The sequence below is a fragment of the Oryx dammah genome, unplaced genomic scaffold (genome assembly GCF_014754425.2).
Source record: "Oryx dammah isolate SB20612 unplaced genomic scaffold, SCBI_Odam_1.1 HiC_scaffold_11, whole genome shotgun sequence".
Lineage (NCBI taxonomy): Eukaryota > Metazoa > Chordata > Mammalia > Artiodactyla > Bovidae > Oryx > Oryx dammah.
In genome coordinates, this window is record NW_024070195.1 from 23,454,613 (window position 1) to 23,522,872 (window position 68,260).

The 68,260-nt window shown below is 49.6% G+C and overlaps 4 protein-coding genes and 1 non-coding gene across 6 annotated transcripts; 3 read left to right on the top strand and 2 right to left on the bottom strand.

Moving 5' to 3' along the window:
- The first annotated feature begins 1,438 nt into the window (after positions 1-1,438).
- On the top strand, positions 1,439-9,086 carry GTF2H4 (general transcription factor IIH subunit 4). Its single transcript, XM_040250194.1, has 14 exons — positions 1,439-1,647; positions 2,264-2,406; positions 2,672-2,776; positions 3,124-3,255; positions 3,517-3,613; positions 3,705-3,793; positions 4,234-4,345; positions 4,482-4,550; positions 4,751-4,834; positions 5,085-5,217; positions 5,409-5,539; positions 6,584-6,631; positions 6,808-6,886; positions 8,768-9,086. Exons 2-14 carry the CDS (start codon positions 2,267-2,269, stop codon positions 8,938-8,940), a joined length of 1,392 nt encoding a protein of 463 aa, XP_040106128.1. The 5' UTR covers positions 1,439-1,647; positions 2,264-2,266; the 3' UTR covers positions 8,941-9,086.
- A 138-nt stretch (positions 9,087-9,224) lies between these two features.
- Positions 9,225-21,316, top strand: VARS2 (valyl-tRNA synthetase 2, mitochondrial). 2 transcript variants are annotated; one of them, XM_040250158.1, is made up of 30 exons: positions 9,225-9,344; positions 9,808-10,044; positions 10,179-10,260; positions 10,377-10,477; positions 10,749-10,870; positions 10,983-11,049; positions 11,137-11,234; positions 12,106-12,187; positions 12,356-12,475; positions 13,231-13,342; positions 14,094-14,182; positions 14,685-14,775; positions 14,990-15,117; positions 15,235-15,338; positions 15,506-15,587; positions 15,868-15,944; positions 16,054-16,129; positions 16,360-16,465; positions 16,650-16,720; positions 16,849-16,974; positions 17,190-17,294; positions 17,457-17,525; positions 17,639-17,717; positions 17,824-17,951; positions 18,084-18,236; positions 19,236-19,442; positions 20,134-20,245; positions 20,391-20,566; positions 20,738-20,866; positions 20,982-21,316. In XM_040250158.1, the coding sequence occupies exons 2-30, from the start codon at positions 9,844-9,846 to the stop codon at positions 21,084-21,086; spliced, it is 3,198 nt and encodes a 1,065-aa protein (XP_040106092.1). In that variant the 5' UTR covers positions 9,225-9,344; positions 9,808-9,843; the 3' UTR covers positions 21,087-21,316. The 2 variants fall into 2 exon arrangements, with proteins under 2 accessions (XP_040106092.1, XP_040106093.1); XM_040250159.1 differs by lacking the exons at positions 9,225-9,344; positions 9,808-10,044; positions 10,377-10,477 and having other exon boundaries at positions 10,193-10,260.
- Positions 21,317-23,689: 2,373 nt separating this feature from the next.
- On the bottom strand, positions 23,690-23,793 carry LOC120870665. Its single transcript, XR_005722864.1, has one exon. It is a non-coding gene; the product is annotated as a U6 spliceosomal RNA (small nuclear RNA).
- A 780-nt stretch (positions 23,794-24,573) lies between these two features.
- On the bottom strand, positions 24,574-25,603 carry SFTA2 (surfactant associated 2). Its single transcript, XM_040250240.1, has 3 exons — positions 25,238-25,603; positions 24,924-25,012; positions 24,574-24,788 (listed from the first exon to the last, which is right to left on the bottom strand). Exons 1-3 carry the CDS (start codon positions 25,296-25,298, stop codon positions 24,702-24,704), a joined length of 237 nt encoding a protein of 78 aa, XP_040106174.1. The 5' UTR covers positions 25,299-25,603; the 3' UTR covers positions 24,574-24,701.
- Positions 25,604-60,762: 35,159 nt separating this feature from the next.
- On the top strand, positions 60,763-65,152 carry MUC21 (mucin 21, cell surface associated). Its single transcript, XM_040250215.1, has 3 exons — positions 60,763-61,061; positions 63,441-64,354; positions 64,726-65,152. Exons 1-3 carry the CDS (start codon positions 60,998-61,000, stop codon positions 64,912-64,914), a joined length of 1,167 nt encoding a protein of 388 aa, XP_040106149.1. The 5' UTR covers positions 60,763-60,997; the 3' UTR covers positions 64,915-65,152.
- The last annotated feature ends 3,108 nt before the right edge of the window (positions 65,153-68,260 follow it).

Consider the following 68,260-nt stretch of genomic DNA (forward strand, 5'->3'; position numbering starts at 1 on the left):
ATTTTAAACATTGCTCAAGAAACAGAGCAACAAAACATGCATGGGCTGGCTACAAAGTGTAACAAAGCTTTAGTCTTACCATTTTAATTCCTGGTCACTTGCAAATGTACTTCAAATCCCAGTTCCAGCACTTTCTGGCTATCTGATCACAATCACAAATTTCTTATTCTCAATGAGTTTCCATTTTCTAGTCTGCAAAGTGGGAATAACAAAACGTGAAAGTGAAAGTGAAAGTCGTTCAATGGTGTCCAGCTCTTTCCGACCCCATGGACTATACAGTTCATGGAATTCTCCAGGCCAGAATCCTGGACTTGGTAGCCATTCCCTTCTCCTTGGGATCTTCCCAATAAAACTTGCCTTTCAGGAATCTGGGGGACCGTGTAGCTCTGGCTTTTACTGAAGAAGTTCCCTCACCCCGTAATAGTTTCATAAATCAAATCAGGCCAATCAATTTTTCTTTTAAAAACTGCATTTATTAGGATAGTCTAATTAAACAGGAAGCACTGAAACTCCAACACTTTGGCCACCTGATGCAAAGAACTGACTCACTGGAAAAGACCCTGATGCTGGGAAAGATTGAAGGCAGGAGAAGGGGACGACAGAGGATGAGATGGCTGGATGGTATCACCAACTCAATGGACATGAGTTTGAGTAAGCTCCAGGAATTGGTGATGGACAGGGAGGCCTGGCTGCAGTCCATGGGGTTGCAAAGAGTCGGATACGACGGAGCGACTTAACTGAACTGGGGAGGTGCGTCGAAGCATGCAGGACATGAGAACATTTGTGGAGGACTTGGGCTTCCCTGGTGGCTCAGACGGTAAAGAGTTTGCCTGCAGTGCGGGAGACCTAGGTTCCGATCCCTGGATGGGAAAGATTCCTAGAGAAGGAAACAACAACCCACTTCAGTATTCTTGCCTGGAAAAATCCCATGGATGGTGGAGCTTGACAGGCCCCACTCCATGGGGTTGCAAAGAGTCAGACACGACTAAGCGACTTCACTTTAGGTACCGAGGAAGGCGCAGTGGATTGAATTAACACCTAATTCGAGAAAATGCTCTGGAAAGTTCATTATTCCAATTTTACGAGAAGCAACTGAGCTCAAGGAATCCAGTTTCCTGCGTCTCTACACGTAAGCGCCTCACCACCAAGCAGTTTCTGCACCTCCGCCAGGAAGCCCTCGGGGGTATTCCTGCTCCCAGCGTTCCCACTCCAGTTCAGTCAGACTCGCCGTTAGCCGAGTGGGTGGAAAGGAAGGCGGAACCAAGCAGCCAGACCTCTGGTGGTCCCGGCTCTCTTAAATACAAGCCAGCCTCTCTCCGCTAGGCTTCCTCGCGGTGCCTTTTGGGAGTTGTAGTCAGACGCGCCTCAGCTTGCTCCCGGGTGAGGAAGGACAAGACTCCAGTTCCCAGCATGCCTTGCTGTGGGCGAGTGCAGCGCAGATTCTTATCCTCCCCACTTCTCCACTCCTTCCCGTCTCTTCTGAATCCTCCAATCTGAACTCCAGTCGGTGAAATTCTTCGTCTCTCTCCCATTTTTTTTCCCTGTCATTTTCCGCCATCCTTTTTCTTCTTCCAGGGAGCCACTGGCTCCTATAAGCGACGGCTTGTGACTCGGAGTGCACGAGGAGGGGATCGACACGGAGTTACGGTAAGGGTGCAAGGAGAGAAGGGGCGGCGAAGATATGAGAGAGTTGAGAGAGAGGCGAGGATTGGGAGGAAAGTAGGGGACAAGTTGGGAGATCGTGCGGTGTAGATCAGGGTGAATGGGGTGAGGGAAGAGGAAAGAAGTGGAATTGGATTTGGGAGACATGGAGGGGAAAAATAGTTACCGCCGTGCTCAGCACGAGGTGGGGCCAAGAAGTAGATGGGAAGAACATACAAATTTGGAACTTATAGGCTGATCAGACCAAGAGAGGCAGAAGGGAAAAAGAGTTGGGCTCAAACAAGTATCTTTGTCACTGCTTAGGTAAAGATAAAGGTAAGTCATTGAAATATCAAGTGTTTTTGCAAATGCGGGACAATTGACAATTTTGTTATCTGGAAATTGAGAGAAGACTGGTGTTTAGGCCAGAAGTGAGATGAGAAGGGCAGGGAAAGAGGAGAGGTTGGTCACGATTGGGAGAAACAAGAGGAGATGAGTGACATGAAAAAGAAAACCATAGGTGAGTTTTCCTGGGGGCCAGTGGATCAGGAATCAGAATTAGAAAGGTGAGGGGTGACGCTGGCATGGCTTGTGGGGGCACACTAACACTTGCATCTCTCAGGTGATGGAAGGCACCCCTTCCAGGGGTGGACTGAACCGAGTTCACCTACAATGCAGGAATTTGCAGGAATTCCTAGGAGGCCTGAGCCCTGGTATATTGGATCGATTGTATGGGCACCCTGCCACCTGCCTGGCTGTCTTCAGGTGAGGAACCCACTTCATGGTAGGGTCCATGGTGGGGAAATGTAATGGGGCCTGCAGATTGAAATAAGTTATTGTGGGTAGAAGCTTAGCCGTGGTGGGCTTGGAGAGTAAAGTGTGTCAGGCCAAGCCAGATGGAGGATGTGGGGGCAGCAAGGCAGGTAAAAGCGTAGGGGGTGAATGTGAGATGTTTGAGAGGCCATGGACGGCAAGGATGCAGTTCTAAGACAGTTTCTGATATTAACATTGTCCCTCTCCCCGCTTATAGGGAGCTCCCATCTTTGGCTAAGAACTGGGTGATGCGGATGCTCTTTCTGGAACAGCCTTTGCCACAAGCTGCTGTAGCCCTGTGGGTGAAGAAGGAATTCAGCAAGTGAGTCCCTCCTGCATTTTTAGCCAGATACAAATTTCTCAACAGCCAGGCTTCCCAAATTGCTGTTCTTGGAACACTTCTAGGAAATATTAATGGGACACCAACAACTTGTAATTAAACACATTTGGGAAATTCTCATTATTGTATTTTGCCTCTCGGAGAGTTGTGATGTCTGTAACAAGGCTCTGGTAGGTGTTACAGTAAAGAAATTTGCCTTAAGACACTGATCTCACTCTGTGAAATGGTGTTCCGAGGACCACCAGTTTAGAAAAGGCAGAAAGTGACACCTTTGTGGGTCTCCTTTCTGTTCCCTAGTTATCTCCCTCACCTCTCTGCTTCTGTTCCAGAGCTCAGGAGGAAAGCACGGGGTTGCTGAGCGGCCTCCGTATCTGGCACACCCAGCTGCTCCCTGGTGGTCTCCAGGGCCTCATCCTCAACCCCATCTTCCGACAAAACCTCCGCATTGCCCTTCTGGGTGGGTATGTCACTTCCGTCTTTTCCTAAATTAGGTAGGGGACATAGTGATTGAATTGCTGGCCGGGGAGCTCCTGAGGGGCCTCTCTGCAACCTTGCAGGCTCCACTTTTGGAAGCTCCTTTGGGAGTAAGCTGGACCAGATGGAGCTACGTGGTGTAGGAAGTGTCTCCCACTCACGGTCCCCGGGGATGAGGGTCAACTAAGGGCAGAAGCGTGGGTGGGGAACACAGGTAGGGTTCCTTACTGTTGGCCGTCCTGGCATAGGGGCAAGGCCTGGTCTGATGACACAAGTCAGCTGGGACCAGACAAGCATGCCCGGGACGTCCCCTCACTTGACAAGTACGCCGAGGAGCGATGGGAGGTGAGGACTTGGGACTCTGTGGGTGTTTCTGCTTGTGTTCCTGCTTCCCACAGCCTTTAAGGCACCCAGCTGTGTTCTCTTCGGTCCTCAGGTAGTCCTGCACTTCATGGTGGGATCCCCCAGTGCCGCCGTCAGCCAGGACTTGGCTCAGCTCCTCAGCCAGGCTGGGCTCATGAAGAGGTGAGGAAGCTGGAGGTACAACAGCTCTGTTTTGCCGTGTCCTTGAGTCCCTGCTAAATTGAGTCCACCTTGGGTCAGGATTGGAGAGGGTTGACTGAAAAAGGCGGGCTGAGGGACTTCTCCGGTGGCCCAGTGGCTAAGATTCCACGTTCCCAATGCAGGAGACCCAGGTTCAATCCCTGGTCAGGGAACTAGATCCCACATGCCGCAACTAAGAGTTTGCATGTCACACAAAGATACTGCTTGCCTGAACAAAGATGGAAGATCCCGCACGCTACGACTAAGACCTGGCATGGCCAAATAAATATTTTTAAAAGGAGAGTAGAGCAGAGTATGGCAAGAGATAAACAAACAACAACAACAAAAAAAAAACGTGGGCACACAGGTGGGACAGTGGCCTTTCTCTGCACACCTCTGCCATGAGCCCTGTCTGTCACCAGTGCCGAACCTGGAGAACCACCCTGCATTACCTCTGCCGGCTTCCAGTTCCTGTTGCTGGACACCCCAGCCCAGCTCTGGTACTTTATGTTGCAGTATCTGCAGACAGCCCAGGTGAGCAGGTCAGGGGTGCCCGCTCTACTCTTCCCCAGACCCACGGAGGGACTGTGCCTGCAGACTCTGTTCCCTGATTTTCTCTCATATCCTCCCTCCCACCTCTCCCCCTTTGTCTCTGCCCATTCCTCCCTAGAGTCGGGGCATGGACCTAGTGGAGATTCTCTCCTTCCTCTTCCAACTCAGCTTCTCCACTCTGGGCAAGGTGAGCAGGGGGCTTGAGTGGACGAGATGGGAAGAGAGTAAAGAGATGGGAAGGGGAAATGAGGTAATGGGGCAATACAGTGGAGGATAAGAATGAACAAAGAACAGGAAGAGATGGGAAAAGGGGGAGTGAGTGTATGGGATTGGGAAAGGGAGAGTGGGCTGTGTTTTGGACCCCAGCTGGCCTCTCCTTTTCCCCAGGATTACTCTGTGGAAGGTATGAGTGATTCTCTGTTGAACTTCCTGCAACATCTGCGTGAGTTTGGGCTTGTTTTCCAGAGGAAGGTATGAGCACCCGGACACGTGGCCTCTACCAAAGAGATGGGGTGGGATGGTGCCTTGGCCTTTAAAGGAGAGTGGGGTCTTGGGAGGCAGTCACAAGAAGCAGTTGCCAGGACTGAATACTTATCTCCCTTGAGGGAGAGAAGTTGGGAGCTGAGGTCCTGTGCACCGGGAGGAATCTGATGTTTCAGGAGGAAGATGTAGGGCAGTGAGGCCTGAGAGAGGCCTGTGGCCTTTCCCTTCTCCTTTTCAGAGGAAATCTCGGCGTTACTACCCCACACGCCTGGCCATCAATCTCTCGTCAGGTGTTTCTGGGGCTGGGGGCACCGCACATCAGCCAGGCTTCATTGTTGTGGAAACCAATTACCGACTGTATGCCTACACGGGTGAGGCTGGACACAGGGCCCCTGGGAGAGCAGGCTGGTGGGGAGGGGAGGAAGAAGGGGAAGGAAGCAGGAGGGACTGCCAGTTTCTAGTCACGTACACTTGCAACTTGGTGGTTTACAGAGCTCTCTGAGGCTTGGGGGAGCCTAGATGTGGGAACCCTCCTAATCCTCTCTTCCTATCTTTTGGTCAGAGTCGGAGCTGCAGATCGCCCTCATTGCCCTTTTCTCTGAGATGCTCTATCGCTTCCCCAACATGGTGGTGGCACAGGTGACCCGGGAGAGCGTGCAGCAGGCCATTGCCAGTGGCATCACAGCCCAGCAGGTATCCCTGCCTGGGGAAGGTGTGGGTGGAAAGAATGGCTGCACTTGGGCTGTAGGCTATGGGGTGGTCACCTTCCGGAAGGCTAGCATGGCGTCTGTTACAGAAGGTGGTGATGAGTTGTCTATGTGTGAACATCGGGTCATGAGAAGTCAAAGCTCTCAGTGTGGGGAGAGGTAGACCCTCCTGCAGAAGACACATAAGGAGAAGCTATAACTCTGGATTTGTGTCTCAGCACCACCACTTCCTAGGCCTTCCTGCACAGGTGGCCTAGTTGTTTCTCTTATCTGAGCCTCAGTTTCCTCATCTGGAAAACAGAAATAATGACAGTTTTCACTTCAGGGCTTCTGATAGATCTCACTTCAGCTATCAGGCCTTCCCTGCTAGCTCAGTTGGTAAAGAATTCACCTGCAATGCAGGAGACCCCAGTGCAATTCTTGGGTTGGGAAGATTCACTGGAGAAGGGATAGGCTACCCATTCCAGTATTCCTGGGCTTCCCTTGTGGTTCAGCTGGTAAAGAATCCGCCCTCAATATGGGAGACCTGGGTTCGATCCCTGGGTTGGAAAGATCCCCTGGAGAAGGGAAAGGCTACCCACTCCAGTATTCTGGCTTAGAGAATTACATGGACTGCATAGTCTATGGGGTCGCAAAGAGTCAGACATGACTGAGCGACTTGCACGAAGGCTTGTTGAACGAAGTCAGTGAAATAGAGGTAAAGCATTTAGTTCAGAGCCTGCCATGCAGTTAGTGCTCAAAAATAATAGTTGCTGTTACTTTAAAGAAAAAAAAAAAAGGAAAGGGCAAATATGCCAAAGAAGCAGCAGCAGACATCACCAATAGGAGCAACACCTAAGGACAACAGCTAATCTGGGATGTGTTGAATTGATAGGCATATGCCTATGAATTTTAAACAATCAGTTGATGTTCAGTGACATTAAGAGACAGGTAGCTTTTCTGCTTTCTTATTTGAGAATTCTATGCAATGAGAACTGCACTCGAGAATTTATTTACTGCCATTGATCCCAATTCTTGTCTGTTTTCCTAGATCATCCATTTCCTAAGGACAAGGGCCCACCCAGTGATGCTTAAACAGGTACAAAAATGAGGCGGGAGGGACAAACAGCTGCAGGAGGCTGAGAGCCCTTGGTACCTGGTGATGAAGTGATGGAAAAGAGAAATGGAAATCCAAATCTGGGGGATGAGTGGAGGGCTGGGGCTGCCTGGAGCAGTGCTTCTGAATCTTACAAGGGCCATCCCTTGCCCCTGCAGACACCGGTGTTGCCTCCCACCATCACGGACCAGATTCGGCTCTGGGAGCTGGAAAGAGACAGGCTCCGGTTCACCGAAGGTGAGTGGCTTTTGGTGGGTTTTTTTGGTCATTGGCCAGAAGAAGGACAATTCAGTCTTGGTGAATTGAAAAAGCTGTTCATGCATTTTATTTTTTGTTTACTGCATGGGCTATTAAACCCATGCATGTTTTATTTTGGGATGAGTTGATGACAGTAAATAAATTCTTGAATGGGTATCATTTGGATTCAGCTAGAAGAGGGAAATTGGAAGGGATTCAATTCAGTTCAGTTGCTCAGTCATGTCCGACTCTTTGTGACCCCATGAACTGCAGCACACCAGGCTTCCCTGTCCATCACCAACTCCTGGAGCTTACTCAAACTCATGTCCATCGAGTTGGTGATGCCATCCACCCATCTCATCCTCTGTCATCCCCTTCTCCTCCTGCCTTCAATCTTTCCCAGCATCAGGGTCTTTCCAGTGAGTCATTTCTTCACATCAGGTGGCCAAAGTATTGGAGTTTCAGCTACAGCATCAGTCCTTCCAATGAATATTCAGGACTGATTTGCTTCAAGATTGACTGGTTTGTTCTCCTTGCAGTCCAAGGGACTCTCAAGAGTCTTCTCCAATACCACAGTTCAAAAGCATCAATTCTTCGGTGCTCAGCCTTCTTTATAGTCCAACTCTCACATCCATACATGACTACTGGAAAAACCACAGCTTTGACTAGATGGACCTTTGTTGACAAAGTAATGTCTCTGCTTTTTAATATACTGTCTAGGTTGGTCATAGCTTTCTTGCAAGGAGCAAGCATCTTTTAATTTCATGGCTGCAGTCACCATCTGCAGTGATTTTGGAGCCCAAGAAAATAAAGTCTGTCACTGTTTCCATTGTTTCCCCATCTATTTGCCATGAAGTAATAGGAGTTTCCATCTATTTGTCATGATGTGATGGAACCAGATGCCATGATCTTAGTTCCTGAATGTTGAGTTTCCAACAAACCTTTTTCACTCTCCTCTTTAACGTTCATCAAGAGGCTCTTTAGTTCTTCGCTTTCTGCCATAAGGGTGGTGTCATCTGCATATCTGAGGTTATTGATATTTCTCCCAGCAATCTTGATTTCAGCTTGTGCTTCATCCAGCCCAGAATTTCTTGTGATGGACTCTGATATGTTAAATAAGCAGGGTGACTACATACAGCCTTCACTTCTTTCCCGACCTGGAACCAGTCTCTTGTTCCATGTCCAGTTGTAACTGTTGCTTCTTGACCTGCATACAGATATCTTAGGAGGCAGTTCAGGTGGTCTGGTATTCCCATCTTTTTAAGAATTTTCCACAGTGTATTGTGATCCACACAGTCAAAGGCTTTGGCATAGTCAATAAAGCAGAAATAGATGTTTTTCTGGAACTCTCTTGCTTTTTCGATGATCCAGTGGATGTTGGCAATTTGATCTTTGGTTCCTTTGCCTTTTCTAAATCCATCTTGAACATCTGGAAGTTCACAGTTCACATATTATTGAAGCTTGGCTTGGAAGAAAGACTTTGAGCATTACTTTGCTAGCATGTGAGATAAGTGCAGTTGTGCTGTAATTTGAACATTCTTTGGCATTGGAATGAAAACTGACCTTTTCCAGTCCTGTGGCCACTGCTGAGTTTTCCAGATTTGCTGGCATATTGAGTGCAGCACTTTCACAGCATCATCTTTTAGGATTTGAGGGATAATTCATAGGGATAATTTCTCTGGTTTTGGTAAGCAATGGGTTTTCTTATTGTATTATACTGCTTTCCTGAATATGGCTGGGACATGCTAGTGTTAGGATTTAAATGTGGGTGGCAAGCCGAGACCGCTGGTTACCTGAGGCTGCCATCGAGGGGCTCCCACCTCCTGTTCTCACCTCCTCTCTCTCTCTCTCCCCCCGCTGCTCCTGACCTGCGGACCCCAGGCGTCCTGTATAACCAGTTCCTGTCACAAGTGGACTTTGAGCTGCTGCTGGCCCACGCGCGGGAGCTGGGCGTCCTGGTGTTCGAGAACTCGGCCAAGCGGCTCATGGTGGTGACCCCGGCTGGGCACAGCGACGTCAAGCGCTTCTGGAAGCGGCAGAAGCACAACTCCTGAGAGTGCGGGACTGGACCTGGGCGGGGCGCAACCCGAAAGGCGGGCTGCGTGGAGGCTGGCGCGGCCTCAGAACTCAGGTGTTTGTTTTTTTTAATTCACACGTCGGGACTCTTAGTTTAATAAAATTGTGAAAGTGAACCACACGACCCCTGCCGCCTCCCTGGGAAACCTCCTCTCTCCGCGCCGGCAGCGCTCATCTCCGCGTCGACAGCCATTGGTTCACGAGGAGGAGGAGGCGTGCCCGAGGCCAGCTAGTGCGCATGCGCCCGGGCGGGGCTCCGCCTCCCAGCGCCGCAAGGCTAGAGAGGCACGCTCGGGTCGGGTTCGCTGGTTCCCCAGTACCTGCCACCGCCCCCCTACGCTCACCGCCGCGGGGCGTCCTGGGATAGCGGCGGGCTCACCGGGTGAGCACGCAGCGGGCCGGCGATTGGGGAGTGGGAAGTGCTGGAGGGTCAGGACCCGCGCGGTGCGTCGGGCGGGAAGGCGGATCAGCGCGCGGGCTGGGGGCAGTGCCGATGGCCTTTGAGCAGGCGGACAAGTAGTGATCCTGGTGGGACCTCTTGCTGGCTCTGATGTCCATCATCTGCCAGAATCCCTGAGTCCTTTCCCCTTCTCTGTGTCTACGGTCACCCCCACATCGCAGCTGAATAGGTTGAGGGCCTGATACCCTGTCCCGGAAGAGCGCTGATAATTAGAAGACCCTGTCTTTAGTCCTCACAGAGGGAGGGTTGTGAGGGATGGGCTAGATACTTTATCAACCAGTGCTGGAGGGAGGCGGGAAGGGGAGGGGCGGGGGGGGGAGGAAGAGGGTGTGACTTTGGGAGGTGTGACCCTCCCTCACCACCATATCCTCCCAATGTGCTGTAGCTGGAACAGACTTTGGCCCCTTGCCAAGCCCTCCCGATGCCTCATTTGCCTCTGACCTCTTTTCGACCACCGCTTTGGGGCTTGAGGCCCTCACGGGGCCTCCGCAGGTCCCGTCCCCTTTCCACCCAGTCAGAGCCAGATGGATCAGCCATCTCCCGGAGGAACCGTGAAGCCAAACAGAAGCGCCTGCGAGAGAAGCAGGCATCGCTGGAGGCTGGGATAGCCCCCAAGAGCAAGGTTAGGAGTCCCGACAGGTGGTCCTTGGTTCTCTGAGAAATCTTGGGAGAGCACTGGAGGAGAGACTGGCTGGATTCTAGATGCCTGGGGTATCATGAAATTGCAGCCCGCGTTTTGGTTCCTCCTCTCTGCAGTCACCTGCAGAATCCAGTAAGGCCTGGACCCCTAAGGAGAGAGTGTTGTATGAAATTCCCACGGAACATGGAGAAAAGAAAGGTAACTGGGAAACCTGAAGGCCTTTTCCCTCACATTTTGGTTGCCCATTCGGTCTGCTGAAATGCAACCTGGGAACAGAAGTCAGGAGTTAGTGGGGCTCTCCTCTGCCTCCGTAGATGTCTCCCGACCCCTGCCTCCTGCATACAGCCCCCAGTACGTTGAGGCTGCCTGGTACCCTTGGTGGGTGCGAGAGGGCTTCTTCAAACCAGAATATCAGGTTAGTACCTGGCAAGGAGGAGTGCTAAATGGTCCCCAGGTCCCTAAGATTGGTGGGCACGGGTCTGGAGCTCACAGCCAATCACATTGCAGAGCCTGCCAAAAAGCAGGGAAAGCTTGTCTTCTACCCCTGGTGTCTCAAAGGTTTTTCTCTTCCCTGTTACTTGCCGGACTTTTTCCTATAGTTCTTTCTGCTTTGGAGACACCAGAGGGTGCTATTCCCCAGGGAATATCCAGTCTTCTCTTTCCCTTTGACTTTTCTTTCCTTCTAGGCCAGGCTGCCCCAGGCCACAGGGGAGACCTTTTCCATGTGTATCCCACCGCCTAATGTCACAGGCTCCCTGCACATTGGGCATGCGCTGACCGTGGCCGTACAGGACGCTCTCGTGCGCTGGTGAGAGGGGAGTGGGGCTGCTTGAGTTCTTGGAGGAGAAAGAAATTGTGAAGGGATGAGGCTAAATGAACATGTAAGGCCATAGATTCCCATGAGGGTTTTTCTTTTGCAGGCACCGCATGCGTGGGGATCGGGTGCTGTGGGTCCCTGGCTCAGATCATGCAGGGATTGCAACCCAAGTATGTCTTTTGCCACTCGTCCCTTTTCTTGAGTGGGATTTCTTCCCCCACAGTGACCTGATTCTCTGCCCCCTCATCTTACTGTAGGCTGTGGTGGAGAAACAGCTGTGGAAGGAGCGACGAGTGAGGAGACATGAGCTGAGCCGGGAAGACTTCCTTAGGGAGGTGTGGAAGTGGAAGGAGGAGTGAGTATGGGGGGCAGGGCAGGAGGGGCTGGGACCGCAGATTTGGATCCGGGCTTCCCAGCCCGTCTCCTAACATGTAGTCAGGGCTTTTCCCTTCAGCTCTAACTTCCTGTGGGAGTGTAAGCTCTGAAGTTCCTTAGCATTTGCTGGGGTCTCCAAGCTAGGTGTGTGTGCATACGTTGTGTGTTGTATATGTTAAAATGCATATATTTATGTGTAAGTGCATATATTTATGTATACACACACACATATATGGGCTCCCCAGGTGGCTCAGTGGTAAAGAATCTGCCTGCTAATGCAGGAGCCACAGGAGACACGGGTTCAGTCCCTGGTTAGGGAATATCCCCTGGAGGAGGAAAGGGCAACCCACTCCAATATTCTGGCCTTGAAATTTCCATGGACAGAGGAGCCCGGTAGGCTGCAGTCCACGGGGTGTCAAAGAGTTGGACATGACTGAGTAAACTAAGCATGCATGCGCTTCCCCGTATATTTATATGCATGTATATATATGTTTTTTCTTCCATTTATCCCATTTTCCTTTGCTTGGTTTCATCTCTCCTCACCTGTTCCCACCTTGTATCCTCTTGAAATTACCCTTATTCTTCCAGGTCTGTTATCACATGCTGTCTTCTCTGTAAAGCTTCTTTGTGTTTCCCACAAATCGCCTGCCCCTTCCCCTTTTACTAGAAATGTTATGTTTCTTTCAATATCATGGAAAGCCATATACTGGATCTGTGTGTCTCCATTAGCTTCTTGAGGCTAGATCAGTCTCGAACTCACTCCAGCATCCAGCGCTGCTGGGGCTTCACTGGGCCCGGGACATAGTTGATGTCTGGGACACGTTTGCTGACCCAAATCTGTCTGGGTACAGGAAAGGTGGTGAAATCTGTGAGCAGCTCCGAGCCCTGGGGGCCTCCCTGGACTGGGACCGAGAGTGCTTTACCATGGATACCGTGAGTGTTCGGTGCTGTGGTCCCTGTGGGTGTCAGGGAGGTGTTCAGAGTTCTGTGTGAGGAGGCGGATTGCTGTGTATGTTAGGGGCGCCAGGGGGATGCCTGGGTCCCTGGCGAGGGGGTGGGCTGAGAAGAGGCTGTTGGATGTGGACACTCAGGTCATTCTAGGGCTCCTCAGTGGCCGTGACAGAAGCTTTCGTGCGGCTCTACAAGGCTGGGTTGTTGTACCGGAGCCGGCAGCTGGTCAACTGGTCGTGTGCCTTACGCTCCGCCATCTCGGATATTGAGGTGAGGCAGAGAAGGAGAGGCGGGTTTGTGAGAGCTCTGAGCCCGGGGGAGAGCTGGGACTCTGGAGCCAGGCTGCCTGGATTCACATCTGAATCTGGCCACCTCCCGGCGATGTGGCTCCTGACAGGCTGTTAGCCTCTGTCAGCCTCAGTTTCCTCAGTCTGTAAAATTCAGAGGTGATGGAAATGCCTGCGTCACAGGGGTGTTGTGAGAATTCAGCGAGAACTCCTAGGAGGCTGGCATAATACCTGTGTGTGGTTTAAGTACTCAGTGAACATTTACTTATTTATTTTTTGCTGTGCTGGGTCTTCATTGCTGTGTGTGGGCTTTCTCTACTTCTCTTGAGTGGGGATTGCTCTCTAGTTGCGGTGCACAGGCTTCCCTTGTTGCAGAGCACAGATTCTAGAACAAGGGCTTCGTAGGTGTGGTGCGTGGGCTTAGTTGCCCTGCAACGTGTGGAATCTTCCCACACCAGAGATCAAACCCATGTCCCCTGCACTGGCAGGTGAGTTCTTAACCCTTAACCCAGGGAAGGGTGGTCCCTTCCCCAGACCACCAGGGAAGTCCAGTGAATGTGTTCTTTAACTGTGACTGCACAAGGATTAGGTGCGGGGAAGGAAGTGGCTCCCACGTCCTCTGAGTGGCTTTTTGATGGATGGCAGGGAGGCCAGGGCCGTGGATGAGTGGAGGTGGTAAACCAGTTGTGAGCCTTGCAGAGAGGCTGCTTTCTGACCCTGCCTCTTCCACGCCCCCAGGTGGAGAGCCGGCCCCTCCCTGGCCGCACGGAGCTTCAGTTGCCTGGCTGCCCCACCCCCGTGTCTTTCGGCCTCCTCTTTTCCGTGGCCTTCCTCGTGGATGGAGAGCCTGGTGAGGATAGTCCTTGGAAGTGTCACCCATTTAACCTCTGCTTCCCCTGTTTTCTTGAGCCCACCTTGGGCTTTTGGAGGCAACCCACCAACCCGTCTTCCATGTGACTTGGTTGGAGAAGCATAGGGAACCTTGGAAGTATTGCATCCTGGTGATACTCACCCTGGGTATCCTGGGCCATGTAAGAAAAGTGCAGACAGTCACTGCCCTGAGGGAGCTTAGTGTAATTCCACAGCAGGCTGCTACCCCCAAAAGAGACAGAGGATCAGTTCTGAAGTGTGGTTTAAGCAGTAAGTATTCCCAGGAGTTTGGAGAAGGGAAGAAGGGTGAGCTGGAATAGTCAGAGGTTTCTTATAGGAGGGACTGGTGCTGCCTCCAAGAAGGCACAGCATTTATGATCAGGGCACCAAGCAAAGATTCTAGTTGTATTTATTACAGGGTCTTCACCGATTTGTGGCCTGGGAAAAGATTCTGTCAGCACTGAGGGAGCAGGGCCTGTTCCGGGGCCTACTTTTGTCTCCCAAGCGGGCTGTTGAGGAATTCTGTAGCACCAGACATCCCTTAGGCCTCTGGTCATTAGCTTAGCAGAAACCCCAGGGCCCTGTAGACGTTGGTCCTAGTTTTCTCCAGTTACTCCTGGGGGCCTGACCATCCTTGCCTCCCACCTTTTCCAGTTCTCCTGACTTCAGCTGTGTCAGGAGTACAAGGTGAGGGCGAGGACCACCTTTAAGTGCTTGAATTTTGTCTTCAGATGCAGAGGTTGTGGTAGGAACCACGCGGCCAGAGACGCTGCCTGGAGACGTGGCCGTGGCGGTCCATCCTGATGACTCCCGCTACACGGTAATGCTCAGTGCTCCCTGCGGCCTGGCCTTCCCCCCCCATACTTTCTCTTCCCTTCCTTTTAGGATGGCAGCTCCTCCTCTCTGCTCCCTCTTCCTTTTCCTGAAATTTCCCTCATCTCAGCTCTCCAGTGGCTCTGACTCAGCTCCCTTCTCTTCCTGATGTTACACTTCAGCTCAGGGGCTGGCAGACGGTGGCCCGTGGGCCAGATCTCCTGTTTCTGTATGAGCCACCCTCGTTCCCTGTGTATCGTCTGCAGCTCCATCATGTGTTATCTAACTCTGCCCTGGCGGTGGAGCGGAGTTGTAGAGACTGAATTTACCTCCTGGCCTGCAAAGGTTAAAATTCTTACACTCTGGCCCCTTAAGAAAATGTTTACCGAGCCCTGCTGTAGGTCTTACCTTCTGGTTTTCACCCTCGTATTCCCAGGATTCTCATGCCCAGCCCAGACCCTTCCACCCAACACACGTGTCTGTCCTTGATCCCTCTCCCTTCCCTTTAGCATCTACATGGGCGACAACTCTGTCATCCCTTGACGGGGCAGCTTCTCCCCCTTATCACAGACTGCACTGTTCAGCCACACCTGGGCACAGGTAAGTGGGGGCAGGGGAGAGACAGGAAGTCAGGGCTTCTGGGGGAGAGGGGAGAGGAGAGAACCAGGAAGAGGCAGAGAGTAGGGGAAGGGTGGTCTCAGTGGATAGTGGAGGATGAGAGGGAGGGATGGGGTAGCGTGGGCGATGGTGACACGTCCGGAAAAGCAAAAGCCAGGGTCAGGGTCCAGTGCTAACGGCAGTCCTGCTCCCCTAGGGGCGGTGAAGGTGACTCCAGCGCACAGCCCTGCCGATGCTGAGCTGGGGGCCCGACACGGCTTGAGCCCCCAGAGTGTCATTGCGGAGGATGGGACCATGACCACTCCTTGTGAGGACTGGCTGCAGGTGGTACCAGCCCAGTGACACCCCGTCCTTTGAGGGCACCCTCTGCCCCATCTCCCCTCCCCAACTCTCTTATTTTTCTAGCAGCCTTTAGGCTTTACTTTTGCTGCTTTTCTGCAGGGTCTTCACCGATTTGTGGCCCGGGAAAAGATTCTGTCAGCACTGAGGGAGCGGGGCCTGTTCCGGGGCCTCCAGAACCACCCCATGGTGCTGCGCATTTGCAGGTAAGCCCGTTTCACCCCCCAGAAGGGGGTGGGCGAAGCTCAAGAGTGACTGCAGGGTGGGCTGTGCGCCCCTCGTGCTAGAATACCAGCCCTGTGTCTGTGTTGTTGGCTGCCGTGTCCTCGGTACCGAGGGCCTGCCGCAGAGTTGGGTCCTGTGTCCCTTTCAGCCGTTCCGGGGACGTGGTAGAATACCTACTGAAGAGCCAGTGGTTTGTCCGCTGCCAGGAGATGGGGGAGCGAGCTGCCAAGGTGAGGCTGCAGTGTGGGGAGGGCCTGGGGCCTGGGCGGGAATGAAGAAACAGGGAGGCTGGGGCCCTCTCTGGCTGTTCTGTCGAGGGGAGAGCTGTGGGGGTGGAGGCTGGGTGCCCAGAAAGGGCTGACTTGCATCTTCACTCAAGTCCAGACTCTTATTAGGAGGCTCGGGAGGTTCTTTCTGAGTTTCAGAACCACCTCAGAGACCACTGGTCCCATTCATGGGGGTCGGGGGTGCAGGTAGGGAAGCACCATCTAAAGGTCCTTCCTGCTCCAGGCCGTGGAGTCAGGGGCCCTGGACCTCAGTCCCTCCTTCCACCAGAAGAACTGGCAGCACTGGTTTTCCCGCATAGGGTAAGAAGGGGAGCCCTCAGGGGAGGGGGAAGAGGGCCCACTGGTCATGCTAAGAAATCACTCATAGGAAAAAGGAAGAAAAAAAAAATCACTCGTATCCTCTCGGCAGGGACTGGTGTGTCTCCCGGCAGCTGTGGTGGGGCCATCGGATTCCAGCCTACCTGGTTGTAGAGGAACATGCAAAGGTCAGTAGGAGAAAGCGGAAGGGAGGGCTGGGTTTGGCCAGAAGAGCCTCAGCACAGGAGTCAGAGGGCTTCCAGCGCTGGACCCAGCTCCCTGCCCTTGCTGTTGTATTAGCTCAGCTTCTGAGCTTTCTTCATCTCACCACCAGAGGGCGCCAGCCTTTCTCAGCCCACCGGAGACCATGAATACTCAGTGCTGTCTCACACCTGTCCCCTGCTCCTTACTTCTGCAGGGTGATACGGAGGACTCCTGGGTGGTCGGGAGGACAGAGGCTGAGGCCAGAGAAGTAGCTGCTGAATTAACAGGGAGACCAGGGGCGGAGCTGACCCTGGAGAGGGGTGGGTATTCCACCCGAGGAGGGCAGGGGAGGGAGCAGGTACTGAGGTGGGAAAGGTGGGTCGGGGAAGCTGGGAATGGGGCAGAGCCCTGGTCTCTGTGAGTGAGGGTCGGGCTGGAGAGGTGGGCAGCAGTGGGCAGAGGGCCTGACGCTGAGGTTCCAATTGTTTCTGTTCTGTCTTCCAGACCCTGATGTCCTGGACACGTGGTTCTCCTCAGCTCTTTTCCCCTTTTCTGCCCTGGGCTGGCCCCGAGAGGTGAGATGGGTTGAGAGGAAGAGAGTGAAGGTGGGGATGAGGAAATGACCCCCAGGGCCTCAGAGAGTCTTATGAAGAGCTGGAGGCCCCACGCTTGGGCCTCTCACTGTTTGTCTCTTTCCTCTTAGACCCCAGACCTGGCTCATTTCTATCCCCTGTCACTTTTGGAAACCGGCAGTGACCTCCTGCTGTTCTGGGTGGGCCGCATGGTCATGTTGGGCATGCAGCTCACAGGGCAGCTCCCCTTCAGCAAGGTAAAGACCCTTTGGTGTCCTGCCCTTCTCTGAGACTCCCCAGTCTCCTCTAAGCCTTGTCCTCCATTCTAACCCCTCGTATGGGGTTTTCTGGGTTCCCAGTTTCTTTGTTTTGATTCACTTTCCAGTCTAACCTCTAATCCCTGAAGGACAGCCAAGGGCCCTCCAGAGGAAAGTTCTTCAGACCCCACTTCTGACCCCCTCCATGCCTCCAGGTCCTGCTTCACTCCATGGTCCGGGACAGGCAGGGCCGGAAGATGAGCAAGTCCCTGGGAAACGTGCTGGACCCACGGGACATCATCAGTGGGGTGGAGCTGCAGGTCAGGATGGAGGGCCCCAAGAGGGATGGGGTTTTCCAGATAAAGGAAGGGGAGCTAAAGGGAAGGGCTGGCGGGAGTGCTGGAGCTGAGAGGGCCAGAGGGAGGGACCCTGGTAGGGGCAGGGGCTACCACAGAGGCCAGTGAATTACTCACCCACCCCAGGTACTGCAGGACAAGCTGAGGGATGGAAACTTGGACCCTGCAGAGCTGGCGATTGCAGCCTCTGCACAGGTGAGTCTGACCTGTTCCAGCCTCGAGTTCGTGGCCACCAGTTCCCTGCACAACCTGCCTTCTGGCCAGGCAGCCTCATAGGCAGCTCCCACCCCTCTTCTTTCTCGTTGCAGAGAAAGGACTTCCCTCATGGGATCCCCGAGTGTGGGACAGATGCTCTGAGATTCACCCTGTGCTCCCATGGGGCCCTGGGTAAGCCTGGGTGAGGGCAGCAGGCAGTGGCCTCTGTGTGGTGGGGCGGAGCCAAGGACTCCCCTGCTGCCACCAGTACATGCTCCCTACCTCCACTCCCTCCCAGGAGGCGACTTGCACCTGTCCGTCTCTGAGGTCCTGAGCTTCCGACACTTCTGCAATAAGATCTGGAATGCCCTGCGCTTTATCCTGAATGCTCTTGGGGAGGAATTCATACCCCAACCTGCGGAGGAGGTAAGAGAGAAAGAGGAGATGCTTGGGAGCTGGTAGTCTGACATCTGAGTGTTGGAGGAGGCGTCTGGAAGGAAAGGACGCGGTTGGGTGGGAATCGAGCTGTCCCAACCTGAAGCCCCCTCTCAACTACAGCTGTCCCCCGCCTCCCTCATGGACACCTGGATCCTCAGCTGCCTGGCCCGCACGGCCCAGGACTGTGAGCGGGGCTTCCTCACCCGCGAGCTCTCGCTCGTCACCCACGCCCTGCACCACTTCTGGCTGCACAACCTCTGCGACGTCTACTTGGTGAGTGAGGCGGGGGCAGTCCCCCTGCAGCCCTGCTCCCTGTCCCCTGGCAGAGAGCTCTGAGCTGGGTTTTGAATTCCTCCCTCAGGATAGGAAGAGAGGTGAGATTGAGAAATCCCAGTTCCCCTCTTCTCTGGGACTGGCCTGGGCACTGTTCCCTGCCTGTCAGCCGAGGAGCAGGGAGGAGAAGGGGACACTTCTAGAAAACTGAGTCTGACAAGACAGGGTTGGGAGGCTTGTTGTTCACTTGCTGAGTTGTGTCCATCTCTTTGCGATCCCGGGGACTGCAGCATGCCAGGCTACCCTGTCCTTCACTGTCTCCCAGAGTGTGCTCAAATTCATGTCCATTGAGTTGGTGATGCTATCTAACCATCTCATCCTTTGCCTCCCCCTTCGACTGAGCGACTTTCACTTCACTTCTCTTTTTGTCTTCAATCTTTCTCAGCACCAGGGTCTTTTCTTAGTGAGTCGGCTCTTCTTATCGGAATGGAGATTGTTTTCAGTTCCTGTAATTGCTGCGTTCGGACCCTAGGCAGGCTGGGAGCCGACAGGGAGCAAGAGTACCGGTCTTTAGACCCAGGGATTCTCTCAAAGGAGGGCTTGTTTACCGTAGAGTGTCAGGTCCCACCCCCAGAGCGGCTCAGGCAGGCAGGTTGGGGGGTGGGTGGTGAGCGTGTTCATTTCTTGTCCCAGGTGATCCTGACACTGTTGGCTGAGGACCCTATCCTAGATTTCTGTCTGTGGTTAAGAAAAACACAAAACTCAATGCTTTTCCTTCTAAATGCAAACATCCCAGACAGTTTTATTCCTCACCCACCCCTGAGTCCCTGCCCTGGATTTCCCCTTGTCGCATGCTCCCTACTGTGTCTGGGGACAGCTCATGGTCTCAGAGCTGCTGGGTGCTCCTGTTTCCCCACAGCATCCCCACTGGCAGGGCGGCGAGTGTATGCAGGAAGGAGGAGGCCGTGGCTGACCCCTGACCATTGGTTTCCTCCCTAGGAGGCTGTGAAGCCGGTGCTCTCACACTCTCCTCGCCCCCCAGAGCCGCCTCAGGTCCTGTTCTTCTGCGCTGATGTCGGTCTCCGCCTCCTCGCCCCATTGATGCCTTTCCTGGCTGAAGAGCTCTGGCAGAGGCTGCCCCCCACGCCTGGTGGTCCCTCTGCCCCCAGCATCTGTGTTGCCCCCTACCCGAGTGCCCGCAGCTTGGTGAGTCACACCCATGGAGTCTTGGAGTGGGATTACTGGTAAAGACTCGTGGGGGAAGTCTTCTAGAAGGGCTTGCTGCTGTGGGGTCATTGACAGTGCTGGGCTGTACTTTGCCGTGGAGTCTTGAGGAAGATGGATTGTTCCTGCAGGGCTGGCATAACTTGAAGGTGTCGGGGGCAGTACTAGCAAGCGGTTAAGAGCAGGATGCTGTCACCAGACGGACACTCGCTGTGTGACCATGTGTTGATTTCCTCCATCTTTAAACCGAGGACAGTAATAGTGCATGTCATGGTTGTGATGAGGATTAGATCTTAGGATATCCCAAACATCTTAGTGTAGTTTTAAGCTTTCACATGCTACAAACACGCCCCAAAATCATTTTCAAGTTTAAACAAGTTCCTTTTTTTGCTCACTTGGTTTTGTGAGCTTTGAATAATACCTTTTAAATTATAATGTATTTTTGGTTGTTTGTCATCTTCGGTCTAAACATTGTCCATGGATCATCTAAGACCTTCTTAGATGATGCCCTAGTTTTCGCCACGTTCTGTTCCTTGTGGTGGTGAATTTGTGTGGTGGAGAGAGCAGGTCATTGCTCTAAGGAGACGGGGGTGGGTGGGTGGAGGTCAGAGCCGGGAGAGTTGAGACCAAGTCTTGGGGGCCCCGCTTACCGACCCTGGATGCACACCTCCAGGAGCACTGGCACCAGCCTGAGCTGGAGAGGCGCTTCTCCCGGGTTCAGGAGTCCGTCCAGGCGCTCAGGGCTCTGCGCGCCACCTATCAGCTCACCAAGGCCCGGCCCCGAGGTGAGACGGGCCCCAGGCTCCTGAGACCCTGCAGACGGGAGGGTCTGATGGGGAAGAGGGTGGAGCTGGGAGGGCAGGGCCCAGAGTTAGGATGTGTGGGAGGAGGACCTGGGCCCTCCACCTGACAGCTCCTGTTCCTCCCCAGTGCTGCTGCAGAGCTCAGAGCCAGGCGAGCGGGGCCTCTTTGAGGCCTTCCTGGAGCCGCTGGGCATCCTGGGCCACTGTGGGGCGGTGGGCCTTCTACCCCCTGGTGCAGCAGCCCCCTCGGGCTGGGTCCAGGCGCCCCTCAGTGACAGCAGTCAGGCGTATATGGAGCTGCAGGTGAGCGGAGGAGACTGGAGCGGGCAGGGAGGGGCTGAAAGGATGTCGGGAGGAGGGCAAGGGGTGGGTTCTGTAAAAGTGAGGAGGGGTCTGGGAATGGTGGTGGGTGAGCGGGAGGGAGTGATGGGTGGACGGCAGAGGTCTGAGCCTTCTTCCTCTGTTCTTCCACAGGGCCTGGTGGACCCCCAGACCCACCTACCTCGGCTGGCTGCCCGAAGACACAAGTTGCAGAAGCAGCTTGATGGCCTCCTAGCCCGGCCCCTGTCAGAGGGAGAGGCGGAGACTCAGAGGCAGCAGAGGGTGAGGCTGGGGGAGTCACTCAGAACGCCGGACTCCCTGAGGGAATGGGGCTAGGGGCACGCAGGGTGGGGTGGCTCCCCCGCCTCCATTCTCAGCCACTTCTCTCCTCGCCCAGCTTTCTTCCCTCCAGTTGGAGTTGTCAAAACTGGACAAGGCAGCCTCTCACCTCCAGCAGCTGATGGAGGCATCTCCAAGCCCTGGGGGCTCACCATCCCTGTGACTTTCCTTCCTCCCAGACCCGCCTTTGAGGCCTCTGGGGACAAATCGGGCAGCGTCGGGGTGTTCTGTGGCTCAGCCCCTTCGTTTTGTCAGTGAGGAAACAGACTGGCTTGGTCAGATGACTGGGTGACCTTGAGACGCTCACGTTTTTGCCCTGGCCTCCTTCCTCCACAGTCCCACCTGGAAGTTTGGGAAGGAGGACACTCAGATAAACTTAAAATCCCAAACATGTCTGCTGTGGTCCTTTTATCCTTTCCCTTAGCCCTGACGTTCCCGCCTCTTGGTTGTTCCTGACGCTGGTCTGGGAGAAGAGGGGCGGCCTCCTGGTGCTCTGGGCCATGGTGGGAGTGGGTGCTGGGCGGGGCCTCTCTCACTGGAGGAGAGATGCTCCCGAGTAGGGCCTGAGCACAGTGACCCGGGTTCCACTTACTTCCTGCACTTACTGACAGTGGTCCGACTTCTGCAGGCTCTTTCTCCTCTGCTTTTCACCACAAGGGAGCTTCCCTGCTTCTTGGCCTTATCTCCAGAGGTGCTGAGGGGATGGGGGACTTCCCACAGACCTGGGGAGCTGCAGGCTGTGCTGGGGACTGAGTTCCTCCCGCTTCTGTGTACCTGAGACCTCAGTGCTAGGGACACACCGCCCAGCCTCAGACAGGGGTACACAGAAACACACAGATGCCCACCTAGCCACCTTACACACCTTGTCTCATTGGTGGAATTCAGGGGCCTGCCACCCAAGTGACATTCTGTCCAGCAGCTCTGACAGCTACTGTATGTGGTGGGCCTGGCTGGGTCCTCTGTGGTGCCATTTATTCCTCCTGAGAACCTCATGAGGTGGGTGTTTGCTCCATTTTAGAGTTGAAGAGACTTGCTCAGGGAATAAAAGGAATTAGTCCACAGTATTAGCTGGAATTACTGGAGTTCTGCCCAGTAAGTTAGGTGCCAGTTATCTGCCTGCTGTAACCAAGCTTCAGAGATAGTGGTGGCTAATCTATAAAAATATTGAATCACTATGTTGTACGTCTGAAACTAATATTATGAATCAGCTATACCTCAATTAAAAATAAAAAATAAGAGTTATTTTTAAAAAGCAACAAAGATAATGGTGTTTCTTTTGCTAGGTGGAAGCAGTGCAGGACTCCGCAATGGAGAAGTCCGTATCCCTTTTGATCTTACTTTCCTGCCATCTTGATACACTCTTCCCAACTCTGGGTCTAAGGAATGCCCCCACCAGTATACCACATCCCACCAGAGGGGAAGGAAAAGGAGGGAGTGAGCACCTTCCTTTTTCTTGAACACCTATTACTGTGCTCTATTCTGAACCCCTGGATTTACCAATGAGAGAAACAAAAATCCGCTCTTTCGTACCTCAATTCAGGCTTCCCTTGTGGCTCAGATGGTAAAGAATCTGCCTGCAATGCAGGAGACCAGGTTCCATCCCTGAGCTGGGAAGATCCCCTGGAGAAGGGAATAGCAACCCACTCCAGTATTCTTGCCTAGAGAATTCCATGCACAGAGGAGCCCTGGTGAGCTAAAGTCCATGGGTTGCAAACAGTCTGACACAACTGAGTGACTATACTTTCACTTTTTTTTCCGCTTTGATTCTATCAGAGAGAGTCAGAAAAATACACATGTAAAATAAATAAAAAATTAAACAAAAACAGTTGGTCTGTTCTTCCATCCTTTTGGAGATCCAGACATTTAATCCCTCAACTTGTTTGGGGTCTAGTCACCTGACCCACCTGCCCACTGGTGCACCCTAGGGGTCAGTCATGAAATATTGGGGTCCTACAGAGCCCCCAGCTACCTCTCCTCCAGGGGTAATAGTCCCAGGACAGTTGTCAAGGAAACGATGGAAATTTTGTTTTGTTATGCTTTCGTATCTTTAGGGATACTCCATTTGGAACTGTTGCCTTTCCCTTGTTCCAAAGGAGTCAGTCTCTGGTTTCATGTGGTGGTGATGCTGTGCGGGGCAGGAGCGGGTTGGTGGGACAGGTACTGTGGAGAGCAGGAAGCAGTCATACCAGTAGCCCTTCACGGTCAAGTCTGGGCTGCATGCTTGCATTTCGAGTCAGCCAGTAAGAAGTCAAGAGCATCTTGAGTGTGGAGTAAGATGAGTGCCTGCCTTAAGAACAGCAGGAGGTGGGACTTCCCTGGTGGTCCAGTGGTTGGGACTCTGTGTTTCCACTGCAAGCGGACCAGGTTCGATCCCTGATCAGGGAACTTGGCTCCTGCATGTCGTGCAGCCAAAAAAAAAAAAAAGGCAGGAGAAGGAAGATCCCTGGGGGACTAAGACTTTTATACTGGGGCCAGGTTTCCGCCCTAATAAAAGTTCCTACCACCCAGACCCACTTATCTGACAGGTACCATGGCAAGTGTCCTCGGTAGCTTAGCCATGGAATCCTCAGGACAATCCAAGGAAGCAGGTACTACCATTATCCTCATTTTGCTGGTAAAGCAATGGAGACTGGGACTTCCCTTGTGGTCCAGTCTTAACAGACTTTGAGCTTCTTTTTTTTAATGGCTCTTAAAATCTTTTTTTTTAATTGAAGAATAATTGCTTTACCAAATTTTGTTGTTTTCTGTCAAACCTCAACATGAATTAAAAATAAGGAATGCTTCACGAATTTGCATGTCATCCTTGCACGGGGGCCATGCTAATCTCTGCATCCTTCCAATTTTAGTATATGTGCTGCCAAAGCAAGCACCAGCCTTCGAGCTTCTAATCTGGGGCCTGGGTTTGATCCCTGCCCAGAGAACTAGATCCCACATGCCTCAACTAATACCCAGAGCAGGAAAAAAGAAGTTCTAGGAGAATAAGAAACTCATCTAGGACATAAGCGTGGGCCTGTGGGATTACACGTTCCCATAGGCACCCATGCTGTTTCTCCACCTGTTCTGCCAGGCTGGCCATCCTCTCACAAGCTGAACCCCTCATCTCTCACATCAACGGTCTCCCACCCCACCTGCTACCCTGACTGACCTGTGTGGATCCCTGGGCGTGTTCTGCCCACATCCCTGCCTGAGGTTCCTGAGCCCCCAGCCCCAAAGCTAAAGCAAAGGAAGAGGAAATGAAAATCTTGCTTAAGTCAAGGCATTTGTCTGGTGTCAGACGTCTCCATTGCTAATGGACCTCAAATGACTTACCCTCTCAAGCCTAGATTTCCTCACCTGTAAAATGGGAAATGGGATAATGAGATCTATTATGCTACATGGGAACCTGCTGCAGGTGTTGACATGGGAAAGCCTCTTGCCTGGAACAAAGCAGGAATTCAGTAAAGGTTCCTTTCCTTTATTCCCAGGTGCTCTGAGGAACTCAACTTGAAGTGTGTGTGTGTGTGTGTGTGTCCCCAAGTAGGCCTTTGGCATGGTGTTAGGGGAGAGCACATCCACTGGGGAAACCCTCTGCTGCGCAAGGGAGTCAGAGACTTGAGTACCCAGTTCCCTTATCCTGCCAGCCCCTCCGCGCATGAACCCACAAAGTCAGGTCACTGAATTCAGCGTATTTACTGCCACTGAGCAGGGTGAGGGCCTGCTGGAAGACAGGGTTGGGGATGGCGCCTGCTCCCCGGGGACTGGATGCCCCAGCCAAGAAGGGCACAGGCTTCAGCTGCTCTCAGACTCTACACGTGGCGTGCTGTGAGGACCCTGCTTGATGCAGGGTGACGTTGGTCCCCAAGGGGAGGTGGAGGAGGAGGCAGAACTGAGGGAGACAAAGGGCCAGAGGGCGAGGTGTAAGATGGCTCTCACTCACACCTGGGGGCGGCCAGCCAACCAGACCGATGCAGAAACACACTCCAAGTTCACACAGCCCCCTGTTTCCCTCTCAAAGGACTACCTTCTGGAGTAAGTCCAGGAAGCTGGAATCGTAGGAGGAATTTGCCAGAAGGGAGTTCTTCAACTTCACTTGCAAAGTCATTCCCGGCCCTAGGGATCCAGATGCACAGCTGAGGACCCAGCTGCCAGGAACAGGCTCCCTCAGGGGTGCGGGCGCCCCTCCTGCCCCACCCCAACCTGAGGTCTTTCGTCCCTTCCAGACCTTCTTGCTGCAGTTCAGCCCTGAGCCCTCAGGACCTCAGGACTAGGGTGCCTCCATGTCTCTCTCACCTCCTTCTGGTCTTGGGGACCAGGTGTGTAGCCCTCCAGACTCACCTGCCCCCTGTGAAGTGCCGATGAGGGTCAGGAGGAGGACAAGGGGCAGCCCAGCCCCCATTGCGGCTCTACCTCCTTGCTTCTCAGATGCTGGAAGAGATGTCTGAAGGCCCGCTGGCCTCTCCTCACTGGGCCTGCCTTCCTGCTCCCCACTCAGTCCTGAGCAATGGTGCGTGTGGGGTGATGGGAGAGGGGCCAGGCAACTGGATTTTCCAGTTCTCTCAATAAGGCTCTGAGGACCGGGAGAGGGCCATTCACTGGGCTGTTGGGGAAAGGGAGGGTGGTCCCCTTTCCTCAATCCCGTGTCCCACTTCTCCCCCACGTCTCAAAGCTTGAGAGGGAGTGCGTGCCCCAGGGAGGGAAGTTGGGGAGGCGTCCATTCGTGCTGGTGTCTGGGCCCCACCCACGCCTGGGCCTCTCATTGCTCTTTAGGGATTAATTATTAACTGCGATTAATTTCTATCAGCCATGCCACCCAAGGGCTCAGGAATGTGGGCCCAAATGGGAGGGGTAGATTACACCGAGTTCTCCCCAAACCCGTGTCCTGCTCCCTCAGCCGCAGTGACTTTCTGGGTGAGGGGGAACTTTCATCTTTGAATATTTTGTTTTAGTCTAACATATCCTAGCAACTTGGGCGGAGGAGATGCAGTTTCATCAAATATCCCCACCACGTCCTGCCTTGAGCGCTCACGCAAAAGAAATCACTTCACCCTCCCAGCCAAAGCCCTTTCCCAAATCGCTCAGAATGGCAAACACAAGGACAGGATGTAGAGGGAATTTGGAATCTGTCTAGTTTACCTTCTTTCTTTCTTATTTATTTATTTTATTTGACTGCACCAAGTCTTAGTTGCGGCCTATGGGATCTAGTTCCCTGATTAGGGATCAAACTCCAGGCCCCCTGCATTGGGAGTGTGGTCCTAGCCTCTGGACCACCAGGTCCTACCCTCTTTCTTTAAAAATAGGAAACTAAGGCTCAGAGAGGGTAAATGACTTATTAAGGTCACATAGTAAGTCAGTAGCAGAGAGGTTAGAGATAGACCGGGCTGTCATTATGCCAGACACAGGGATAAGCTCAACAGATTGACAAACTAGTCGTGTAAACCCTCTAGAATACACAAGGGCACACGCCCTTTTATCATCTTAGTTGTCTCCCTATGCGTCTTCTCTCCCTTTCCCACCAAACCAGTGGGCTCCTGAGTAGATGGATGGAGACAGAGAGGGTACAGGGCAGAGTCAGGGAGAAAAGCCAAAAGCAGGACCAGTAAGATGGAGAGATTGAGAGAGACACTGTCTATACCATAAATGTATATGGTATACATATACGAGCAACCGAGGGGCTCTCAGACATGTACTGGACGCAGGAAGCCCAGAGTGGGAGGAATTCACGGACAAAAGGCTCAGCAGACATAGGAAGCAGGAGCAGCGGGGAGGAAGCAGGAACTCAGAGAGGCGCTTTGGGGGATCTGAGTCCTCCTAAGAGGAGAGTGGGAGCCTGCCTCTGTCTTTCCCAGCGGGCGCTCATCTTTCCATGTCATCATAGCTGAGGCTGCTGTGTGCTGGGCACCTTAGAAACATTATTTCCTTTAATCCTTATTATGGCCCTGTGAAGTAGGTACTGCCTTCTCCCAGTTTTAGGGGTGAAGACTTTGATAGGTCACACGACTCGCCCGAGAGTGCACAGCTTGAAAGTGGTAGATTCCAGCGCAGTGGATTCAGAGCTGGGTTCTGAACTTGCTCATCCCACTGCCCCTGAACAGATGGTTGTCTTGCCTGGTGCCCCTCTCCTCTCATTACCCCTTCTCTGCCAAAGGAATGGAAAGTTCTGTGGGCTGCAGCCACTGTGAAGGAGGGATGGTTCAGGTGTTCCCCCTCCTGCCCTGCCCTGGTCTCTCCTAAGAGTCGGATGAGCTCCCCGGGCTGTGTCAGTCGTTCTCCACTCGCTGCATCCCCAAGGGACACATACACCTCACCCCGCTGTGGTCATACTTCTTTCTAGGAGCACAAGGACCTTGGGATAGGAGACCTGGGTCCCTCTCCTTCAGAGAAGGTCTGGAATAGGGACTGAGTCTGACCTGGGGGTTAGGTCCTGAACCCAGAAAGAGCCTGAGAGCCTGGAAGGAGAATCCTCAGGCTCTTACTCACTCTCCCCCTTGCCCAGTGCTTCCTGGAATCAAGCTGGGACAGGTTAATCCCCCTGGGGACAGCTGGGTGGCCTCTCCCTGGGAATGAAGATCCTGGTGTTGATGGAGGCCCTGGCACACCTGGCTCTCCTGAGCCTCCTAATAGGGCCTTAAAGCCTTTAAAAAGCCAGGGAGATGGTCCTGGAAGCGCATCTCAGCGGGCACCATGGCTGCTGCACTGGTGCTGCTCCCGGGCCTGCAGGCCTTCGCTGGCTACGGTGAGCACGGGGGTGTAGGGGCAAGATGCGGACGAGATCCGGGAGAGGGCCAGCTCTTCTAACTCCATCTTCTCATTTTTCTTCTGCGAACAGCTCAGCTGATCCCACTGGGGACAGCTAACTCTGGAGGTCTCCCCACCGTCTTTGCTGGTCTCCCTACCATTGATGCAGGTCTCCCCACCATCTCTGGGGATGTCTCTGCAGGTCTCCCCACTGTCTCTGCAGGTCTACCTACTATCTCTGCTGGTCTCCCTACTATCTCTGCTGGTCTCCCCACTGTCTCTGCTGGCCTCTCTACTGTCTCTGGGGATGTCTCTGCAGGTCTCCCTACTGTCTCTGTGGGTCTCCCCACTGTCTCTGGGGATGTCTCTGCTGGTCTCCCCACTGTCTCTGTGAGTTTCTCTACAGTTTCTTCAACACCTGGGGCTTTGCCCAGTAATCCTCAGACTTTAACTCCGACCATTTCTGGCAGCCCATCAGGAGCAGCATCAGCGTTTCCAGGTGACACTTCTGTTGCTCAGTCCATCTCTGAAGAGCTCTTTGGCTTTGCCTGCAGCTCTGGGTGGGGGCTTCCTGTGCTCAGCCACGAATAAATCATTAGCTCCCAGAGCCTCACTGAAGTAGTCCTGGCTTTGGTGGCTATACAAAGGCCCCCCTTCTGCTTTTCAACTTATCAACTTTTTCTCTTGTAATTAATGTTTTTATATCTTGCCTAAGACATTTTTTTTGCCTACTTCAAGGTCATGAAAATATTCTCTGATGCGTTCTTCCAGAAGCTTTACTTTCAAATTTAGAATCTTTGAATCTAAGAATCTTAGCTTTCAAATTTAAGCCTATGACATATCTCGGATTAATTTCTGTGTATAGAGTGAGGGAGGGATCAAGATCCCTTTTCTCCTCTTACAGATAACCAGTTGCCCTGGAATCACTCATTTCAAAGACTCTCCCTCTCTTCCCCACCATTGAAATGTAAAGTTACCTAGTCTATTTCTGGGCTCTTCTGTCTGTTCTTACTCAGGGCCACAGTCCTTAGTGTCTGCAGCTTTGCAGCCAGTCTTAAGGTCTGGTAGTATAAGCCTTCCACTTCTGTTTTTAAGACTGTCTTAGCTTTTCTCAGTTCTTTTATTTTCATTTACCAAACACTTGCCAGGATTTCAGTTGAGAGGGCACTGGATGGAATTTCTGCTTCTGTTCTCGCTCAGATATCCACCTGTTTTCCCCTCTGCCCTTCTAGGATCTGTCTCTGCAACAACAGCCCTTGGAACTGCTTTACCCTTGCCTGGGGCTTCCACACCAGGTGGGGCTGTCTCGGGCGGTTCCGCAGCCACTACAGCTGGAGCAGCCACTGCCTCCTCTGGGCTTGGCATCCTGACCAGTAAGGCGCCCTTGTTTGCATTGGGTCACTGACCGGCAGGCATGCCAGCTCCTGGAGAGGAGTGTGAAAATGTGAAAGTGTTCATCGTTCAGTCGTGTCCGACTCTTTGCGACCCCATGGACTGGGGCCCACCAGGCTCCTCTGTCCATGGAATTCTCCAGGCAAGAATACTGGAGTGGGTTGCCACTGTAGGGACAGGCTTAAGGCCTGCTTTCTACTGTGTTTTGAGTACACCTAAGAATGTCTCCAGTTCTTCAAACGGTTTCAGTGCCCCTCAAGCCTCTGGTAACACCAGAAGCTGAATGGCTGTTACCTGATCATTTCCTCAAAAGGTTTTCGAATATATTCCTCGTGGCCCAACCTGTCTTTGCAGGGCAACAAGTATCCCTCCCAAGATCCTGTCCTCCTCCTCCCTCTGTCTCCTTCCTCCCTCCCACTCAATCCAAGTCTCCCCACCAGGCAGTCTGCGGGCAGGAAACGAGCAAAGGGAAAACAAGAGGACTGGCTCTGGCTCCTCTTAAAGATCAGAGTCAGGGTGGAGTGGTGAGGAGGGCAGAGGGGCAGTCTCTGAATAAGATGAGGGACCTACCGGGGGACTGTCAGAGTGCAGAGGCATGGCAGATGAGAGAGGCCCAACAACAGCCTGGGATGTGGAGGACGGTTCAGAAAGACGGAGAGGCTTGGATGTCAGTGAGGACTTCAGAGACTGACAGACACGTCCACAGGTGTTAGGGAAGAAGTGAGTGAGGTTTGGAGTGAAGCCCTTTGAAACCCCCTTCACTGAAATTCTATTCCCAAGATGACAAGACACCGAGCAACGTGGTCTCAGAGTCACGTAGACATCAGAGTCACAGAAGGAAAGATGCAAAGTTACAGAGGGCAGTGGGGAGTCGGGGGATTGAGGTCCCACCTGCCTCGGTCACAGCCCCTCTCGGGTCCTCAGGCCCGAAGCCACAAGAGAAGGGCTCTGTCCCCGACTGGGCCATCGTGTTGATCACTCTCTCTTTGGTGGCAGCAATTGTCAGCCTGCTGTATGGTATCAAAAAGGTGAGTGAAGCTGTGGTCCAGATGTGTGGGTCCCTGAGGCCAGTGGGGCTGGCCCTGGTGCCCCAGAAGCACAGGGGCTTCAGGGGAAAATGACAGCTTACACGCTTAGGGAGGGATGAGGGAAAGGGACCGCAGTCTGGGTGGCTGAGAGGAAACATCGATTGGGCAGGGATGGGGGGTTGGGGCCACTGAAAGAGAGGCAAGGGAACACTGCAGGCTGACCAGCCCATGGAGGCACTACATTCAGCTCTAGGCAGTGAAGAGTCAACTTCATGGAGTTACATTATAACTTGGGTTTTGAATCCTGGCTCTGTCATTACAGCTGTGTGACCTTGTGCAAGTTACTCAGCCTCTCTGTGTTCTGTATTACTCAATAAGTAAAAACTGACACTTAAATAGCACTTATTCTGTGCCAGGTATTGTATATATTTTAGCTCACAGCAACCCTGTGATACAAGCAATATTATTATCTCTTATTCTACTGATGAGGTAATTGAGTCCTGGATAAAATGAGAAGGATATTGATAGTATCCATCTCAAAGGGCTGTTGGGGGGTAAAATGAGCTTACACATGTAAACCGCTTAGGTGCTTGGCTCATAGTAAGTGAAGTGAAGTTGCTCAGTTGTATCCGACTCTTTGCAACCCCCCTGGACTGTAGCCCGCCAGGCTCCTCCATCGGGATTCTCCAGGCAAGAATACTGGAGTGGGTTGCCATTTCCTTCTCCAGGGAATCTTCCCAACCCAGGGATCAAACCTAGGTCTCCCTCATCGCAGGCAGACGCCTTAACCCTGAGCCACCAGGAAGCCCTGGCACATAGTAAGTGCTCAGCAAATTAGTCTGGTTCATTATCATTACTGTTTTTGCAGGAAGAGGAGCTCTGAGAACCTGAGTTGTTGAGGAGGCCGCAGTCCATGGGGAGAGCTGACGGCTGAGCAGCTTAGTTAACCCTTTCTATCCATCCCTCATCTCACAGGCCTGCAAGTTCCAGGAGGAGATGAATATGGGGTGCGGTTGTGCCTCTGTGACCCCTTATGGCTGCCACCACGAGGCCACCAGCCAGCGCTACTCCATCAAGTGAAGGGGCGTGGCCAGGATCGCCTATGCCCCTCTCCCGATGGCCTTCCTCCTTCCTTCCCTGAGCAGACTCACTCAAGTCACTCAAGACTCTGATGCAGTTTTCTCGTCTGTAGAAGGAAGGACCAGGGCACCATGGTCTCCAGGGGTCTTCCAGCCTTCATGGAATCCCGATCAGGGCAGTGGGAACCTCCTCTCCTCACTCTTTCTTCCTGTTCCCCTCCTCTTCCCCAACTATCAGAGAACTTAGCTGAGGGCACTTTGCTTGGGACCCCTGGGGACCAGGATGGGGGTCCCCCTTTCTATAAGGAGCCCCCTTGGGCTGGCTCCTAACCCTCTTGAGACCTTCAATTCTCTCACCTCAGTACAGGTGAGGAACCCTGCTCTGTGACGCCCCTGCTTAGACCACTCCAGGTGGGTGGTGGACACAACTCTTGCTAAATAAAACAGTAGTGCTCCCCTGGTCTCCCAGCCACTGTGTAACTGTCCAAGTGCTTTGCCGTCGGGCAGGCACCGACTAGGTCTGGTCTCTGCCTCTTACCAGATGTGTGACTTTGGGCATTTAAATCACTTCCCTGAAGTGAGCTTGTTCATTCTCAAGTTGTAAAATGAGGCTGACATTGCTAACCTCATAGGTTACAACAAGGTAAGGTGCTAACCGCATTTCTCTGTACCTAGAACAGCTCAGACATCAGTAGCTGGTAGGGTTGTTTTGTGACCCTCTCAGCCCAGGTGGTGCAATGGTATAGAATCTCCTGCCAACACAGGAGACGCAAGAGACATGGGTTTGATCCCTGGGTCAGGAATATCCCCTGGAGGAGGAAATGGCAACCCACTCCAGTATTCTTGCCTGGAGAATCCCAAGGACAGAGGAGCCTGGTGGGTTGCAGTCCATAGGGTCACAAAAGTGTCAGACATGGCTGAGCCATCACATACACACAACCTATCACAGCTCAGACACAACCACCTCTTCTGACATCAAGAGCCTGCACATACCTCTAAGTTCCTCCACCTCTGATGCATGTGTCCTCTGGGGGACATTGTGGCTAACAGAGAATGGGGAATGTTTACTTACACAGCGAAGGCAGAGTCTCAACCTGAGCACCACTGCTGTGAGCTGGAGAGTTCTTTGCTGTGGGGCTGTCCTGTCCCTTGCAGGATGGCCAGGAACCCCTCTGGCCTCTACCTGCTGGATGCCAGGAGCAACACCCTCCAAGGTGGGGCAAGGTTGTCTCTGCTGCTGCTGCTGCTGCTGCTGCTGCTAAGTCGCTTCAGTCGTGTTCAACTCTGTGTGACCCCACAGACGGCAGCCAACCAGGCTCCCCCGTCCCTGGGATTCTCCAGGCAAGAACACTGGAGTGGGTTGCCATTTCCTTCTCCAATAAGGTTGTCTCTAGACATTGCCAAATGTCCCCAGGGGACAAAGTTGCCTCTCCTTGTTGAGAACTACTCTCCTGGAGACCTGTGTCCCTGGAGGAAAGCGTCAGATTAGTGGAAAAGGGGGTTTTCAGTCCCTCCTGGGTCCAGACGGAGAGGCAGAGGTCTGCCTCAGTCTCCCCACCCTACAGGAAGCATTGCTTGGGAGGCAGGCTACCCAGTTCTGAGCAGTCAGGCTTTGGTCTGATTTCATGGAGCCCAATTACTCGCCTAATTGTGTTAATGAGCAGCTGGCCTCTCCTCTTCCCTTCCATTCCAGCCCTGCCTAGGTCTTACAGACAAGTACTGAGATGGATTCACAAGTTTGGCCCTCTAGTCCTCCCATGAGCCCCGTGGCCCCAGGGCCCTAGCGCCCTGCCCTCCGGGTCCGGCCCTCTCCACCCCCTCTGCCTGCTCCACTCGCCCCTAGAGGTAGGAGCCAGCCCTGGCTTCCACTCCATTCAGCCAAGTCAACACAATTGACTGCGTCCCGTGTGCCAGGCCCTGGCCTTGGTGCTGGGGCTGCAGCAGCAATCATCGCAAAGACCTCGCCGGCTGCTGACTCCCCAGTAGAGGAGACCCACCGTGAACAAATTAAGTGAGCAATAGGGGCAGTGACTTAAGAGCCCCGGACCCACAGCTTCCTCTCTCCTTAGAATCCCAGGGAGCCGGTCCTCCCCCTCTGCCAGCCCCAGGCACTGTCTCCTGGGAGCGCAGTGTATGAATTTTGACAACCTCTGAGCTAACGTTTGCTTCAGGCAGGGAATCAGGACGAAGGGGGGAGGGAGACTCCAGGGAGGTCCTAGACATGAGAGGTCTTCATTTCTGTTTAGGGGTGAATGGGGGCTTGCGGGCAGAAATAGCAGCAGGCCTGCCATTGGCTGGGCTGAGGTGGGAAAGGAGGGGGCTGGGGAGTGAAGGCAGGGTCCCTGTCTGCTGAGGATTTCTGCCAAAGACCCTGGCTTCAGTGCTTCTGGGTGGCCTGGACCGGCCGCCACCCCTGCTGAGGGATACGGCAGTCCCTGGGGTTCCATGTCTGCCTTGTCTCCACCCCCACTGTCCCCACTTGGTGTGTCGTCTCTGGACACCTGGAAGCACCTGTCTTTGCAGGAGCCGGCCACTGGAGGGCTTTCCCCCATCTCTGCTCTTTCACCTCATACTCATGGGCAGCTCCACCCAGGGCAAAAAGAGTGAACGTGTGTGAGTAAGGGGTGTGGAGAGCTGGGCTGACGTAAAAGAAGTGGAAAGTGGAGGGTGCAGCTGAAGAAGAATCAGAATTTGAATCTCTTCCCAGAACCCAGGCATCCAACTGTCTTCCTCCCCATCCCGCCCCAGCCAGATCTCAGTCTTTCTAGAAGCCACGGTCTGCTCCCCACCAGCCCAGAACACCGGACGCCACCCACCCAACCCCCTCAACCTCTGCTGGGGCTGGGGCAGGAGTCGGTCCCTCCCAGTTGCCTTTCCCTGCCCCAGATCCCACCCCTTGGGCAGACACGCATGTTCCCTGCTTCATGACGAAGCCGCTGTGGTCTCCCGTTATCAGGGCACCCCTGCAAGGTGGGGCGGTTCCATTTGTTTAAGATTTCGGCCTGAGGAGCCCCAGCCCCCGTGACGTCAAAGCTGGGCCCATATAAGCTGAGGGGACCCCAACCTACGGCCTCAAGCAGCCATCCAGCTCCGACATGGCCCAGCCAGCCCACTGCATCCGTTCCGTCTTTGGCCTCCAGTGCTTCTTCCTTTTCCTTCTCACCTCTCAGGAGGCAGGTAAGATGCCCTCAGAGGCAAGGGGTCACCATCACACAGGGGCATAGAAAACAGAGAGGAGTTGTTTCTTAGCACGCTTATGGCTGACCATCACAGAAATGAACAGCAAGTGAATATGTGGTGGGAAGATGGGTGGGTTCCAAGCTGCTGCATGCGGTTGTCTCGGGTGTACGCTGCTCAGATTTGCCCGCTGAGGGGCATGCTGGAGATGAAACACAGCCTATGCTCTGCTTCGCTCTGCTAAAACGTGGCCTGCAAGGCTGCAGACACCAAAGAGGGGCTTCTTCCCGTCTGGATGCTGGCAGTCCTGGGCGGGCAGCTGTGGGGATCTGATGCTCCCCGACCATCTGCTTTGTGCAAGGAATTCACGGGTGTTCAAAGTACTGGACCTCGTTTCATGTCCTCAAATTCCCTGAGGTGACTAGTGATATACCATTTCATAGTGAGGAAAGTGAGACTCAGAGAGGTAAAACGCTTGTCTAACATCACAGAGGCAAGCAGGAATCCTGCCCCGCCACCCCCGCCGCTGTCCTCAGGGCACGTAAAGAGCATTTTTTTCCTTGTTCTGCACCAACCTGCGTTCCAGCCCTGGCTCTGGCCCAGGTACTTAGTCTGGGCTTCTGTAAAATGGGAGGATGTACCTGGCCAACTGGTTACTACACACCAAGTGTCATTCTAGGCATTTCATCTACATTTATTTACTTAATCCTCATGACAATTCGATAAGGTGTGTGGTTTTATCCCCATTTTACAGTTGGGAAACATCCCAAGGCTTTGGGAAGAAAGTGAATATAGAAAAGTTTGACAATGGCCAGTATGGGGAAAGAATCTAAAAAAAAAAAAAAAATAGAAGAGTGGAGATATATCTGATTTACTTTGCTGTACACCTGAAACTAATATATTGTAAATCAACTATATTCCAATAAAAATTAAAAAGAAAAGTTTGACAAGCCAAATAGACCTCACCAGGTAAAGTGAAATTGCAAAATTAGTTCACTTAATTAAGAGAGAGTTCTGTGACAGAAACTGGGGAGCAGAGATGTCCAAACATAGGGGCGATTTGGAGGGGCCTGGGCAATTCAGAGGAGGGTCTTTACAAGGTAGATAACTGGCAGAAATAGGTTCAGAGGGATTCTCTACGTATTGCATAGAGTCATTCACGGTAATAGCCTTGATGATCCCAAACCAGGGCCCAGAAAGGCCCGAGTATGGGCACTCTGGGGCAGGGGAGGCAGCAGCTTTTCCTTCCAACAGTGTTTGACCGAAGGTGATGTTTCTCCTTCCCTGAGCTCAGGGCCACGTTGAGGCTGGAGGGGCCGGGGGCAGGTGATGGGGCTGATGGTGGCAGTAGGGGCAGGGGCCTAGGAATCTCTGTGTCTCTACCGGGTGTCAGCAGCACCATGATTGGAGGCCCTTCCCCCCCACCTCAGAGGCACCAGAGCCGCCCTGATCCACCATCCCGGTCTCACCCACCTTCTCTTCCCCTTCCCGTTAGGCTGGCTGTCCGACCTGCCGCTCTCCAGCCCTCCATCACGCTTCTGCCCAGGGAGAGGATCCTGCAGAGGCAGGAGGGAATGAGTCTCGAATCAGCTCCGCACACATTCACTTATTTTTTTTTTCTTACATTCACTTTTGAGGGAGATTTACTCTAGGGCAGTGGTCCCCAACTTCCTTGGCACCAGGGACCAGTTTCGTGGAAGAAAATTTTTCCACAGACCGGATGGTGAGGGGGGATGGTTTGGGGATGATTCAAGCGCATTATATTTATTATGTACTTCATTTCTATTATTATTACATCAGCTCCACCTCAGATCATCAGGCTTTAGATCCCGGAGGTTGGGGACCCCGGCTCTAGGGCATAGGACAGGCGCAGGGCACACTTGAAATCTGAATTCTGGAGCAGGACATGGGCTCTGTGGGTGTGGTCTGGGAGACGGCCACGCTAGAGCTTGGCAGGCTGGGACTGAGGGGATGGTGGGGAAGGAAGGGTCCCTGGGTGCTCGGATCCTGCAGAGTGGACCAAGGGAGTGATGGGTGGGGAGGGCTTGAAGCTGGGGTGAGGTTGGGAGGGAGTCAGGGTGGAAGTAGAGTGTGAGTCAGGGCCAGGACATGACTGTGTCCTGCAGAGAGTGAGGCCAGGGTGGGGAGGGAAGAGTGTCAAGAGGAGTGGATGAAGACCTTTAGCCCACAGCTCTGGGGTACACCCTGTCATTTACCCACAGGACCAATCAATACTCAGACGCAGATAACTAGATCCTAGAACCCCAGAGTCTGCATCATGCAACCACAGAACCACAGGTGCAGAATCTAGATTAAATCATCACTGCAGAAAGCACAGATGGGGCTGAGGTCCTGGGGAGAATCTAAAAAAGACATTTTTCTACAGTAAATGTCATTTGATTTAATTTCTATTACATAAATAATATATTCTCACCCTAGAAACTGGAAGATGGGAAAAAATAGAAAAAGAAAACCTCTTCTAATAAACCCCAGTTGCCCAGTCAAATATTTGAGAGTATTTCTCTTTCATCTTTTTACTATGTCTGTGTTTTAGGTCACATGTTTTGCTTAAACCATATAGACACTTTAACAAGCAAGCAAATGGAGTAAGCCATTTTTGAGGGATGGGACATCAAGAAACATCAGAAATACTCTTTTGGGTGAGGCTGTTATGACAGAGACCCCATGGCACAAGTTACTTAGTAGGATGCCCATATTCTTTTCAAACTAGTGAAAGAAGCAGATATAACAGGCCTTTGGAACTGCACGCACAGTTTTGATATTGTAAGATTTGTTTTCATTCTTTTATCCAGGCTGAGTATCTACCTCCAGGGTCTTGTGCTAAAGCCAGGTTTTCCTCTTTGTTTACACCTCAGTGACCAAAGCAGTTCTCTTCAGATCATTTTTATAGCCAGCGAAATGAATATCTCTTGGTGAAAACTTCCTAGGAAAAGCAAGTTGCTACCAATGGTAAATCTACTGGGCAGAAGACACGGTCATCTCAACCCTGAGGTTTAGTCACTGATTTGCCTCAAGACTCAGGACCATGGGTTACACTGAGCTTCAGCTCCAGATTTTATAATCAATGGTTCCACAGCTATGTGATATAGATCTGGAATTCTAAAATCTAGTTATCTAGGTCTAGTTATTGACTATGTGGCTCCTGTGGTTAAATAACCGATATCCCAAAACTGGTGAGTGAGAGGTCTTCTTTCAACATCTTTTCATCTCAGGGCTCCATTACTTAACCCAGCAGACGTTAACCCTTAGTCTCCCAAATTTTGGAGGTCACAGTTATGCTTTTTTTTTTTTTACTCAATATGCATAATGAAAAGCTATTGGCATGGCTTCTGAAAAGTTTTCATCAGTCTTAAAAAACTCCCTCATTTATCTATTCAACAAATATTTATGAAGTGCCTCCTATGGCCCAGACATTGTTCTAGACTGGAGACATAGTGATGAATAAAACACATAAAAGTCCCTGCCACTGGGGGAAGTAAACTGCACTTACTTTACGTTAGAAAGTGATGAGTGCTATGTTGATAAAACAGGAAGCAGCCCAGGAATGTGGAGGGGTTCCATTTTGAAGGTGTGGTCAAGGTAGGCACAGAGGTGTAGAAACCAGGGCAGGTAGAAGAGGCATCTGGGGCTGCAGAAGGCTGGAGGGCAAGGCCACAGGCTCGGCTTCCCTTACTACCAAGAGAAAAACAAGAAAGTCTGAGATTGTTTCAAAGACTACTACTTTAAAGAGTCTTCTACACTTTGGAATCTTCAGTGCTCCATACTTCCTATAGTCTTCACACTAAATAAGTAGGTTGACATCGTTATTTCCTGTTCAGGACCTGACCCTTCAGAGCATTTAAGTGGCCTGAGTGAAGATGCAAAGCTAGTGAGGGGTAGTGCCTGGACTCCATCCTGTCCTCTGACTCCTTAAGGCCAGTGGAATTGGCTGTTCTGAACTGCCCGTCTGCCTATTTCTTCACTTCATGGATATTTAGTCATCCCTTATCTCATTTAAAAGCATCTGGGGTGTAGTGAGAAGCCTATCTTTGCCAATTATTCACCCTCTTTGAACTCCCTTTTCTCACCTGTAAAATAATAAGATCATATACTTGCCTCACAAGTTCATGGTGAAGCTTAAATGAACAAGTATGTGAACAGCATCCTTCAGGGGTCCCACCAACATCAGTGTTCTTTCTTCCCCAAGAGACTGGGCTGACTTATGGGCTATATCACCAACTCAAGTAAATTGCAGGAGTTGGTGATGGACAGGGAGGCCTGGCATGCTGCAGTCCATGGGGTTGCAAAGAGTTGGACATGACTGAGTGACTGAACTGAACTGAACTGAACTGAACTGAACTGAACTGAGTGTGGTCTTCACCAGTAAAAGCCTGGGCCTGGGAGCCCAGAATATGTGTTCCAGTTCTGGCTCAACCTCTTATCTGCTGAGTGTCCTTGGGGAGATTGCTTAACCTCTCTTAACCTTGCTTCCTCATCTATAAAAAGGAGAGGATAATAAATTCTCAATCTCAAAAGGTTGCTGTGAAAAGTAAATGGGTTAATATATGTCCTCCTTCATAAGACCTGCCTGTCTCTCAGTAGGTGTTCCAGAAAAGTTGGCCATTGCCGTGGCCAAGTCACCATTGTGTGCAAATCATCATTTCTCCAAGAAACTTGAGTTTCTTTGCTGTAAAACAGGGACATTGACAGTTTCTGAGCTGCCTTGTGGGGAGCTGGGAGATCAATTACCTTAGAAGACAACCCAGAAAGAATGGCTATGAGGCAACTGGCAGAGTGCCTGGCCCCAAGAAGGGCCCCAATAAATGATATCCACGGGTTTCCCTTGTGCCTCAGTGGTAAAGAACCCTCCTGACAATGTAGGAACCACAGGAGGCATGGGTTCGATCCCTGGGTCGGGAAGATCCCCTGGAAGAGGGCATGGTAACCTACTCCAGTATTCTTGCCTGGAGAGTCCCAAGGACAGAGGAGCCTGGCCGGCTACAGTCCATGGGGTCGCAAAGAGCTGGACACAATTGAGTGACTGAACGCACACACACACACACACACACACACACACACGTGATCAGTACTGCTGCCAAGAAAGTCAGAGAATGACTCCAGCCAGTGAAGCAAGGGCCTGACTGTTCAGCCCTCCTCTCTCCCCCCAACCTCCAATCCCATCAAGGGACTTGGGCTTCCCTCCCACTCTTGACCCCTTCTTGTCCACCTGTGTTTCTTTCAAGGACTGCGTTCCTCAACCGTCAGCCCTCCTAAGCAGGCAGCAGGCGGGTAGGTGATTTCCTGTGATTTCCTGTGACTGGGGGTGCGTCCAGGTTCTGGTCGCCGCCTTGAGCTAACAAAGCCTGGAAATCTCGGTTATGTAACGACGCTATCTCTCACTCTTCAGTGCTCTCCTGGCCCTTACTCTCTTGGTTAGATATCAGAGACATCTCCTCTGTCTCCACTGGTGTTCTTCCACAGAGTTAAGGCCCATATCTGCTCACTGATGGGGTTCACACCCTGTCCTTAAACATATTCGGTCCCTGCCAATCCAGCAGCCTCATTCACACCTCCTAGGACCCCCAAGTAAATCTCTTTTTCTTTCAAAAGGGCCACCCTCATCTGTCTCAGAGGGCTTCAGATGTGTGAGAAGGGGGAGCCAGTGGGGAACCATAAGGGTTGAGTCCTCTCTTCTGCTTCCTGGAATCCAGATCAACTTTCATCACCAAAATGGAAGTTTCCCAACCCTCTCCTCTACCCACCCTCTGTCCCTCTTTCTATATTCTCATGAGACACCAGTGTCTACTTACTGTAGGAGGTTTTGCTAGGGGTCTTACTTAGTCTCTCACACACTTACATCTGGAATGGAGCTGGACTATTATGGAAAGATGGAGATTCGGACGTTTATTCCCTTTCCACTCAGCTCTGCCGTGGAAAGACAACTCTATTCCATAAGTATATAAACTCTAGTGCAACACTTGGAAAGCAAAATACCAGTCAATAATTCCTCTCAAAACCTTACAATGTGATAAACTGGACAGGGGTAGAGGTTGTAAGCTCAGTTGCTCAGTTGTGTCCAACTCTACTCAACTCCTGGACTGTGGCCCACCAGGCTTCTCTGTCCATGGAATCTTCCAGGCAAGAATAGTGGAGTGGGCTGCCATTTCCCCCTCCAGGGCATCTTCCCGACCCCGGGACTGAACCTGTGTCTCTTGCATCTCCTGCATTGGCAGGTGGGTTCTTTACCACTGTGCCACCTGGGAAGCCCGGGCAGAGGTTGACAGTCACACAAACAACTGGCATGTCACATTGAAGGTAGCAGGAAAGAGTAACTAACAAAGAATTTTTTGAGCACTGAGATGAAGTTGGAGCTTATTTGCTGAGAAAGATCAAGAAAAAGGCCATAAAGCTAGGAAGATCAAAATTGAGGAGTGAGGAGCAGAGGTGGAGAGGAGAGAGGCAGCATTCCTGCTGAAAGCACAGCCATACACAGAGGTCCAGAGACTAGAGGTGAGAACAGGAATTAGACAGCAGGGTATTCCAAAGAGACTGGCTGGGGAGACACGTCTGGGATAACAAAGGGAGCCCTACAGATGACATAAGAAGGGAAGCAGGGAAGTGCATGGAAGAAGTTTCTTATTTGCCTCTCTCCCTTCACAGGTACTGTCACACTTCAAGAACTCCAGAAAACTGGCAAATTGACATCTGATCATTTGTCCTCTCTGGCTCCAGCCCCTGTTTCCATCACCCCGTCTAACCACGCTGCTCTTCATTCAGAACACAGCTCTCCAGACCCCCTGATATCTACGGAAACCCATAAGCCAAAGCGCCAATGCACTACCACGTACCGCTCCAAGCTGGCTCACCAAAGCTCCACAACCCAAGCTGCTCCTCCTGCTGCTGAACAGAACCCCAGCAAACAAGGAAGAGGGCCAATTATCCGGAACGAACGTGCTTCTGAACCTAAGGACACCGCTAATACAGATAAAGGGTCAGATGGGGAAAGACATACAACTCCAGTACCCAACAGAAAGAGTACCACTTGTCTTAAGCGCACAACAAGCAGATCAACAGTGACAAGCAAACCAGCCAAAGTTGTAACACCAAATACCACCTCAAACAAGACTACAGAAAAGACAACACAAAACCCAGGAAAAGTGATTGACCGCAAGCAATCAACCACAGGGGGCCATGAGAGGGCCACAGGAAGCCCAGAAAAGTCCATGGAACATGAAGGAAAGACCACAGAGGACAATAAGAGGACCACTGGAGCCTCAGAAAAGTCCACAGAACATGAAGGAAAGACCACATCAAACCACGAGAGGACCACTGAAACCGTTGTAGGCACAGGACACGGAGAAAAGATCACAATGGGCCACGAGAGGACTACAGGAACCCCAGAAAAGTCCACAGAACACGAAGGAAAGACCACAGGGGACAATAAGAGGACCACTGGAGCCTCAGAAAAGTCCACAGGACACGAAGGAAAGACCACAGGGGACAATGAGAGGACCACAGGAAGCCCAGAAACACCCAGAGAACACGAAGGAAAGACCACAGGGGGCCACGAGAGGACCACTGGAGCCTCAGAAAAGTCCATGGAACACGAAGGAAAGACCACATCAAACCACGAGAGGACCACTGAAACCTCTGTAGGCACAGGACACGGAGAAAAGACCATATCGGGCCATGAGAGGACCACAGGAACCCCAGAAACGCCCACAGAACATGAAGGAAAGACCACAGGGACCCATTATAAGACCACAGGCGGTCCAGCAAAATCTACTAGACATCAAGAAAAGACCACATCGGTCACTGAGACCATAAAAGCTCCAATAAAACTCACAGAAAATCCAGCAAAAAACACAGCAGCCACAGAGAACATAAGACCTGCAGTGAAGGTCACAGGAGACACATCTATCAGCACTACATCTCCCTGCACCAGTAACACTGAGGCTTCCCGGCGTGTACCCACTGGTTCCTTTACACCCCCCAGGTCGATCGTGTCAGAAGCCCCCAACAACAAGAGCCATCCACAGCAGAACAAAGATGACTCACAAGGAGGTGTCCATGAGGGAGAAATGGAAGGGACTGATTCCTTCCCCGCATGGGCCATAGTGGTCGTGATCCTGTTGAGTGTGATTCTCCTTCTGGTGTTCATCGGCCTGATTGTCCTGGTAAGGGAGAGTAATGCCCGGCGGGGAGAGGGGTGGTGAGTCCATGGAACAAGGAGTTGAGATGATGTTATGGATCAGAACTGGAGGGAACGATAAGTCAAGGAAAAAGCGGCATGGTGTGGGAAAAGCTAATAGAGGGAGTGTGGTGGTGGAAACTATAGAGAAAAAAAATAGATGAATGGGACATGACAAATGGATTTGGGAAGCAAGCAGTGACTGAGAAAAAAAAAGCTGTGAAGCGGGGAAAATATAGGGGTTGGAGACACAGTCTGGGGGTGAGAATAGGTGACTTTCGGATAAAGAAAATAGGACAGGAGACTGGAAATGAAGTCTGGAACTCTGTACTGAATCTGGGACTGGAATAAGGATTAGGGTTTGAATGGAATATTGGGGAAGGAGCAAGTCAAAGGTCCAAGGTCAGGGAGAACAGAATCGAAGACTTGAGTTATGGGTGTGGATAAAGGCAAATGGCTTGGCAGATGGTACTCACTCCTCTTTTCTCCTCCCAACCACAGGCCTCCTACTTGGCTCGAACACGCCGTGCACTGATCCAGAACACTGAGAATAATGACTCAGAGAATGCTGGGGGCTCCAATTCCTACCCAGTTTACCTGATGGAGCAACAGACTCTCGGCCCATCCCAGACCCCTGGCCCACGATGATCATTCAGAAGTCGCTCACCCCCAGATTTTCCATGACCTATCCCTTTCCTGGATGAGACCCATATAATGGGGACCCACAACTGTGAGTCCCACAAGTGAGAGCCACAGTTCCTATTTCCTGGACTCCATGAAGGGCAAAGTACTGAGAGTTGACATGCTAACACTTCAACTGCTGTGATCTTATTTAAACCAGCCAAGGTGTGAGGTGACAAGCAAAAAGGATGTGTTTGGGGTATAGAAAAAAAAGAATGAATACTACAAGCGAGTGTTCTCTGTAGAAGATGATGATCTGAAAATGAAAAGGTGTTTGATGGATGTATGGGGTGGAGATCAATAGAGGACTCTGAGTCCTGGGAGGGGCAGCACAGCTGGGGAGCCTTGGAAAGCAATTCTCCAGACCTGACCGAGTCAAGATTATAGGCAGGGGGAGTCAAAAGACAGAGCCTCTGGGTTTCAAGACCAACCTATGTTATTTCCACCTCTCACTTAGAGTTTGTATGTGGACAGGTTTGTCTCTCAGATCCCAGGGCCCTTGATTTTTTTTTTTTTTTTTAATAAAAAATAGGATCTGAGAAGAAAAGAGGATTTCCTTCTCTACCCTCTACATTCTCAGAAAAATTCCAGGAAAGATCATCCCACAGAATGATATCTCTCACCCAGATGGCTCGGCCCTCTTCCTTCTGAATCCCTTAGTTTTTCTAAATGTCTACAGTGGGCATCCTGTTGCTGGGTTGTGGGAGGGCACGCAAGGAGGGATTTTTGTTTGGCCTGCAGTCTCTTCCATGGATCTCTACCCCAGGCCTTCCTTGACAGTGTTCTCCACTCATCATTTATTTTCCTGTCTCTCCCCCTAAAGCCCCAAAGTCTTGGCTTTTTCCTGTAGACGTCACCTATCTTCTCTACCGCCCCTATCCTCTCTCCTCACACCTTCACCCCAGATTCTGATTTTTCTCCTTACAGACATTTCATCTGGGTTTTTCTCTCCAACTTATTAAAGTTCTTCCATCTGTTACTGATTGGGTAGAAGGAGAGTCAGCTGATGACAGATAGCTTCTTTCTATCCATTGGTCTTTCTATAATAAAGTGTAAAATAATTATAAAATAAAGCATAATAATTACTGGACTATCAGTTGGGGAAAGTCTTGATATGTTCCTGGCTTTAGAGCTGTGACCTTGCAGACAACCTTCAGCAGGAGTGGCTAGAAGTCAGGGATTCTTTGGAGGGTGAGGAAGAGAAGGCTAAATTCCCATTGCTCCTAAAATGGCTCATTCCTGGATTTTGAGAAGAGCCAGCCTGAATTCATGCTTGGCTCATTTGCATAGTGACAAAATGAGGAGAAAATGGGTTAGTAAGCAAGTATTTCTAAGTACCTATTATACATTCTGTTGAGGATTACAAAGAAGTATAAGACATTGCTCTCATCTGAGACACCAAAACAGGAAAGTAGGAATTAAGTAATTCAATAAGAGTTATCACAAGGCTGCTGCTGCTGCTGCTAAGTCGCTTCAGTTGTGTCCGATTCTGTGTGACCCCATAGACGGCAGCCCACTAGGCTGCTCTGTCTCTGGGATTCTCCAGGCAAGAACAGTGGAGTGGGTTGCCATTTCCTTCTCCAATGCATGAAAGTGAAAAGCAAAAGTGAAGTCGCTCAGTCGTGCCCGATTCTTAGCGACCCCATGGACTGCAGCCTACCAGGCTCCTCTGTCCATGGGATTTTCCAGGCAAGAGTAATGGAGTGGGGTGCCATTGCCTTCTCCATATCACAAGGCAGAACTACACAAAATAAAATAAGACTCCAATGAATTAAGCCCATATTTATGCACATCTGCCACGTCCAGTACTCGTTAAGACAGCAGCCCTGCTCTAAAACCACTCTGTGTCCAGACGTAGGTCCCGACAGAACATCTGCCCGTCATCCATGTAGACTTGGGTCTCACCTTTGCTAGAAGAGGATAAGGCAAGAGTGAGAGAGAAAGGCAAGAGTGAGAGAGAAAGGCAAGAGAAAGCCTCTCTAGTTTGCCAAAGGCCTTCCAACCTTGACTCCGTCCAGAATCAAGCAGCAGGGTCATGGGCAGCTTTTTGGCAACCCCTTTTGCGGGAGGCTGGAAGGCCATCACGGACACCACTCCTGGTCTGGATCCTCCTATCACTGGATCATCTGCCAGGATCCAGCTCTGGGCTGGGAGGGCCCTCAGGCCTGAGGATCTCTCTGCATCTCCTGCTGCAGATCTGTAACATGGGTTCTGAAAAGCAGGCAAGCCAGGTGCAGAGGGAGCCCCAGCATATGTGCCTGGAGAGAGCCTGGAGGCAGAGAGGGACGCCTGGTTCCCAGAGAAGGCTGGGGTGCTGTAGGAAAAAAGGAGGAGGCAGCCGGGTTTCCAGACTCTTGGCAGATGGTGACTGATCATGTGACAGCTGCCGGGACAGGTCACTCGCCCTGGCAGGAAAGCAGATACCCCCTAACCCCAGACTCTTAAACACTGAATTTTCCCAGCCTGGACTCTAATCAAAGAACTCAAACAAAATAAAGCAAAACAGCCAACCCGACCAATGCTTCCCCATCAAGGCACCAAAATGGAGCACTCGGGGTCAAAGGGCGCGTGTTTGGAGGAGTGGGGGAGGTTCTTCATCTCCCCAAAGCAAACGGGGACTATGGGCCCCAGGGCGCGGCCTTGAATGTCTCCCTTCTCACTTGTCTGTCCCAGGATAATGATCACTTGGAAATCTAAGGACAAGTCCTTTAACAAGCTCTGGAGCTGGGCTCGGGTTAGGAAAAATTACTTAAGGAGTGAGTGGCAAGCCAGGGAATCGGCTCCCGGCTCACAGGCTTATCGCTGCTCCCTTCCCGGGCCCCAGTCCCGGGGGAGAGGAAAGCACTGCCCTGGCCGAGGGCGCCCAAGACCCCAAGGGCTGGAGGGGGCTCCGGGTGCGAGAGCAGAAGGGCAGCCTGAGCAGCCAGAGCGCCGGGTTCCCCAGGCGGGGACGCGGCCCTCCGTCCCTGGAGGCCCCACTTGACCTGCGGCTGCGGAACTCGCTCCCTAACAGAGCTCAGCGTCAGCCCGAATCCGGCTCACCGTCTGGCGGAGGGCGACGCCAGAGGGCGACAGTCCCCGGCTGCGGACTCACCACCCTCGCTTCCCCCAGCGGAACGCCCGGCCTGGCGGGCTCCGGCGGATACCCTCCAACCGCCCTGAACCCTCTGACGAGAAAAAGGCGGCAAGGGGCTGTTTCAGGCGAGTTCCCTCTCCTGGCCTCAGCCACAGTCTCTGAGAGCCCCACCACTTCCACGTAGCATCTGTGCCCACGACACGCTCGGTTTTTGGCTGTGCGGGAAAGCTGTGGGATCTTAGTTCCCTGACCAGCGATCGAACCCCAGCCTTTTGTGTTGAAAGCGCTAGAGTCAACCACTGGACCACCGGGAAAGTTCCGGCACCCTCTATTCTGATCTCTGAATCCACCCAGGCCTCCTCCAAAGTCTCTAAGACTACCAGGCCTCAGCAACAACATCCGTGTCCACCACAGCCTCCACCATCAGGACCACAACATCTGAGAGCACCATGGCCTCCGCCCCCAATCCTGAGAGGAAGACAGCTGCTTACACAGCCTCTGATACTGCAGGTGCTGTTGCTGCTGCTAAGTCACTTCAGTCGTGTCCAACTCTGTGCCACCCCATACACGGCAGCCCACCAGGCTCCTCTGTCCATGGGATTTTCCAGGCAAGAGTACAGTCTCCACTAAAACCTCTGTGCCCGCCACAGCTACCACAGTGCCCACTGAGACCACCACAGCCTCCATGATGGCATCTGCACCCATCACAGTCTCCACCAATGAAACCACCACAGGCTTTGAGACCACCCACCATGGCTTCTACCATAGCCTCAGGAACCCCTGTGGAGTCTGTGCCCACCCAGGCCTCTGAAACCACTGCAGCCATCTCAAAATACTGAGTATTGGTATTGGTCCAGGGGATGCAAAGGATACTTCACAAGTCAAATCTTGCTTGTTATTTGTCTTTCCAAATAAAGTGCTGGAACACAGCCACACCTATATGTTTACATTTATAGCTACTTTCCAGCTACTTTGCATAATTGTGACAGAGACTGTGACCAAATGGCTTAAAAATCTACCATCTATCTCTTTACAGGAAGAGTTTGCCAACCTTGTTCTAGTCCAAGACCAAAACTAGTTTTTTTTTCATACTCTGGCACTTGCTGTTAAAAAAACCCACCTCTGCACTTGCCATCAGCACTCATAATGGAACTGATTCTACCCACTTTGTTCCGATACCTTCTGCTATTCCAGTGACTGAGACTGTTCTTCTATCAGCCTAGCCACCACTCATCTAAACGCAACATTGCTGCGGACACCCCCTTCTCTACAGCCTCTTCTGTATCATGTCCTCTCCCCTTGTCTGAGTCCCCCCTCCTCTCGCCCAGGTCCCTGGGGTCACCTTCTTCTTCATGTGGGTCAGGTTCTTCCATATCCATTTGGAGCACACTCAGCTCGACTTTGCGGATCACCAAGACTGAAGGAGTCTTTTGGGCCTAGAAAAGAAAACAACAGTTTCAAAGGCCCTTGCTGAATCATCTAACTTCGGAGAAAACAAAACAGAACTTTAGGTCCCTCCCTGATGCTCCAGGCCTGTTGCATCTATCTGGGACTTATCACCCCCTGTCCAGAAACCTTCCACCCCCTACACCTGCCCAAAAGACTTATCACTCCCTGCCCAACTACAAATGCCATCTCAACTGAAGTATACCCAAAACATCCTGCCTGATTAACATTTCCCTTATCGCTTACACAAACATCCCTATAAATATGGAGCCTCCCTGATCCTTCTTGGTGCTCAGCCTGGTCATTAGGCCGGCTGTCGCCCCTCCTTGCCTGAATAAAGGTAACCTACTTCTGTTGAGGTCGTCTTTCCTTTTTCTGCCTCGGCCTGAACTATACCTTACAACGACTGTGTTCAATTATATCACCTCTGCTCCAAGTCGTGACCATTGCCTCATCCATGGGTAAATCGTATTCTGTCATCTCTTTCTCCAGCACTATCCTTATACCCAGTGGCTAGATCACAAGAGTATCAGACCCTGTTCCTTTTATCCCAGCACACCCTCTTCTCTGTGGGTGGCCACTTCCATAACTGACTAGATCTCCCACTTCTCCATCAGCCATGGCCACATTTCCTCCAGCTTCTGCCTCCACCATCCACAGTACAATCCATGCACGTATTCTACCTCCTCTTCTGTAAGACACTCGTCTCTGTTCTGGGGACTGTGGCTTCGGGAGAATCACTTTCTACTGTCTCTCTTCCCATCAGAACACCTCTCCTCAAACCAGCACCACAGTTGTGTTAGAGTCAACCCCTCTGCTCTAAGTACACTTGCCTCTCCATTAATTTTCTCCACTACAAGTGCATTGTGTTGGGTAATCTATTCCCCAGGCACTAGGATCCCTGCAACAAAACCCAGATACCCCCATTTCTGTCACTCCAGCTCCTGGAGTGAACTCCACGTCTCCTGCTACCAGCAGTACCATCCCTGGGGTAGCCCTGATGCCCCATGTCCTTCTGGCCTGGGCACATCCCTTATTGGAGCATCATCCACCACCACAGTGCCAGGCACTAGGACCACCAGGACAGGATGTTCCCATGAGCCAACCACCAGTCCTGGAACCAGCACCATCTCCCATGAAACAATCCCTGTCCGCACGGGCACAAACAGAGTGTAAACCACATGCCAATGTTATGCCCAAGCCGCGAAATCTCCCAATGACCACCAGGGAGCCGATATCCGATGCAAAAGCAAGAGAGCATTTATTACCAAGCTCAAGCTGGGGCTCCCAGCGATACCGAGGCAGCGGCTATAGGGAGGAGCCCTGAGCTCTGGGTTACGTTGCTTATATAGGGTATTCTCGCGTGCAATATTCGAAAAATGGGAGTCTCTGGGTCTGATTGGTCACCCTCGGGTTAGGTATTGAGTTTTAACTGGCTCTCATTTCCCCCGGGTTGGCCGCGGGTCCTGATTGGTCCCCACCCACCCCCCACCCCGCCGGGCTTGCCAGGGGTTCTGATTGGTCCCCTTTTCCCGGGCTTGATTTGAGTTTCCCAGGCTTGCTGTGGATTGGCCCTTGTGTGCTGGGCTATTTTCGGGGAACTGAAACTTATCTTTCGGGAAAATAGCAACCGAGGCCTTTTCAACTGAGGCCTTTTCTGGTTTTATAGGGCCTGTCATGGAGTTTGTTTTGCCCTCACACCAACACATGTGCTTCAACCAAGTGGATATTTGCAGCCTGAGGCATCACCCTCATTTCTCTGGCTGCAGCCATGGCTGAGCTGGGCTAACAGGACTGAGTTCTGTCTGGTGAATTCCTGTGCATGGAGATGGGGGGACCCACTTAGAAGATGGATCATGAATGGAGACGGAATAATAGAAATAGGACCAGTAAGACATTCAGAACGAGAAAGCAATGTGTGGCAAGTCACACATATGCAAGCCTCATCAACACGAGATCAGCGGGAGCAAACGTCTCATTAAGTCAGATTTATTGGCTTGTTGCACCAAAAGAGTCTGTACACTAGAGGGACTAAGAAGCTTCTTATCAACTAAGGAAGAGGCACTGTAGTGTCAAGGAAAGCATGGAGTTTGGGTGCAAGTTAAATGAAGCAGTCTTAATAAGCTTAGAACAAAGCAGGACTCTGTACAAGGATCCACAACAACTGGAGACTATGAAGTAGACCCAGTTTCCTTGGAAACTACAAAGTTACAAGAGACCTGGAATGTTATTCAGAAAGTCTCATCTCCCCCGGGGTAGGAATTCCAGGCTGCTTCTCTGTGGCAGAGTAACTTAGATTCTCCAGATAAGAATGGGCTATTTCCTTCTTACTGATAAAATTTCAAATGGCAAATTTGCGATAATCTATGATTTCACAGAACTAAATTTTTCATTGACAAAATCATCGAAAGTGACTAAGTCACTCAAAGAAGGGGGCTGTTTTGATGCTTCACAGCTGCAGTGTGTCCTTGGGAAAAATACTTTCAGTAATCTTTGTATCTGGTTTGATCTATATTGTTATCCCAGCCTGGTGAACTGTAAGATAGACTGTTACCTTCTCTATCAGAGTTTTACTTTCTCACATGACATAATACAAAGGCCACAAGAGGGAGCAAAACAGAAAATATAAATGATAGATTATATAGCAAGAAGTGGAGAAAAAGAAAACAAAGATGAAGTGGGGGCCCAAGGGAGAGGTAAGTACATGGGTCCATGTGGTGTGGATAGAGGTGAGGACAAAGGAAAGCATATCTTAAAAAAAAAAATAGCAGGAACTAAAACTAAGTGTTAATTTTAATTCTGGAATTCCTAAAAGACAAAGCAAAAAGACAACTACACTGTAATGTATTCCTTCTGTCAAACTAAAGACACAAGAGATTTCCTAAGAAGCAAATTGCATTTTCAGAAAAAAGCCACTCTCAAAGAAATCAAGAAATTTATCACATGAATTCTGTAATGAGACATAGACTTATAATAGAGTCTGTCTTCCACTATGATTTTGTAAAGGACCCAAAAACACATATAAAAAGGGCATTTCTTAAATTGATCTTATCTAAAATCCAGCCCACTCAAGTTCTCCATTTCTCATTTCAGAAGCAATATTTAAAATATTTACCAGCAGAATGGTACAGGCCTTGGTTTTGGTGCAGAGCCTGAGAAGAATCCTACTGTGTCAGGGTTATTTTTTTTCATCTGATTGTAGCAAGTCCTGGGGTCCTGAGGGAAGGTCTTTGATTGGAGGGACTTTGCTCAGGGGGCTATGTACAGTGGTTATTTATCAACTGGTAGAGAAGAATTTTAATATTTTAACAACTGATGCAACCTGGCCTTTATGCATAGATCTGGATGTAAGTCTAGAATGGAGTATGAAGCATTATAAATTCAAAACATCTTCCCTACGCCCTGAATCCCAGTAATTTTAAGGTGATGTCTGGCTGTGATTTTCATTTTGGTGCTCCCAGGTAGATCCTCAGGTGCGGCTGCCGTTCATGCTGAACACGCCCATCCAAGAGTGTGACTGTAAAGCTTTAAATAAAATAACACTTAGCAGTTAAAAAAAAAAAAAACACAGAAAACAAAACCTGGAACTATGCACTAAAAAAAGAATCTTTAGAAAGAGATGAACATTTGGCCCCCAACAGATTTTTCACTATCATTGATATCCCCACATGCTAATTCCCAGGATGAGAGTAAGGGGCTCTTTCCTCCTGTTTTTATGATTTTACCCAAGTGAAAAGAAATTCACTTTTGTAGGTGCCTTTTGTGTGTGTGTATGTTAGTCACTCAGTCATGTCTGACTCTTTGTGACCCCCAAGGACTGTAGCTCACCAGGCTGTTCTGTCCAGGGGATTTCCCAGACAAGAATACTGGAGTGGGTTGCCATGCCCTCCTCCAGGGGATCTTCCCGACACAGGCTTCAAATGTGGGTCTCCTGCACTGCAAGGCAGATTCTTTACCATCTGAGCCACCAGGGGTACCTCTAAGCACATATCAGATAAGTTGGACACACTAAGCGAGGATAACAAGAGAATACCCTTAGCAAGGACAGAGCTCCAGAAACACCCATTCTTGTACAGAGGAGGCTTCTGAGCTTTGAGAGCTGACCTATTTGGAGGCCTAAAACCCCCTGCAGTTCTCTGGGGGTGGGAGAGGAGTGACAGCCACCTGCCAGTGGCAGAAGTCATTTCTACATTCTATTCTCCCTCCTAGTTTTAACCCTTTAATAGATCTCTCTTGTTTTATTTTTTTTTAATATATTTATACTTTCTGGGGACTTCCCTGGTGGCCCAATGATTAAGAAGCTACCTTCCAACGCAGGAGATGTGGGTTCGATCCCTGGTCGAGGAACTAAGATCCCACATGCCACAGGGCAACTATTATAAGCCCATGAACCACAACTATAGAGAAGCCCATACACCTCAATGAATACCCAGTGCAGACAAAAAATTAAAAATATATATATATATACACTTTCCTTTTTTGGCAGTATGTATTCCTGAAGTAGACTTCAATCTATGTAAGATGAGCCAGAGTAAATACACAATAAATAAATGAAAAATCCACACACCAGTCATAAATAGCTGGCATAATTTATAATCAACTTACTTGCATTTCTTATTTCAGATTCTCTGATCTCTCCCAGCGGGGAGAACAAAATGTGACTTACCAGCCAAGAACAATCCTCTAATTGTTTAAGGTAAAGATGTAATAATAATAACTAGTTGTTTATTAACTGTGTACTAGGTGCGAGGTCCTGGTCTAAAGTACATGAAAGCATTGTTTCTCCTTAATTCTGCTTACCCACCTTTGGGGCATGTACTCTTATTATTCCATTTTACAGGCTAGACACTGGAGTCAGAGACTGGAGGTGCTTGTTGAAGATCACAGGGCGAGATGGTGACAGAACTGGGGCTCTAACCCAAGCCTGCTTCACAGGAGAGTCTGTGCTCTTAGCCTCAGTGTTTAAAGCTGGTTCTCCAACTTTTAGTTCTTAATGGGCCTTCCTTTATCTTAAAAAATAATTGAAGTGTAACTTACAAGAAGTGCACAGATCTCAAGCGTACACCTTGATTACTTTAAAAATGTGTACGCACCCGAATAACCACCAACCCATTCAAAATAGTGAACATTCCTAGCATCTGAGTAGTTTCTGGTGTCTACTCCCTGTCAATACCTGCCCGACCAACTAAGTATTATTCTGACTTCTAATTTATGAACTCTCATAAGTTTCTTGTTTTTACCTGCCCTCATCAACATGTGACTTTCTTGGCTGATAAACACAATGAAAGCCTCCCTATTGCTGGGAGACTCTACTCTTGGCTGTGGATTTGCCAAGGTAGAGAGCAATGACCGTAGCATTCACATAGAGAATATGTAAGTGCAGTAATCAGGAAGGCTGTTTTCTCAGAGATGGTGAAAAAAATAAATAAAGAAGAGGAAGAGAGACACACACAAAGAATGGATGAAAAGAGAAAATTTGTGATTTTTGGCAATCCAAGTTTTAATGATCTGAAAGAAAAGGATTTAATTTTAATAATATATATATTTTCTCTTTTATAAGAACTTTTAAAATAGTTTTATTTATTTATTTTTGGCTGTGCTGGGTCTTTATTGCTGTATGGGCTTTGCTCTAGTTGTGGAGATCAGGGGTTACACTCTAGTTGTGGTGCAGTGGCAGAAGGCATTTCTACATTCTGTTCTATTCTATTCTACATTCTTCTCATTTCAGTGGCTTCTCTGGTGAAGCACAGAATCTAGTAGGATGCACAGACTTCAGTCGTTGCGGCTCCCGGGCTCGAGAGCACAGGCTCATCAGTTGTAGGCAGGGGCTTAGATGCGCCGCAGAATGTGGGATCTTCTCGGATCAGTGATCGAACCCGTGTCCCTTGCTTTGGCAGGTGGATTCTTTACCGCTGAGCCACCAGGGAAGACCCTAGAAGGACATTTCTATTTCCCTGATAAAAAAGAGTCATTTACAACCTCCATGACCACAGAATTGGCATTGGTCTGGACCTTGACTCAAGATTGGGCTCTGGAGTGTTCCATGGCCTAGAAAATGAATTGGTTCATGGAGGAGCATAGGCTTTAGACACAGGGTAGGCCATGGAGAGTGCCATGAGCTGATGAAGGACAGGGAAGCCTGGCATGCTGCAGTCCATGAGGTTGCAAAGATTTGGACACGACTGAGCAACTGAACAACCACCAGGGAGATGGTTATGGCATGAATCCTGGAGGGAGTCAAAGACATGGAAGGAGCCATGACGAGGGGCATAAAGTGGGTCACAGACAAGGCCACCAAGGAGAACTAAGAGGAAGCGGGGGTGGAGACACAGACTGGATATGAGGGAGGCTTTGGAAAAGGAAATATCGCAGAAGAAGGGGGTTACAGAAGGGAGGGGAGTGATTATAAAATGGGTCGAGATGGGCTTCCAATGGTCTTCAGAGAATTGGCCGTGGAGATGGTCATGAGCAAGGTAAAAAAAAAAAAAAAAAAAGAGCCAGAGAAAAGACAGAGGTCACAGAGGCAGGACAGCCAGAAATACAGAGAGTGTTCTGGAGAAGACCTGCAGCCTCATCATATTTGGACAGGAGTTCAAATTAAGACACTTCCAAAGCTTCACCACAGTTCAGAACCTCTTAAGAAGTCAGTGACCAACCATGCAACAATTTCTCTTTGCTCTCGTAATGCACAAGTAATCATGTGTGCCCTTTTCAGTTTGGAATTGTTTTTTATTTTCTCAGGACACAATGTGACTGGCAGGAAGAAGGATATTATTATTACAGCTTAAAAAAACACAACAACTTGTATTTCTGGTGGCAAGATGACTTGTTTTTTCATTTATCTGTTTGAGGATTCTTTCTTTCCCCTCCTTTTCCCCTTTGTTACTGAGTGCTTACTATGTGCTTAGGATTGTACTAGGTAACTTTAAAAGCCCTATCATTTAACAAGTTTGAAATTGTAATCTCAAAACAATCTTTTGAGAACTTCTACTTTTCCGGCAAGGTAGTGGACAGGATGCATTAATCACCCCTCTTAATGAAAGCAACAAACATGCTGGATAAAGTATTGAAAAAAAATCTTTGTAAATGTGTCAGTCACCTGGGTAGAAACTATCAATCAGCTGGGTAGATAGTAAGTAATGTTTAGATCAACAACCAAGAGAATGCGGAGACTCAGAGAGGCTGAAGAAAGCTTTGAACCAAACTTCATATTGAAGGCATTTATCATATTTGTGTTTAAACTTACCTTCTCACAGCTTCTTTGCATGTAAGGTACAGGAAACAAAGTCCAGGACCTACATAAGGTGTGGAGTCTAACAGGAGACTCTAAAGAAAGCTGAGACCTAAAAGGGTTAAAACCTCAATGTTATGGTTAAATAGAATGAAATTGTATTGCCCACTTTGCATATTGGCGATTGAGACAAATGTTTGTCTCTAAACTTGACATGGAGTGGAACCTCCCCTGAAAATTTGTAATTGCCTGACATTCTTCATTTGGGTTTGTAGCTTCAAATCATACAAACTGGGTAGACAGAAAGCCACCTTTGACCTACTCATATCTTCCAGGTCTCCTTTATTTTGGGGGATATTCTCACTCCCCACTTTGTCTTTTCCAAATGCTATGACAAGTAAGGAGAAAATTACTGCCACATGCTACAATTAAAATATCAAAATACACTTAACATCTATGCATCTATGGTTTTCCTTTGTCCTTTATTATTGCTTTCTTATTATGTACAAAACATTGCTGTTGTTTAGTCGCTAAGTCATATCCAACTCTTTTGCCACCCCATGGACTGTAGCCTGCCCAGCTTCTCTGCCTATGGAATTTCCCTGCAAGAATACCCGAGTGGGTTGCCATTTCTTTCTCCAGGGGATCTTCCTGACCCAGGGATCAAACCCACGTCTCCTGCATTGGCAGGCAGATTCTTTACAGCCTGAGCAGTAAAGAGCCACCAGGGAAGCCTCCACTAAACACTGTGCTGTGCCTTTAAATACACCATCATTTATTTCTCAGAACAATCCAATGAAAACTTAAATGTCTGGGTCTATAATGGGCTCCCTGCCTTGACTTAAAATACGCTGAAAAACTAAAGATGGTGGACTAAAACGTCTTCTTAGATGTATCAGTGACTCAGCAGGACAATAAGGAATGCTAAAAGGAAAGACTAAAGTTAAAGTAGGAATCCAAGGAATAAGGAGATTACTCAAGCCGACGTTTGCCCAACCAGTGAATTTAAGCTTCTGGTAGCACAGCCTCAGTCAGACTGACCCAAGTAAGGACTCTCTTGGTAGACCTTCACATAAAACTGAAACCTTCAGGGAGAGTGTAAAAACTAACCCACTCTTCCTCTAAGGAAATGTGAGCAAAATTGCCTCTAAACTCAACACAGAGGAAGGAAGGATGGGGAAGTATCTTTTGAGAAATAATTTGTACACAATACTTTACATGGTTTGAAGCCCCAAATCATGCAAACTTGGTAATTCAAAAGAGCTCAAGCCTATGATTTAATTTAAAGGAATCTTCAAGTGGGATTGCCTCCTTATGCTTGGCAAAAACATGCAAATTCACTGTGGATGGTCAGAACTCATTTCGGGTTTCAAAGGACTTACACACATAATAATGCAAGAAAAATAAATTTATAGTCATAAATCTCAAAGCACTAATGAGGTGCCACAAGTAAAAACCAGCAAGAAACAAAACAAAACAAATAGCAGGATCAGATCCACAAAAAATCATAGATATTGTCATAGCTTTATGGTTGTCTACTAATATCCACTCTCCATCTTTGACAATAGAATTCTCAAGTTTTATTTGAGCACATGCCCACCCAGCAAAGGACTATATTTCCCAGACTCTCTTGCAGCTTACTGTAGCTCTGTGACTATATACTATTATATTAAATAATGGTATAAGCCCAAGCTGGGATCAAGATTGCTGGGAGAAATATCAATAACCTCAGATATGAAGATGATACCACCTTTCTGGCAGAAGGTGAAGAGGAACTAAAGAACTCTTGATGAAAGTGAAAAAGGAGAGTGAAGAAGCTGGCTTAAAACTCAACATTCAGAAAACTAAGATCATGGCATCTGGTGCCATCACTTCAAGGCAAATAGATGGGGAAACAACAGAAACAGTGACAGACTTTATTTTCTTGGGCTCCAAAATCACTGCAGATGGTGACTGCAGCCATGAAATTAAAAGATGCTCGCTCCTTGGAAGAAAAGCTATGACCAACCTAGACAGCGTATTAAAAAGCAGAGACATTACTTTGCCAACAAAGGTCCATCTAGTCAAAGCTGTGGTTTTTCCAGTAGTCATGTATGAATGTGAGAGTTGGACTATAAAGAAAGCTGAGCATCAAAGAACTGATGCTTTTGAACTGTGGTATTGGAGAAGACTCTTGAGAGTCCCTTGGACTGCAAGGAGATCCAACCAGTCCTTCCTAAAGGAAATCAGTCCTGAATATTCATTGGAAGGACTGATGCTGAAGCTGAAGCTCCAATACGTTGGCCACCTGATGCAAAGAACTGACTCATTTGAAAAGATCTTGATGCTGGGAAAGATTGAAGGCAGGAGAAGAAGGGGCCAACAGAGGATGAGATGGTTGGATGGCATCACTGACTTGATGGATATGAGTTTGAGCAAACTCTTGGAGTTGGTGATGGACAAGAAGCCTGGTGTGCTGCAGTCCATGGGGTCACAAAGAGTCGAACATGACTGAGTGACTGAACTGACATGCTCCTTGGAAGAAAAGCTATGACAAACCTAGACAGTGTATTAAAAAGCAGAGACATTACTTTGCCAACAAAGGTCAACTGTGTGACTATGTTCTTATGGTGTATAAGCAATAATCTCTTGTGAAGTTAAAAAAAAAAACAAGATAAATTTAACATACTTGATAATGTAAGAGTATGAGTTGGGAGACATAATAAGAATGAAAGTGTTCCAAGATCCTTATATTGTTTGAAGGAACATACAGTTTTCATCCCAATCCCAAAGAAGGGCAATGACAAAGAATGCCCAAACTACTGCACAATTGCACTCATCTCACATGCTAGTAAAGTAATCCTCAAAATTCTCCAAGACAGGCTTCAGCATGACATGAACCGTGAACTTCCAGATGTTCAAGCTGGTTTTAGAAAAGGCAGAGGAACCAAAGATCAAATTGGCAACATCCGCTGGATCATGGAAAAAGCAAGAGAGTTCCAGAAAAACATCTATTTCTGCTTTATTCATTATACCAAAGCCTTTGACTGTGTGAATCAAAATAAACTGTGGAAATATCTGAAAGAGATGGGAATACCAGAACACCTGACCTGCCTCTTGAGAAACCTATATGCAGGTCAGAAAGCAACAGTTAGAACTGGACATGGAACAACAGACTGATTCCAAATTGGGAAAGAAGCACATCAAGGCTGTATATTGTCACCTTGCTTATTTAACTTATATGCAGAGTACATCATGAGAAATGCTGGGCTGGATGAAGCTCAGCTGGAATCAAGATTGCCGGGAGAAATATCAATAACCTCAGATATGCAGATGATACCACCCTTATGGCAGAAAGTGAAGAGGAACTAAAAAGCCTCTTGATGAAAGTGAAAGAGGAGAGTGAGAGTGAAAAAGTTGGCTTAAGGCTCAACATTCAGAAAACGAAGATCATGGCATCTGGTCCCATCACTTCATGGGAAATAGATGGGGAAACAGTAGAAACAGTATCAGACTGACTTTATTTTTCAGGGCTCCAAAATCACTGCAGATGGTGATTGCAGCCATGAAATTAAAAGACGCTTACTCCTTGGAAGGAAAGTTATGACCAACCTCGATAGCATATTAAAAAGCAGAGACATTACTTTGCCAACAAAGGTCTGTCTAGTCAAGGCTATGGTTTTTCCAGTGGTCATGTATGGATGTGAGAGTTGAACTGTGAAGAAAGCTGAGCACTGAAGAATTGATGCTTTTGAACTGCGGTGTTGGAGAAGACTCTTGAGAGTCCCTTGGACTACGAGTAGATCCAACCAGGCCATCCTGATGGAGATCAGTCCAGGGTGTTCATTGGAAGGACTGATGCTAAAGCTGAAACTCCAATTCTTTGGCCACCTGATGGGAAGAGCTGACTCATTGGAAAAGACCCTGATGCTGGGAGGGATTGGGGGCAAGAGGAAAGGGGACGACGGAGGATGAGAGGGTTGGATGGTATCACCGACTCAATGGACATGAGTTTGGGTAAACTCCGGGAGTTGGTGATGGACAGGGAGGCCTGGCGTGCTGCAATTCATGGGGTTGCAAAGAGTCGGACATGACTGAGCGACTGAACTGAACTGAAAGATTTTAATTACATTGAGACTGATAAGTATGTATGTCTTTTAGGAAAACTCTAAAAGGTAAAATCTGGAATTGAATTCAGGACCTCCTCCTCCAAATAATTTAGAGGGAAGAAGTTTTCTTTCTTAGAGTGCTATTGGCTTTCTGGCCACAAGACAGGATTACTGGGGGTCCAGAAGCCTACCTGTTCCTGACTAGCACCTCACACCTCAGCCTCAGAAACCAAGCAGGCTTGCATGCAAGCCTTTCCCAGCACACTCTGTCCCTTCTAGCTCTCAGACTCAATTATTCCAAGCACCTTTATGTTTCCAGCCACCTCCTGCTTGCCAGCTTCTTTGTAGCAGGTCTAACATGTCAAGGATGCCTGTTCACCTATAAATAAACTGCCTGAGACGTTGCCTCTTCCATGAAGCTTCTCCTCACTGACAGGGAATGGAGACAGCTGACTTTGATCGTGCGGACTGCACTGGAACTCCCATCAACCCCACCCCCTCGCCCTGGCCCCAAGAAGTCTTCCCCATGAACTCCTCAAACCCTCCACTCATTTGCATCACTTCAGTCATGCTCATTTAGCCAACTGTGTGTCCTTTCTCCCGCTGGATCTGCGTCCACACCCAACTCGAAGTTCCTAAGGAACTTGGACCATGTATCTCCCTCCCCCAACAGAGGTGAGGTCTCCTGATGTGGTTCCCATGCTATACCCTCCTAGGAGATGCTTCATTAAGTCTGATGAGAAGCAACATTTGAAGGGTCCCAGGGAGGAAAAGCTCCTATGAATTACTCTGAAGACAAACAAGAAGGGAACCTCTATGGTTGAGAATCAAAAGGTGGCCCTTGAGGGTGGGGAGGGAAAGACTGGGAGTTTGGGATTAGCAGATAGAAACTATTATACATAGGATACATAAAGAACAAGGTCTTACTGTATAGCCCAAGAAACTATATTAAATCATAGTGGAAAAGAGTATGAAAAAGAATCTATATATCTGTGTAACTGAATCACTTTACAGCAGAAATTAATACAACATTGTAAATCAGCTATACTTCAATAAAATTTTTAAAAGGGAGGGCCTATATCACCCCTTCACCTGCTATGAATATGACAAGTAGTTTGTTCCTGCATATTCAACACTCTCTCCCACCCTCATCCCCCATGCCTCAGAGAGCCCAAAGATAACTACATTGCCCATGGGTCTCTCTTTCCCTGTTCAGTCATTGTGCATTGTTGAGTGCCTACTGCGTACTCAGCAATGTACCATCTGTCTTCTGTCTGTATCCCAGGAGCCCAGATCCCTAGTTACTACTCTCTTTGAAGTCTCATATTTTTTTGATTTGGAGATGTGGGGTCCTGCCCCCTCAGCTCAGTCTGTTAGAGTTTCTTTCATGCTAAAAGCAAACACACAGCACTTCGTGACTAGGAAACAAAGTCATGAACTGGAACAGGTTTCTGACCCCATTTTTGCCTCAAGGGTGGGTCCCTTCCACTCTGACAATCTTGATCTCCTTATCCAATCCTACTTCCTGCTCAAACCCAGCCCAATGCCCTGCCTAGTGTGATCACATCATTCTCCTTTCTCACCTTCCTCTTGACCCCCAGCCTATTCCTTCCCAGACTCAGTATTGTTTTGTTACTTGCTCATAGTTGGTTGAAGAACAGGTCAATTTCCCAACTCCTCCCCAACCTATATGAAGCTATAAAGGCCCCTGCAGCTTATCCATGATAAAGAAAGAGGCAACAACATCGTGTGAAGAAAGCTTAAGTAGCCTAGGCATCTCATCTCCCACCACTCAAGCTCAAGATTCTTTCCAAGAACATATACTTAGGAGACCTAAGCTCTTGGAAGCTCCAGCCTTTATCTGTTCACCTTGAACTCTCCTTTCTCAAGATACTGTTCTTTGTCTTCTAGGTCTTGGCCACATCTGGGATCCAAGCACCTTGTTTACCAGCCACGAAGAGGAAGATCAAGATGCAGAAAAGAAACATTCGCCTTAAGTATTGCTTACTGTTGCATCTCCTACTATTACAACATGGTGAGTGCTTTTCTTTAAAGGTGGGTGATCTGTGAACTTTTGAGAGATCGTGGGAGATGATGATCACCACTAGGAACAGCTCTGGTTTTCCTCCATAGACTGAGGGTCATTTCATTCCAATCACTTCAGTCTAATAAGGTATCACCCAGGAGGCAGTCAAGCACAGTGCTTAGAACTGTGGCCTTGGTGTCCAGTTGTCAATGTTTGAATCATGGCTCCATCTGTTACCTACGCACTTTAGGTTAGTTAGCTGCTCTGTGCCTCAGTTTATGCATCTATAAAATGGCAATAATCCATGAGATATGGCTAGAGGGCCAAATATTAATAACAAGAAGAATTGAGTTATTTAAAAATATCCCTCTTCTATATTCTATAGACTTAATTTTTCTCCTGTCCTTAACCCTGATTCCCCAATCAGCGTAAGTCAGCCTCAGACCAAGGAGAAAAGGATTTAAGAGTCGAAACTAAGCCCCACTCTGTTCCATACTTCTGACACTCTATTAAACACTCCTTGGGCCATCTTCTATTGTGCAACTAGGAAGCATGACTTCTTAGAGAATCCTTTAATTTTTATTTTGGCTGTGCCACATGACTTGCAGGATCTCAGTTCCCCAAACAGGGAATGAACCTGAGCCATTTGGCAGTGAAAGTGCTGAATCCTAACCGCTAGACACCAGGGAACTCCCTGAGAATTCATCATTTTGAATCAAAATGAGCCCTCATAGAATTTTGATGCACCTATTCTGTTTTTCAAAACTTCTCAGATCAAATCCACTTCCTCTTTTACATATCACCCCTACTCTTGTTGATCTCAGTTTCTTTTTTAAAATTATACCTTATGTATGTCTATGCTTTTGGCTGTGCTGAGTCCTTCCATGCTGTGAGCGGGCTTTCTCTAGTTACAGCAAGTGAGGGTTACTCTCTGGTTGCTGTGCTCAGGATTCTCACTGTGGTAGCTTCTCTTGTTGCAGCTTGAGGGCTCTGGAGTACACAGGCCTCAGTAGTTGCGGTACATGGACTTAGTTGTGGTAAGTGGGCTTAGTCGCCCTGTGGCACCATCTTTCCAGACTAGGGATCGAACCTGTGCCCCTGCATTGGCAGGCACACTCTCAACCACTGGACCACAAAGAAGTCCTCATCTTAGTTTCTTATTTAGTTTTACTCATGATTCTGATCTAACTCCAATTTGTACTCCATTGCAGACTTGAGTGGGGCTTTCCCCAAATAGAGCTAAATTCTAGTCGTATATTATATAGCTCAGTACGTAAAGCATCTACCTACAATGCAGGAGACCTGGGTTCAATTCCTGGGTTGGAAGTTCCCCTGGAGAAGGAAATGGCAACCCACTTCAGTATGCTTGCTGGAGAATCCCATGGACAGAGGAGCCTGGCAGGTTACAGTTCATGGGGTCCCAAGAGTCAGACATGACTTAGCACTTTCTTTCTTTCTGTCTAGTCCTATGTTAGTTCAAATAAGCCTGAGGGGAAAGTACACCTGTGTGGGGTGAGGTGATAGGCACTCAGGTCCAAGTTAGTAGTAAAATGAACCAGAAATGAGATAAATTTTATGTGGGGAGCCTGAGTGTCTTTGTCCTTCAAGGTAGTGAGAGGCAAAAAACAGGCACAAACTTAACTCCACCTGAGCCTTCAGGAAGGTGGAAATGCTTCCCTGTACCTGTAGATTTTGATTTGCAGACCTTAATCCTGGGAGATCTTTTATATTTCAGCTACATATAACTTGTTCTTTTCCGATCTTCGCCTTGTGCTCAGGAGCTCCTGGAACTTAAATACATATATAATCACCCAGATACCTAGTCTTATCTCAGATTCTGATTCATTTAGTCTGGAGTGGTTTGCCTAGAAATCTTTATTTTTAATAAGCTTCCCAGATAATTCTGATATAGATGGTTTCTGAATAACACTCAGAAATATTTTTCAAGAAAGAAGCTATACCGATTTAAAAATGAATTAGCCAATATATACATTTCACCTGGGTTCTACAATTCCTTTATAATACTTTTTATCTGTGTTAAATATTGTACAGCAGTTGATGGAATAAGCTCATTCTCGGTGAAATTAGGTCATGTAACTCTGGTTTTAGAGGTGGATGTGGAGGATGACTTAGCTTGGTGGTTAAAAATGCAGATTCAATAGCCTGGGTTCAAATTCCTGTTCTACTACTTACTAGCTGTATAAACTTGGGCAAGTGTCAACATTTATAAGCCTCAATTTTTTCATCTTAGCTGTTGATAATAATAATATCTATTTCATTGGGCTGTAGTGAAACATTAAATAGAATTATCCAGGTAATGAATTTAACCAGGCATTGAGCAGAAAGTATATATGCTCAATATATGTCATCATTTATAATTATCATTAGGCATAACCTCCAGTAATACTAGTACAGCTGTCAACAATGTATCCAGCCCAACTTCCAGTGAACCCACTACAGCCACCACTGGGTCCAGTGCAACCTCCAGTGAGACTAGTATAGCCGCGAACACTGCATCCAGCACGACCCATGGTAGTCCTACCATAGCCACTAATGCTGGATCCCAAGAGACCTCCAGTGGATCCAGCACAACCTCCAGTACTGAACCCACCGTGACCTCTGAAGGATCCAGCACAACCTCCGACACTGGATCTAGCATGACCTCTGGAGGGTCCAGCACAACCTCCAGTATTGGATCCAGCATGACTTCCGGAGGGTCCAGCACAACCTCTGATACTGGATCTAACGTGACCTCTGGAGGGGCCAACACAACCTCTGACACTGGATCCAGTGTGACCTCTGGAGGGGCCAGCACAACCTCTGACACTGGATCCAGCGTGACCTCTGGAGGGTCCAGCACAACCTCCAGTACTGGATCCAGCGTGACCTCTGGAGGGGCCAGCACAACCTCTAGTACTGGATCCAATGTGACCTCTGGAGGGTCCAGCACAACCTCTGACACTGGATCCAGCATGACCTCTGGAGGGTCCAGCACAACCTCCAGTACTGGATCCAGCATGACCTCTGGAGGGGCCAGCACAACCTCTGATACTGGGTCCAGCACAGCCTCCAGTGGGACTAGCACGGCCTCCAAAACTGGATCCAGTGCAACCACGGGAGGCTCTGATACATCTTTTCCAACTGGAACACAAACAACTCCTGGCAAAAGTAGCACAAGTGCTGGAACTCCAGCAGAGGAAGTGAAGCCCAGTGGGTCCCTGAAGCCGTGGGAAATCTTCCTCATCACTCTGGTCTCAGTCGTAGTGGTCGTGGGATTCTTTGCTGGGTTCTTCTTCTGCGTGGTGAGTGCCTAATACGTAGGAAAGTGCCTGGGGGGAAGGAGTAGCAGGAACATAAGGAAATGAAGTGTGAATAGTAGAACCATCAAGTTAGGGGTGAGTAGGGAGGAAAGAAAGATTAGGAGAAAGGTTCTAAAGAGAAACAGCAAGTTAGAAACGAGGAACCAATCAACGTGCAGAGGAAACTATTGACTTGTGGGGAAAGGAGGGGGAAAGGAGCGCAAAAGAAGAAATAAAGACTGTAAAGACTGGTGAAAGAACTACCATGTGAGGGAGATGGTTTAAAGGGGAAGAAGATTCCAGCAAGAGTCCCTGGTGAAAGCTTGCTGGGGGTGGGCACCCAATTCTGAAAGGATTCTGCCTTCTTTTTCTAGAGAAACTCCCTGTCCCTGAGAAATGCCCTTGACACAGCTGTCTACCGCCCCCATGGCCCCAACCTCGGCCGGGGCCCTGGAGGGAGTCATGGAGCCGGTCACAGGCCTAGGCGGAGGCCTGCCAGGTCCTGGAACAGACCCACATCCTCAGTAACCATGGAGATGGACGAAAGTCACAGTGGGTTCTGAGAGGCTGCTGAAGCCACGGAGCCACAATCCTCAGAAAGAAAGCCAGCCTGGGGGACCAGAGATCTGAGTGTCTGTTCATTCGTCCCCAGAAGCCCCCTCTCAGCTTCATTTGGGTCCCTGCCAGGCTTGAGGAAGACACTTCCTCTTTCTCTCTTGCTTTTACCAGATGTTGGGAAGAGACTCTGTTGGTCTTTAAGCTAAGAAATAAACACATGAAATTAAATCACAGAGAGAACTTGTGTGTGCACATGAGTGGGTATCTGCCGCGCTGAGTTGAATCTCCTGGTTGTAGGAGAGAACCCCATGCCGGAATCCATTTGGCATTCAGAATCTCCACGGTAAAATCTGGACACCTCATTCATATCTGTCCCCTTTTTCTAATCCTTTTTGCCCCAAGCAGGAACCCTATGTCCCAAGACTCTCCCAGACTGATAGTACTGAATTGGGAGAGATGAGAAAGGAGGGCAGCTGCCAGGATCCTACAGGCTCATGGGATTAGGCCTGCGGTTCATAGAGATTGCATTATAGCACATGCAGAACCCAGAACAGGAATTTGAACCCAGGCTATTGAATCTGCATTTTTAACCACCAAGCTAAGTCATCCTCCACATCCACCTCTAAAACCAGGGTTACATGACCTAATTTCACCGAGAATGAGCTTATTCCATCAACTGCTGTACAATATTTAACACAGATAAAAAGTATTATAAAGGAATTGTAGAACCCTGGTGAAATGTGGTTTCCTGTGGGCAGGGCGGCGTTACTCAAAGTCGCAGTATCCAGGCCATTTACATTTGCTCCTGACTTGGGTTACTTGTCAGAGTAAAGGTGCTAGTTGATACTTTCACTCTGAGAGTGCTGCCTTTGGAAGCAGAGAGAAAGTGCTTCCTGTTTTTATTGAGGGAAAGACTTCCTGACTTTACCAAGAGGCTCATGGCAGGAACACCTGGGGTAAAGCCGAGATTCTCATGAATTCCCCTTGCACAGGGGCTGCACATACCCCTTTCAAGGTCTAGGATAGAAGGCTACCTGATCCTACAGGTCTTGGAAGACAGAGAAAAGCTGTGTTGAAAAAGGCTAGTGGCTCTGAATCCATGAGGCAGTGACAGGGCTTCCACCCGGGACAGAGCCCTCAGGAAAGAGCTAGCAGGTTGTGGGTGGGTTCACCCCAACTCACAGCAGTGGGAACTGCTCTGCCTTCCACCACTCACTGGGTTTCTCAAGTGTCAGCAATGCAGACAGCTGATCCTAGTCAACGAGGCCATGATGAGCCATACGCAGGCCCACCACCACCACCACCACCATCCTCTTACCTAAATGGACCCAGCAACCAGAAGGAGAAGCTGAGTTGACCCCCCCTAGAAAGTTGCCTCCCACTGGTGTGAACTGTGGAAAGTATAATGTGAAAATGTGAAAATAAATGAGATTGGGGAATTATTTAAAGGTAGCCCATTTAAATAATTAAAAATTGCAAAACATGCATTTTCACATTTAAATTATAACAGACAAATTTAAGGAAGTTGGCTGAGAATAAAATTAATTATCTGGAAGATCAAGTGGGAAAAGTAGCTCAATTAGACATAACAAATCAGAAATTAAAATAACCCAGAAAATAGAAGACACTTAGAGGATTGGTTCAGGAGGACTAACACATGAGTAGTAAAATTCAAAACAGAGAAAAAAGGAAGAGATAGACCAGAGGTAGTAAAAGAACAAGAGGGAAGAAAGAATTTAGTCTGCAGTTCGAAAGGGCTTATTAATGACTGTAAATATACTAAGCCCCAATCAGTTCATTTCAGTTCAGTCGCTCAGTCGTGTCCAACTCTTTGCTAACCCATGGACTGTAGCACACCAGGCTTCCCTGTCCATCACCAGCTCCCAGAGTTTACTCAAACTCATGTCCACTGAGTCGGTGATGCCATCCAACCATCTCATCCTCTGTTGTCACCTTCTCCTCCCACCTTCAATCTTTCCCAGCATTGGGGTCTTTTCAAATGAGTCAGTTCTTTGCATCAGGTGGACAAACTATTGGAGTTTCAGCTTCAGCATCAGTCCTTCCAATGAATATTCAGGACTGTTTTCCTTTAGGATAGACTGGTTGGATCTCCTTGCAGTCCAAGGGACTCTCAAGAGTCTTGTCCAACACCACAGTTCAAAAGCATCAATTCTTCGGCACTCAACTTTCTTTATAGTCCAATTCTCACATTCATACATGACAATGGGAAAAACCATAGCTTTGACTAGATGGACCTTAGGGCTTCCCTGGTAGCTAAGAAGGTAAAGCATCTGCCTGCAATGCAGGAGACCTGGGTTCGATCCCTGGGTCAGGAGATCCCCTGGAAAAGGAAATGGCAACCCACTCCAGTACTCTTGCCTGGAAAATCCCATGGACAGAGAAGCCTGGTAGACTTGAGTCGGTGGGATCGCAAAGAGTGGGACACGACTGAGTGACTTCAATTCACTTCACTTCACTTCAGATGGACCTTTGTTGGCAAAGTAATGTCTCTGCTTTTTAATATGCTGTCTAGATGGTCATAGCTTTTCTTCCAAGGAGCGAGTGTCTTTTAATTTCATGGCTGCAGTCACCATCTGCAGTGATTTTGGAGCCTAAGAAAATGAAGTCTGTCACTGTTTCCACTGTTTTCCCATCTATTTGCCATGAAGTGATGGCACCAGATGCCATGATCTGTTTCCTGAATGATGAGCTTTAAGACAACTTTTTCACTCTCCTCTTTCACTTTCATCTAGAGACTCTAATTCTTCTTTGCTTTCTGCCATAAAGGTGGTGTCATCTGCATATCTGAGATTAATGATATTTATCCTGGTAATCTTGATTCCAGCTTGTGCTTCATCTAGCCCGGCATTTCTCATGATGTACTCTGCATATAAGTTAAATAAGCAGGGTGACAATATACAGCCTCGACGTACTCCTTTCCCAATTTGGAACCAGTCACTTCCATGTCTGGTTCTAACTGTTGCTTCTTGACTTGCATACAGATTTCTCGGGAGGCAAGTCAGGTGGTCTGGTAGTCCCATCTCTTTAAGAATTTTCCAAAGTTTGTGGTGATCCACACAGTCAAAGGTTTTGGCATAGTCAATAAAGTAGAAGTAGATATTTTTCTGGAACTCTCTTGCTTTTTTGATGATCCAACAGATGTTGGCAATTTGATCTCTGGTTCCTCTGCCTTTTCTAAACCCAGCTTGAACATCTGGAAGTTCACCATTCACATACTGTTGAAGCCTGTCTTGGAGAATTTTGAGCATTATTTTGCTAGTGTGTGAGATGAGTACAATTGTGCAGTAGTTTGAACATTCTTTGTCATTGCCTTTCTTTGGGATTGGAATG

What these genes read in the sequence shown, in the direction of transcription:
- GTF2H4 (XM_040250194.1), top strand. Translation starts at nt 2,267, where the DNA reads ATGGAAGGCACCCCTTCCAGGGGTGGACTGAACCGAGTTCACCTACAA. An exon ending in GCTTCTCCACTCTGGGCAAG is followed by an intron (nt 4,551 to 4,750) that starts GTGAGCAGGGGG and finishes CCTTTTCCCCAG; the next exon opens with GATTACTCTGTGGAAGGTAT. An exon ending in CAGGCTCCGGTTCACCGAAG is followed by an intron (nt 6,887 to 8,767) that starts GTGAGTGGCTTT and finishes TGCGGACCCCAG; the next exon opens with GCGTCCTGTATAACCAGTTC.
- VARS2 (XM_040250158.1), top strand. Translation starts at nt 9,844, where the DNA reads ATGCCTCATTTGCCTCTGACCTCTTTTCGACCACCGCTTTGGGGCTTG. An exon ending in CCGCCATCTCGGATATTGAG is followed by an intron (nt 12,476 to 13,230) that starts GTGAGGCAGAGA and finishes CCACGCCCCCAG; the next exon opens with GTGGAGAGCCGGCCCCTCCC. An exon ending in CCCTGGGCTGGCCCCGAGAG is followed by an intron (nt 16,721 to 16,848) that starts GTGAGATGGGTT and finishes CTTTCCTCTTAG; the next exon opens with ACCCCAGACCTGGCTCATTT.
- SFTA2 (XM_040250240.1), bottom strand. Translation starts at nt 25,298, where the DNA reads ATGGGGGCTGGGCTGCCCCTTGTCCTCCTCCTGACCCTCATCGGCACT. An exon ending in CGGCACTTCACAGGGGGCAG is followed by an intron (nt 25,013 to 25,237) that starts GTGAGTCTGGAG and finishes CTGGATCCCTAG; the next exon opens with GGCCGGGAATGACTTTGCAA. An exon ending in TCCTGGACTTACTCCAGAAG is followed by an intron (nt 24,789 to 24,923) that starts GTAGTCCTTTGA and finishes TGTCTCCCTCAG; the next exon opens with TTCTGCCTCCTCCTCCACCT.
- MUC21 (XM_040250215.1), top strand. Translation starts at nt 60,998, where the DNA reads ATGCAGAAAAGAAACATTCGCCTTAAGTATTGCTTACTGTTGCATCTC. An exon ending in TCTCCTACTATTACAACATG is followed by an intron (nt 61,062 to 63,440) that starts GTGAGTGCTTTT and finishes AATTATCATTAG; the next exon opens with GCATAACCTCCAGTAATACT. An exon ending in CTGGGTTCTTCTTCTGCGTG is followed by an intron (nt 64,355 to 64,725) that starts GTGAGTGCCTAA and finishes TTCTTTTTCTAG; the next exon opens with AGAAACTCCCTGTCCCTGAG.